Source organism: Melanotaenia boesemani, chromosome 1, assembly GCF_017639745.1.
Source record: "Melanotaenia boesemani isolate fMelBoe1 chromosome 1, fMelBoe1.pri, whole genome shotgun sequence".
NCBI classification, from domain to species: Eukaryota; Metazoa; Chordata; class Actinopteri; order Atheriniformes; family Melanotaeniidae; genus Melanotaenia; species Melanotaenia boesemani.
The window spans coordinates 30,889,133-30,961,221 of NC_055682.1; positions in this window are offsets into that span (position 1 = coordinate 30,889,133).

The following is a 72,089-nucleotide window of genomic DNA, read 5'->3' on the forward strand; positions in this document are numbered from 1 at the left end:
TTAGTACAATTTCATTAATTCATACAAACAGATTGACATATCCTTAAAATCTTAAGTGCAGTTAAGATCCTATAATTTTCTTACCTGTTTGTTTTTAAAGCTACATTTTATTTCTTGTTACTTATCAATGGAGAGTCACAAAAAAAAAAAAAAAAAAAAAAAAAAAAACTATCTCTAGAAAAAGAAGTATACACAAAAACTTTGACAAGCCAAACTATGTTGCCTGATTTAACATTTGGAATATTTAAAAGAAAAGGAATAAGCAACACAAAATAACAAAAAAAGACGAGCAAAGAAAATGTCTGAAAAATGTCTGGACATCTGTGCAGATGTCTGTGTAATATAGCTATCCTAATTATTGAGAAGAATTGACCCTGGCATCCTAAATAACACAAATCATGAAAAAGTACTGGGAAATAAAATGTTTGAATCTCAAGACTGAAAGGTGCACTAAATATAATTAAAACACTTTCAGATTTATATGGAAGTAATCTGGTTATTGAGGCTTCTTCAGTAAGGATACTTTTCTATCACCTATCATATAAGTGATGAGGCCAATTTATATTGTGTTCTGTACATTTGACTAATTATAAAGGCATATTTTTATTAAAAAGCCAGAGTTATGCACTTTTTTAAATTTTTGTGCATGTATCCCTGATAAACAAAAGCTCTGAATCAGCTGTGAGATACCCTTAATTGACAAACTATCCTGAGTCCAGCAGCAATCCTGTACTTTTCAACATGTAATTTACTACATTGTCCATAACTATTTAAATCACAGAATATGGGAATGTCTTCAAGGTTGAATGCAGTAATGTAAAAAGCTACAAATTATGTTTCACTTGAAGTAAACATGTTTTCCCCAAAAGAAAACATGGAGTCCTAACTCCACAACTCACAACAGAAAACTGCACCATACAAAGAAGACCTAGCTTATATAATGTCTATTGGCAATATAATGATCCCAGGATTCAAGAACTAGCCCTGGATATAGAAAAGAGAAATAAAAATGTATTTATTTATTTATTTATTTTCAGGCTTATCCTGAAACTCAAATGGTATGACTGGCAAAACAATAAAACACAAGATTAACTCAAATGAAACATTTCATGTCTGCATCTTCATGATTCAGTTTCACAATTCATTGATTGTTCGATTGATCGGTAGATTTGTATGACATATGCTGTACACAAACTGTACATCTTTATTAATATTACTTTTAGGAGGAAGAATGGAAACACAGGAAAAGAGATGGGGAGACTTTATTTGTTTAAGTTTGAATAAACTGAACTGCTGTGCACTGGTCCCTACTGCAGTGCTTCATGAAGACATATGGACCTAAAGAGCACTTGATGTGGCTGCCACCGACTTGCATGTCATCCACAATTTTGCCTGCCTTAATCCCTGCTTTAATTTACTCCACCCCACAAGGCAAGCAGTGACTAACACTGTCCTCAGGGGTCCTTTAACTTATGCTACCAGTGACAAGGAATATGCAAAGGCACAATTCCTCACCGGTAGGGCTGACAGAGAGCAGTTCCGCCAGGGAGCACACCTCCCGTTTCTGAGCATCTTTTAATGTCACTCACAAGAACACTTTGCAGTTGCAAACTATTCTTCAGAGACTCCTTTATTAACATGTTGATCTAAGGGGTCATTAGGTGAAGATTGTTTGGCTCAGAGGATGCAGCTATTGATTTGCTGAGAGATAGAGTTTACTGGAAAGTTTGTGACAGTGCAAAGAGACCATCGAGACTACTTCTTCAGGCTCAGTCTACACCATTTTCAACCTCTTTATCCCTTTTTTTCTTATTTTTCCCACTCGTCTAATATTCCCCTGGAATGTTGGGTGGGAGAGGACCCTTTGACGGGCACAAGTAATTGCTATCAGTCTGTCATTAGGTTCTCTATCTTGCTCCTCCACTATATTTTTTTCTTCTCAGCCTCTCTACACAGGGCTGTGCTCAGCATTGCTTACAAATAAGACACTTAGGAGACGAGTGGAATTTTCTCCCCAAAAGCTGTGATGTATTGGATTTTTTACGGTCAGAGCAGCTTCTCCAACCGCCTTTTCATTCTCTGTTGTCCTGAGAACCATTTTCTCTGTGTTTGCAATATTCACTCTCTCCCTCTCTGTCCTCTCCTCTTTGCCTTTCAGGGTATCATTTGCAATTTAATGCTTACCTGGGGTGAGCCTTGACAATAGCTTCCACCATGAAATGGCCCAGGCCCTGCCTGCATGCCTAATGAGGTTGATGTTGAGCTATTTAGGTCATTGTCCCTTTACAATATCTGCTTAATGCAACTCCATGGGAGTGGATTGTTGGAACGGTTAAAGATTCTATTAAGTCTTTACAAAAGCCAACCCATTCCGCTGTCCACCACATATTACCAGGGGCACTGTTTTGCTTCAGTTTTGCTTTGTGAGGGGTTGCTGCAACAAAGCATAGCAAGAAGGTGCAATGTTCCTCCAGAGGGCCACTAAGTAATATTTCTAAGATATTTTGGAAGTATTTTTGCAGGTGAAAAAGCAAACATCCAGTCACTCAGCAGCTCATTTAGTAACATATGAAATCTGGATTGAGCCAACAAATTCATATTAATCATCACACAAAATGATCTGCCAAACAGACGGCCAACACCAACTATTAATCAGAGCAGAACCCGTGACAGCCTTTGGAATCGGAAGGGAAGGAGTCAGAAGGGGGGCCTCTTTGAGAGAGTACTTGATATGAAAACTGTGTTGTTGTGCTTTGTACCAGCCTGTGGGAGTTTTTAAACAAGCCCATATGGTGGTAGCCACCAGCTTTGGAAAAGGAGGGTGGGTTGGGGGTTAGCCAGGGCCAGGATTTCACACAGTCAGTATTGAGTGGGATTGAGGAGGCGAGCTCTTAAGCTGTCTTTTCAGGCACAGCAAAAGCCCTCCATCTGGCCTCCCCTAAAACTCAGGGCGAGTTTACTCAGCTCCCTGTCGGCTGATTGGGCCTCCTGAAGCAGAAGTAACAGCATCAATAGTGTAAACCCTTGCCACTTGAGAGTATTACATTTCTTTTCATGCTTGACTTAATCAAAAGTGGGGAAGTGAAATTTACACCTTTTTGATGTTCTTTTTTCCTCGCTCACTAAGAGGGGCGATCTTAACCCATTTGATCTTCACAAGCGCCCACTAAATGGCCAAATATGCCAAGCAGACGGAAGCAGACGGTTGGCAGTTGCCAGTTTGCGCAGGGTCACTGTTGGAGCACTCCATGTGGTGGGGCAGGCAACCTCACAGAAGGCTCCAGTCTTCACAGAGTCCAGCCAAGCTTCTGTCTGGAGGCCCGCTGTCTCTCGCTCACTGTCCACACCCAGCCAAAAATCAATCCACCCTCATGCTGATTCTCTCTGCTCTGCCTGAGCCAGTGTGAGACTTGTGTTGACTGAGCATCATCAAATGAACACTGTAACTGGGGCTTTATAACAAAACGGATAGACAAAAAGCACTGGCCAAGTGTCACTGCTATGATGTATATATTTAATGATATCAGCAAATCTATCTATAGTAGGCATGCAACTGCTTGTCACATCATGTACATAATAATGAACTGAGATGTCAGAAAATGTTTTGTGCTGTTTAAAATTAGCTTCTGAAAATTATTTCAATAAATGAGCATCTGATATGATGTAATCAAAGGCCAGAAATGCTTTTTTTTCTGGTGAACAAATGTTTTGATTGAAGTAACCTCACTAATCCAAGCTGTTGACTGCTGCTGGAACAGGGGAAGCCGACCTGGGGAAGTGTGAAGATTCCCCTCAACAGGAATCTGGAGAGGGCCATTACTGAAGAGCTTCTAGTCAGTGACAGTTGCTCCAGGAGCTTGGCTTTAATGAGTGTGTGATGTCTGGAGTCTTTAACTCATGTTAAGCCCAAGCTAAGGCCAGGATCTGACTGATGGAGCACTAGGCCTCAGTACTGTGGAGTTGTGTTTGCACCTCTTAATGAAGCTGGGGGCTGACAACGCTCCCTGGCCCTAGGCCTGTCCTTCCTCCCTCCCCAGGACCAGCCCTGCATTAGCCAAGACTGCAGCAGAGCCACTACATTAGTTCCTGTTTATTTCCCAGACTTCCGAGCACTATTAGCTTAGTCACTGTGTGCAGCAATTTTTCTCCTCCCCTTTCTTAAATCGTTGTTGGTTATTCATTTTGGTCCAATTTTCTCACTCACTGTTGTAGGCAAGACATGAAAAAAAGACAGATAATTAAATGCTTGTGCCCTGTGGAAAACAATGTTTCCCCCCCTACTTTGCTTGAACATAAATTACCATCACAGTGCCTGGGTTGTAAAAAAAAAAAAGTGTGTGTAACTGTGAGTGTGTGTGGAAGGACTTTACTTGGTTTCAGCATGAAAAGAAGGGGCCCCCATCCAGGCAGCCAAAATCCTGCCGAGGAACTTGTCTGGGATCGTGATGTTCCGACAGCTCCACTGCGACAAGATACATAGTTTCCATTCAGCGACAAGCTTCTTATTGGTTACTATAGTTTCACTAATGCCCAATTGAAGGCGATGCCTAATCTCGACAGAATGGGTTAAAAGGTGCCGATGTCCAGAGCCACAAAACCACATGTTGAGAGTCAAGGGACCAAGCCCCCACAAAGCACAACTCCTCTAGCTTTGATGTGGCCCTATCAGGGGCAAGAGATTGAAGAGAAAAGGGGAAGAATATACAGAGGCCCCTGCAGCATACAAACTCCTCGAAGGACTCACTCACAATGGCAGCTACTGAAGTGTGGGTCAGAGACTCACAAACAGTGGGGCATCTCAAGATGAGAGATGCCCACTTCCTCTTTTTCTACCTCCTCATCATCATTTCCATCATCATTTCTCTCAGTGGTATAATCATTAACACAACCCTCAAGATTATAACTGCCACACAGTTTGCTCTGTAATTATTAAACATTAATTCATCATCATTTTCTCCAGCCTTGAGTCAGAGAGAGAACAGTGAAAAGCAAAATAATTACACAAAATGATGGGAAGTTAGGAGATACTAGTGTGTTTGAGGCTCTCACATGTCAAGTGCCATTCTGGAGGATCCTGTGGAGGACAGCATGAGTGTGTGTTGGGGGTTGCTCTGTGTTTCAACAGACTGTCGCTCAATGGCACTGAGGAGTAATTGAAAAGCTAATATTGTTCAGCATATCCCAGGGATTACATCTTATTGTAGTAACAAGTACGCAATACTGCAGTGTTTATTTTTGGTCAGGCTTTGTTGCAGTCACTAAATGGTGCTGAGTGTAGAAATGTGGAGTGTGCATTACTATGACTGAGTTATGACAGTGCAAACAGTCCCCTACTAATCATTTGCAATGTGTTATCTTTAGAAGGCATCTTGAATTAAAATCAGACACATAGCCAGAGATACAATTGATGGGCGTCACTTTACAAACATGTTGAAAATGAGCTTGCAAATGTGTGTTTATGACGGACAATGCTCTAAAATAAGCAGCACCGACTGGCACAGCATCTGCTTATGATGTTTATCACACAGACACAGCTGTTTGCAAGCCCATTCATTTATTAGACAGACATTAACAGTAGGCCTTAAAAAAAAAGAAAAAAAAAAACTCACTTGGCATTGCTCTATCATTGAACATTGCCATATCTCTCCTCATTGTTCAGGTTATGGCAGATTTTAAATCAATTAGGTCTGTAATTTGTAACAACTGCTGAGACTGGTTCAGGCCTAAACAAAGGCAATGGGATAACTGCCCTTTAGTGAAGCATCAATGGGCTTACAATGTGCTGAATTAGCTGGCATATTAATGACCAGCCGCAATACCCCTCCATTCTCCTCACCCAAATCTGCTTATGCAAATGGTCCATGAATCCAGTTCAAAGGAGTCCCTTTTAAGTGAGCCCTATACCCATCCACACTAGGGGCTGTGAGAGAAAGTGACATGAGAAAAGTTAGGGACACTTGTCTTTTTTTTTTTTTTTTTCCTTTTTTTAAACTCTTCACAAAGCCTGATCCAGTTAGCATGCACCTCTGCTGGTTACTAGCATGGTAGGGGTTGTTGAGTCCATAGGATTGCTGCACAGGGGGGTGGCAGGGAGTGGGTTAATCCAGCCAATTGTGACTGTGTGTTTAAAATGTGGTGTTCAGCAGGAGGGAAAAGCAGGACCCATCCAAGTTCATGCCCCTGTGTGAAAGAGAGGAGAAAGGCTTTCGGGTTGGACGTTGAAGGAATAGAATAATCCCCTTCACATTTGTTAAAGGGCCACTGGTCTTTTGTGTTGGCCAAGACAAATTTAAAAGGCGATGTCATAATGGTTCAATTGCAATGATATCTTTGAGCACAATAGATGTGGCTTCTTTCCACGAACAACTTAAAGCCCCATTGTTCCCATTATTGGACGAGATGTTTGGATACATGCATACACTGAATGAGAATAAGTTGTTGTAATACAACCTGTTATAAAATATTGAGCATGATTACACATGTTGTGGTCTCATGAATGATACAGACACAGTGAGAAGGGAAGGGGCTACATCTCCCGATGATGCACGTGGTTTATTTCTCCATTACATGGCAAGCATGAAAATGGGAAATGATAAAAACAAATTTAAACAACTTTATTAAATTATTATTAATATTATTATTATTATTATTATTATTATTATTATTATTATTATTATTATTATTATTATTATTATTATTATTATAAATAATAATTATGAATGGGTATGGAATTATCTTTTCTTATAAATTAAAAAAAAGAAGAAAATGTCAGCTTGACCTCTTTGAACATGTTTGGCTTTCATGTTTGTTTTCTTTGTAGCTTTGTGTGACTTTGTTCCTGACATCAGTGATGATATATATGTCGGATATAATGTAGGAGTGGAAATTCTTGCTGGAGTTAAAAGGTCCCTTGTTCTCACATTCCCACTGGGGGGTAAAAGTACAAGCCCTGAAGTACTCACTTTAATATCCCAAATAAATAGGACATATATCACCACTAGCACTGCTCCTGTTGGAACAGCCTTTCTTTACAATACCTGACATCATGTATTTGCCTGCATTTCCCAACAACTGCTGCCTGTGTATCTAGAGGCTTAATGCTGAGTTTATTCATCAAGTGCACACTCAACACACTGTTAACTCTCACAGGGAGTTGCCAATTAAACACAAAGGCTTAATTTATAAATCTAACTCTCTTAAGTACACATAATACCCAATTGTGAGCTATTATTTATTATTGCAGGATTTTTCATGCGCTTCCTGGGAACGGTCCAAGTTTGAATGGTTTGTGTGCCAGCGATAGAGGCAGTGAGAAGCCTTACATCCCAGATGCTCACTGTTATACAGGGGGGTCATTTAACCAAACTTGAATAGTAAATATGCAAACAGATGTTGAAAGCTATAAAATGCTAATATGTTCAAATCTTTATTTCAAACTATTATTTAAATCTACCTCAATGTAATATAATATAACAGGGGAGAAAAGGTACATAAATTCTGAAATAAAGTGTTATGTGTTCTATTTTGTCAGCCAATACATTTGATCTCCTTATGCAGTGCATCACAAAATAAGGAAGTAGCACTTAAGATTATATCTTTGACTATAAAAAAAGTAAAAGCAAAACAACTCTCATCTAACTTATGACCCACACATCCTCTTCCCCATCCATCTAGGCACTAGGGGTCTTGGATGCTGGCCTCTCAGTGAATTTTCCCTCCTTAAAGAAGCTCATAATGGCTGTGTGAAGTCCCTTAGAGGGAGGGCTCCACTAGGTGACAGATTCTTCCTGTCCGTGAAATTCCCCCTGCGATAATTTGTCTTTGTGCTGATGGGCCCGTAGCTCCACGCGACATGGGTTATGGCAGCAAGGGCGGGACCGTTCTCATCACCTGCCATCTCTGTGGCCCTCTTGACACCCCACACATATAACCCCCCCCACCCACACTCACACACTCTTCATTCTTCTGTCCTCCCTATCCCACACCCCCCACTTTCATCTCTCCAGCAGGAGCTGTCTCCTCACTGGCAGAGCAACCAAATAATGGAGCTTGTCACAGACCTTGTTCTTTGTGTTTTTCAAGACCCAAGAAAAATGCAAACACTCTATTGTAGTCATTAGTTTTCCCATCCTTTCTGCCTGGGCTTGTGGGTGGGGGCTTTGACCTGGTTCAAAAAGAGACTCTGAGAGGAATTTGGCTTTTTAGAGAAAGTGAATTCTTGATGTCACATGCTTGGTGTGTGTGCATGATGTATTGTGAATGTGCATGGTTGCATATGCAGCTATATTAATATGCTCTTGGAGTGCACGAGTCTGTATTACATACACACCTCATGATCAATCACTTTTCTGGATATCCCATCTGACTGAGCCTGTTTAAGATGTAAACATTCTGAAATTATTTGTTGGGTAATTAGTTCATGAAATGTTAGACATCTCTTTGTCTAGGCAGACAAAGATCATGATATGGATCAATGGAACCAAGCCTGCAGAGGTTTAGTTGCAGTGGGGGATATTTCATTCAAGCTACAGGGTCCTTAAGAAGTTTAGTAGCTTGGGAAAGAGAAAGAACAACTGCAGAAGACATAATACACCTCTAAAGTACTGAAACTTTTTGAATATAGATGTGTCCGTGTACAACAACTAATAGAAGAAATAGAAGAAACTACAAGTACACAGATATGGGCAGCATATTTCATCTTTCATCTTCATTTTGCTAAAACTTACCTGTAACAACTCTTTAGAACTGTGACACATTGTCCAGCATACATGGATTTTAATCTTTTTGTTCTAATTCATCATCCCTGTTAATCCATTCAGTGTTTGGTGTAACACAGAAGACTTGAATAGGTTGAGCAGGTCTAAACAGGAACCAGACACAGTGTTTGCCATTCTCTGCCAATGCTGTTATGATATTGTGTGAATGCTTGTAGAAACAAACCAGTTGGGCCTGATTGAGAAGCTCATCAATGGACAGGGATAGACAAAGAGACAGCCCGTGCTTGCTGCCTTTGTACTCATTTTAAATTCAGCTGTTATCTGGTATGTACCAGCTGTCCACTGTACACAAAAAACTGCTGCCTTTCCCAAACCTGATCCTGGCATTTGCACTGAGTGAAGAGGAGCTGGGGAGGCATGGACCCCAGGCCCTTAGGGGACAACTGGAAGCCCCTGGGAGGAACTTGATGGACAGGAGCGGAGGAGTATAGCAACAGGCTGGCACTCACACTGGGCCCTGTATGCAAGCTTATTGCCTGATTCAGATAGTGTGCAAGCATGTGCACGTGTACATGTGTGTATGTGTATGCCAGTAAGCACTACCATGCATAAGCCGGTGAATGTGTGTCAGATTTCTAAATGGGGCTTCCAGGCATTCAAGGAAGTACTTTTAAAGAAGCATGTGTAAATATAGCCTTGAAAAAACAGTGTCATATTTACACACACATCCACAGTTTCAGCAATCACACTCTTAAATCAATGCCAGAGTCCTTACAGCTTGAGCATGATAGATAATGGCACACACTTTGAAGTAAAGCTTATCTAAATACAGTTAAAAGAATTTTCCTTTAACATACAAGCTACACATTCAACAACTAACCCCTTAACACATACCTGAACTTCCATGTGGGATTAATTTGTGTCAATATATCTGCAGTCACACCCATCAGACTTTGGCAAAGTGTAATCCTCAACATGTTTAAACTCATATAAAGTGAAGGGGTAATTGTGTGTATGTGTAGCTGCATGATCATTTTTCTGGAAGCACAGCCACTCTGGCTCATGGCTCCATAGATATATGCTGTATTTTTTCACAGCTCATTTGATGTTGTTATCTTGCATTAGCCACAGTATTCCTCCTTGTCTTTAGTTAGCAGAGCCCTCAGGTTATAGGCCCTCGTCTCACCCATCTTACTAAACGACTTAACCAAACTAATGAATTAGCCAATTAATCAAAGCAGGACCCTCTCTCTGCCCTTAAGTGCTCATTTATAGAAGGAGACTGCCCCTTTGACCTCTATTCCTCTAGGGTTGTTTCATGCAGCTTTATTGCGTAACATTAAGTAAATATCATTTCAAGACCATATTAATTCCTCACACACCCATCCATAAGTAATTAGTCACACTTACTGTATGCATCTCAGGTTGTCAATAAGTGTGTGTCTCAGCGCCATGTGAGTGTGTGATATAGAGTATGTGTACGTGCCTGTGCAGAGAAGGCCTGCATTTATGAGCCTCTGTGTGTGTTTAATCCACTTAAAGCAGTAAGGCCACTTCCTCTAACCGTCAACCTTATCTGTAGCTTCTGGGGACAAAAATCATTTGCAGCAAAGTAAAATGACTGAAAATAATGGGGAAATATCAAGTGCATCTTTTTGCTCCCCCATTTATTCCACCTGCTCTGAGTGAGCTTTATCAGGCCGAACACATCACAACATACCCCTTCCATTTTTATTTTGCTTCGATTTTATTTTGCCCACTCAAACTTTTCATTTTCTGACAGATTGAGGCACCCTATTTAACAGTTTTATTCATCTTTGCCTGCAGGCAGGGACTGACGTTACAGTCAATAAAAATGGGAGAGCTTTTCAGGCACCTCTTCTTCCCCTTCCCTTTGTGTGCAAAGTGGCAGCCGTGAATTTAATCGAGGGAGAATGTTGTGATTACTTAATGGTTTCCCAGGCAGCCATGGACTGGAGAATTAAATTCCGCATCTGCTTTCCAAGGCGTTAATCTCCTCTCCTCACATTCCGCCTGTTATGATGTGCACACAAGAGATAATGTTTAAACCGACTAAAGCAGGGTAAACCAGCACAGGCTGTTATTGGCTTTATAATTACATAATTAACTTTTTGTTTCTAATCGTTACGGAGGTAATGGCTCTGCTAAAACGGGGGGCATCTGCTGAGCAGAAAAACCAAATCAAAAATCAATAATCCATAGAATGCCATTACAGTAAGTGCTTAGAGAAAGACAGAGAGATGCCACAAAAAAGGAGAGCAGGTTTTTGTCCTCACTTCTCCGTTTTCCTTTCCTTCTTCTTTTCCAGTGCGGTAAATGAATCTCATTTGGAGACAAGGGTGTTATCTGTGGGAGAGGAGGCCCAGCAGCTGTGGGGAGCAGCAGGGTATCAGGCTCTGCCAGGTGTATGGCAGAAGAGAGAGAGGGCCGACAGCCACCGTAAATTACACCTGGCCTCCCAGCACCGCTATTGTAGGGCGATTGACCCACTCCAAATGAATTCCATTTTCTGCAGGTCCCTCCTTATTTCTAATTTACATTGTGATCATATATGTCTGAAAAATGATATCATAAAAAAGATGAATGTACTAATTACCTCTCCTCTTATCTCTCCCTCGCCCAGTGCTCACCTCTTTGGACTTCCTCCTCGCAGCATGTAAGTATGTCACTTATTTCATTGTGACAGGCGTAATGTATTCACAAAAGTGCACCATAAATACAGGCGTTCAGGTTGGCCACCTTGCACTCACGTCGGGGCCTTCACAATGCCATGCCTGCTCAAATGAATGGCGAATTGACAAACATTTCTGGAGCCAAATTACCTCTGGTGTCACTGTGAAATTAGGTTCTTGACCTGGCATCTGATGCATGCTTATATTTCTACATATTTTTCCCATCGATTTTCATGCATGGCATCCAGCCATTGTGGTGTGAGACGAGGCTCCCTATGAGAAAGGGGTTAGGGATATTTTAATACACCTGTGAAATGAGACTCTACTCGTCATGAATATGCTAAAGTAGAGCTGTCACAGCAGTCAGAGTGATATCCCCTCACCTCTGCCAGATGAGCTGAGAGAGAAGGGGGGGTAGCAGATTTCTACTCTAAGGAATAGGGGGACCAAGCTTATGCTGCCTGCCAGTGTCATTTTAACAAATAGGCTTATTAACAGTTCAGAGGCCAAGGACAACAGCAAGGTTATGCAACTCTACTAACATAAATGGGAGAATATGAGAGAAATATTGAGTCGTCTGATAGGTGTTGATTGTGTGTGTTCCAGTTTTATTACTACACAGCCTTGTCTGAATGTCTTCAGCGTCCAGTCGGGGAGACAACTTCCTTAAGTGTTTATGTCTCCTCACCTTGGAATGAACTTGTACTCTGCCTGTCAACATCAGTTTGCTTAAGATTTAACCCTTGCAAAGATTTTGACTTGGAGTGTGTGTCTTTCTCTTTCTGGGCCGGGGTTTTTTCTTTCTTTTTTTTTTTTTTTTTTTTTTCTCCACTGCATCTGTTAGGCTCTTCAGCCACACATGCTCCATCATTTTACTCTGTATTTCATGACACCATGCTTTGGCACTTGACCTCCTGACCTCATTCCCAGACAGCTATAACCACCCCTCGGAACCCAGCATGGCCAGCAGTATAATGGTAATTCACTGAGGTCACTGTTGCTAACCTAGATTGGGAGCAAACCTCTTGAGAACGTATGAAACAATGTTGAGCAGGCTTGCAGACATTTCCGATACAGTCTGATTTCGTGATGATAGGGTAGTCCTTAAAATATATATTCAGTGTTTGGCCTTGTCTGAAGTATTTCAGTAAGTTTTGCTGCCAATTTAAAAATGATGTGACTTTAATGTACTTTGTGAATAAAATTATTCTGATTGATATGTCCAGCACTTGAGTAAGCTATTTCTATTGTATTTAACCATTAAACTCTACAGAAAAGTCTTATTTTCACCTCTGAAACTTCTGAAGGAGAGTACAGCCTCCTGTGACAAACAAGACTTTCTCAAGACACCCCTCATTTTCTGTGTAGCTATTACCCTTTGGTGTCACATTTGGCATTTGTTTTAAGTTAAGTCTTTTGAGGCACAAAAGTGCTATCTTTAGCTATAAAAGCCAGCGCGAAACGCTTTGCTTAACCTGCTGACACAAAGGAACCACTTAAGCCGTTTTCCCCTCCATCGTGTAATAGCACAATGACTCACTTTCCATTTGAAATCAATAATGGGGGATGCCAGTGAGCGATGGCAAGCGCAGCAAGAGGACATGCTGTACTATCAAGCAGCATGCAATGGTAAAAAGAACCTTGTTACCGCACATAGTTACGGTTGTTGAGCAGCAGATTAACTAATTTTTAAAAGGGCTGACGATTAGGGGAAAAAAAAAAAAAAAAGTCTTTAACCTTGTAATACTTGTAGTAGAAGAAGATCAGTGTATTATATTTGCATGACTGGCATTTGGCAGAAAAATTTGCCAGCTGAGGTCTGGAAGATCTTAAAACTAGAACAATCTATAACAAAGAACTGTAAAAAAGCCAATTAAAAGAGCAGATTTAATTGAGTATCATCAATTAGGCAAACTACGTAAAAAGAAAAAGCACACACGTTGTTTATTGCAAAAACATTATTTTGTAAACTATTTACTTTTATGGTCTTCTGTTGGTTGCCCTGAAGGAAACCTGTTGCTGTTTCTGATTAGATTAGATGAGAAATATGTTGTGTTTAATTGGTTTTGCTCAGCGTTATTCGTAGTAAAATTTAAGATGTATTTTTTTTAAAAAAAAAAATAATAAACTTGTATATCAGGTTATTTAGTGTTATGAGTCTCACGTTGCCATCTTGGCCAGGACTTGCTAGAGGAAGAAATGTCATATCTCAGCAGGTCTTTGTGGTGAAACAAAGGGCATCATCAAAAATCTCTGGACACACCTCAGAAGAGCAGTGGGGGGCAGGAAGCGCCAGCTCGTATTTGGCTACAAAAAGTGTTTACAAGCTGTGTGAAGTGGAACCTTAACAAGTTCTGTTAACTGCTTGAACATTTACTCGTGAAAAAAGTTTCTTTCTTTATTCTGTTTCTTCCTAATTTGAGACCTTAAAAGATAGGAGTAAAAAAGTCATCACTCACCAAAGTACTAAACAAATCCAGCATGTATTTAGCTAAATTTTACATGTGTATACAACACGTGCCTGTAAATCTCCAGTATTTGTAATACATGATTTAAAGAGTGTTGCTACTTTTTTAGCAACATTTTTGCAAGGGGAGAAATAAAGTTTCAGCAGTCCTGCAAAAGCAGGTCCAATGTAAATCCAACGAGCAAAGCTGCCCTTGGGAGTACTGGGGGTGGTTGGTAGGAACTTCCATAGCCCCCTGAGCTTGTATGGATGTCTGGAGGGCATGAGGCCACCTGGCCAAAGAAGGGAGCGGCAATGATTAATGCACCTTGTTTAGGGTGCCGTCATCGGAATGAGACGGACGAGGGCTCAGGATGATGGATGAGGACCGGAGCAAGGGCTGATAAGACATGGCCCATGAATCTGTTCTACATCATCGGCTCCTTTGATCACTGACAGAAGTTCAGAGATGGGCCTGTGCATCTGTCCAAACAAACAAAAGCCTCTTCCCTCCCAGACGCCTCTCTTGCTCCGCAACACTGCAACCATTCCCCACCCCACCCAGCTTCAATACCCTGCCTCTCAGGTTAGCTCTCACTTGTAAACAAACAGCAGAGAGACAAAAATGGAATGACAGAGAGGGCATGCATTTGAGAGCAAGACTGAGTGATAAAGAAGGAAAGAGAGTCAATTTTGTATTGGAAAAGATGGCCAGACAGAAAGAGAGAGAGCAAAGTATCCATAAAGGGAGCTCAAAAGCTATGAACCATGGCAGCATGGGTTAAAGCCCCCAAAAGGAACCCTCCTCTGCAATGACAGATTCGGCAGATAAGAGATGATCCATGAAAGCCGATCGGTGTGCTGACAGCAGGAGAGAGGCCTTGGCCTCAGCCGGCATGGGCGCATTACTGTGGGCAAACGCAGCTGTCAGGGCCAAGTGGGCCCTCAGCTTTCTACCATGCCACCATGCTGACGTCACACAGCGAGGGAACTGTCCACCCCCTTCCTCACTCCCTCCAATCTCTGAGTGCTGCATTCCACCACAGAAACATTCCCAGGCCAGTATGTTGCACAACTTAATTTTGGACTGCGTTTAACTGGCAGGTGTTGAAATTAGCCTATCTCAGCCATTCTGACATATTGACGTTGTGTAAAGGAATGCAGGGGCACACTGTGTGAAGGATTCTGACAGGTAAAGCATAAAAGATTAGACTTGGATTTATTCTGGAGAATCTCATTGAGCCGCAGTTACGAGGCCTCTTTTACTTGTCTAACACTGTTAGACTAAGGAGCTTTAGCACTAGTCTCCAGATAGACAGACAGAAATATGGACAGCATGGAGAATGAGATCCACTGTGTAAAACAGGAGACTTTCATGTACTTTCCCTGCTGAACACGCGGCCGCATGGCACTTATTCCTCCAGCCTCCAAAGAAAATTACCCCATTTACCAAGGGGGCTGAGAATAAAGGAGGCAAGACTATTCCCTGAAGGAAATGAAAGGCAGTAATAAGCTTTTTAATTTTTACTTGAAATTATTTTATGCTCAATAGATACACTCTGGGTCCTTATTGCTATTTAAATGATTATTCTCGCCAAATTATTTTAATCCATTTTCAGAGGAAAAAATTCTACATCCTCATTTAAACAGCTAAATAGGGGCATCTTTTAACTTCATGTGGTCGACATAGTAAATTAGAGAACTAAAAGCCTGCCTTTTATTTTTGTATTCATTTCAAATTATCAGCTCAGTAATGGATATCCTCTCATACTAATGCTGAATTATTTTACATATAAATGCTAAATTAAATGCACTGACTTAAGGCTCATTGGCTTACGCGTAAAATGTTTGTTTGAATCACAGCTTTTATGCAGTATATTTAAAAAAACAACCTTGAAGTAAATTTTCTTATTTTCATTCATAGCCCAAAAAACGTTTGATCAACATGCATGGAATAATTATAAGTCTTGTTTTTGCCATTAAGTTAACTTTTCTTTTTAACCAATGTTAATGCCAACACAGACAATCTAAAGCAAAAAGACAAGCAAAAAAGGGCAGTCAGCTATACACTGTTCTCCATGTTGCCATTCAAAGCCACATCTGCATGAGATAAGAGCTGAGGATGTGTAGCTCATAGCTCTGACCTTGGTCTGAGTGCTGATCGCTTTGGTCTTTTTCTCTTTTTGATCTTGTATCTCCCAGAGTCCTGCTTCACCTCCGCACATGTCTAAACCCTGTCTCTCTCTTCCTCTCACTCCCTTCTCTTCATTCTCTTGCTCACCTTTCTACTCACATTAAAAGCTGAGGTGAATACATGAAAAGATTGGTGACCTTTTAATGAAAATGTCAGTATTCCTGTAGTGGGAGGAAAGGCAAGGACTACATTTCAAAAACTGGGCACAGTCTCCATCGCTTAAGCTTTCAAAAATTCAACTATATTTAGCATGAAACCTTATTATTATTTTTTTTTAATTCATCAAAGTCTTAAAGATTTGTTTGCTTGTTATTGTTTATTTATTTATTTATTTTATTTTTTATTTTTTTCATTTTCCAACACATCAAGGTGGGCCTTCTGAGAGATAAGCTCCCCCAGTGAGGGTGCAATTACAAGCCCATTGTATCCTCTTTATTCTATTACTATTGACTCTTCACTATTCCTAATTTGTACTTAAAATTTAAAAAAAATGCTTGAGAAAGGTAGCACAAACAGATTCCAGATTTTATCCTGATGATTTGCATTGAAAGTCTGGAACACAAGCGCACAAGACTGGATGTGTAATTCCTTGGTGATTTCCACAGCAATGTTTTAGCTACAACTGGGGTTGACAGATGTACACCTGAGAAAAAGTCACCAGGGCTAATGTTACTTTGATGTCTTTTTTTCTAGCTCTTTATCTTTGTCTCTTTTTTTTTCTTACATCTATGCACAGGATTCCAAGTCCACCTCAAGGAATTAAAATAAAGATCTTCCTGAGTGGCTCAGAGTAGCAGATGCCACACATAGCCGTCATGATCATTTGTCGACTGTACCTTTGCCTTTTGTCACGTTTTGTCTTCCATCTCTATTTTTAGTGTGGCGAAAAGACGTCAAGGCGAAGGTGTACTTTAAGTAAGTGACAGGCTGACGCCCAGCTTTATTTGATGCTTGCCAGATCAAAGCCTCACTGCAGGGCACGCTAATTTGAAGTCCACCGCAGTGATGATCACTGTGCATGATTACCCCACAATGGCACTCCTATTAATCACATCACTCTGATTATTCTAATTTGATTTGACTCAGCGATGCCTCTCCATAGTTTTATCTCTGTCCCTCTTTCTCTTTTACTCTCTCATCACCGTCATCACAACGTCTCCCAATAAAACTGTCAAGTGGGGCGACTGCTCTCTGCAGTAAGTGGATGACATTTAAAAGGCTACAACATGACTGACAGTGTACTCACAGAGGGAGGGAGTGAGAGTGCAGAAGGGGGAGGAAGATGAGGAGAAGGAGAGACAGGGAAGATGAGGGAAGGAGGGGATGCCCAAGTTAATACTTACAAATGACTAATGTCTCCCTCAGCAGGTGCCACGGCCAGACAAACTGGATAAATATTGAGATTCCTCTGAGCACAGCAGCATGCGGAATGAAACCCAACTGTTTCTAATACAGCTCCAGAAGTAACTGCCTCTGTTGGGTACCTTAGCCCTGTCTATCCATATCACTCTGCACGGCTAATTGCTCAGTGTGTTTTTAGGAAATGTTTCTGGTGCATCCACACTGCCACAAGCTCCATCTACTGTGTGGATATTGTCTAAGTGGAAATTTTTCATCTTATGCTGCTCATTGTTTTTTATTTTATTTTTTTTTTTTTTGTGTGTATATGGTAAGAACATAAAAATATTGAGTTTTCTGACAAATGGGAAGATTTCACCCAGTGGGACTAAAACATGGGCAGTTATTTAATTATTATGTTGCTTTTTTCATATTTAAAAAATTAATAATTGTTTAAAATAGTTTTAAATCCCAAAAATATTTTGATCTTTAAGGATTTAGATGACTAATACCTTACCATTTAGACCAACCATCCTTGCCATCCTGGCATACATGTCAGGAAAGGTAATCAGTTTGCTCACCAAAAAGTGCCAGTATAGTTGCAATGAGGGAAAAAATGTTAAAGAAATTCTGCTATTTTTAACTTTCTCTGTTGAGGAGCATCATCCATATAATTATAGCTGAATTCACTGTACAGACTTTGTCTCTAAGTTACTTGAATGCTAATTATATCAGACAGTGGTTTGGTTTTTAAATCAAGCTTTCTTAGAACAAAGTTATAATTTAGAAATGCTTTACATGACTACGAGTTGACACACAATTTTTGAGTTCCTTTCAGTAACATTTTCTTAACACATCTGATAAAAGAAACAGAAAAATATTTGAGCCAGTTCATTGGCTATTGGTTGCATTAATGAACACTTAGATTTTATGGATTTTTTTTTTTGTTTGTTTGTTTGTTTGTTTTGTTTTGTTTTGTTTTCTTAAATGCAGAAATGTGGAATTTTGAAGTTAGGCCCTATTTGAGTCCAGCTGAGCATAATAATCAAGCTCCAACAGATTGTTGGTTTATGCTACTCTGCTTTTTGTTTTGTTTTTTTTTCTTTTTTTGTTGCATTTGGGTTTTTACGTTGTTCTGACGAATGATGACTCACTTTTCTATTGCACTCTCATCTGCTTTTAGTTAGAATAAGGAGCTGAAAGTAAACGGTTGAGGTTACAGTTTTTTTTTACATGGTCTGATCTGTACGTCACAAATGTTTAGACAGTTAAAAAATATCTATGTGGCTTTTATTCATGCATGGAGATTCATGTCTTGTCACACGAACGCTGCATCTTAGAAAACACTAGCCAAAGAATATGTTACCATCTTACAATTTCCATTCATGTAACACTGCTTTCATGAGTCTTGGACAAGTAGACAATGTAATACACCAGTTTAAATTAGGCTGGTAAGAAGCTGCAATAATGAAATTACAAGGTATAATGCCCTGCAGCTTTACTTACCAAATGCAGAGGAGTTAACGAAGTGGGTTTGCCAAATGGCTGCTTTCTGTTTTTACCTTTGATCACATAACAGTTTAATTTAGTACCAATAATGTGGTTAATGTTCTCCCGAAATATTGAATCAGATCAGAGATTTATGTTCCTATTCATAACATAAACTCATGGTCTGTTGCTTCTGCGATAGGTGCAAGTTACAGCTAGCTTTACACAGCAGTGGGAGAGGAGACATCGGGCTTGGCTTGCAACCAGAGGAGCTATAACATTTCTTGCTGAAGCTTATATCAAAAACTGTACATTCACTGCTATACTGGCAGTTTTTTTTTTCCCTCAAACTTTTTTGGCTCCAATGGCATGCTTCACTCTCACTCAGACATGCACGTATGCCCAAAATACTGTCTCCCTCTAACTCTTTGTTGCTCCACCACCTCCCACTGTGAGCACTCACTCTTAAAGAGGCCACGCCCTTCTATAACAGCACCGTAAACATAATTTCCACATATTCATAGTAAAATATAATTGCATTCAGAAATACAAAAGTTCAAAAGTTTATATTGAAAAATACAGTCTCATTATACTGTGTGACTTTGGTGTGAGAGCATGTGTCTGTTGCTTTAGTGTATCATTGAAGTTTCTGAAACAGGTTCAGTTTCCTGCTTTGTTTTGAACCAATCATATGTCTTTTGTGAGTTGTTTGACTACTCTAAGCCACCAATGTCATTATCCAAATCTCACATGTGACAAGCTGATTTACTTTGTTTTACAGCACCAACTCTTAATGACAGTGAAAAGAATACTGAGTTCATGGGATAGTGGAAATAGGTGGTGTTCTCTTTATCATGTGGGTCTAGTCTTTCCAGAAGTGTATCAACCTGAACCGCTGACTTATGTAGTACTTCTGGAGATGAACCAGTTAATTCCACAGCTCTTTCATCAGCTCTTGAAATTCATTGCTTGTCAACAGATGGAATAGACCCTGTTTTTATATGTATTTTCTCTACTGTGAGAAGTAAGATCACAAAATCATCCTCACTTTTTGACGGTTCCAGTAAGCCTTGTATTACAAATATTTGCGATGGAAAGATGACTAAAACACAACAGACTCCATTCACACATTTTTGTGCATAGTTTTTTTGTCGATAGAGATGAGTTATCTCTGGATGTAAACTCATCATATTAACCTACGATTCTAGAGCAGCATGTTCCACCCTGACTTTTTGGGTCTCGTCAAGGAGAATTTTTGTGCGTCATACGAGCTGTGTCCTGGGATGAAGCTGAGACAACACCAAAGCACTTCCTGTTTCCAGACAATAGCCCTGGCCTACCATGTTATACCCACACAGCAGGCATCCACTACTTTGCAGAGGGCAGGAAACTGCTCCAGCTGACCCACTGGCTCCTCATATATACAGTCAAAGGAAGTTCCCTGAGCCAGTAAAATAAGTTCACCTTGTTAGTGCTGCTGACACATACTGTTTCAAGTGAGATTCATATTGGCTTGGGTTTTTATTGTTTTTTGTGATTGCAGGTAAAACATCTTCTTTTGTCCTGGGCAGCACTGAAGAGTATTTTGTGTTCCAAATAAGGTAGATATGCTGAAATATATATAACCAATTTCATCTCTTTTTTCTAAAAATATCAACAGTTACAGTTTACAGATTAAAAACAAAAAAAGCGACTATCACATGTGACAACTAGTAATAGTAGTGATAAAAGGCTGTCAAACTCTACTACACTTCCACTTGTGTCATTGTAAGACACTACAAGCAGAAGAAATGTCAACAGAGCTTTTGAGATATCTACATTGTTGCTTGATAAAACCCACAATCCCAGTACAACACACATTCTTCACTGTGTTAGTTTAGGAACAAAATTCTCCTTTTAAAATGCCCATGTCTCCATGTCACTAGAAGTTCAACAAGATTAGATATGACACAGTTTCCTTTGCCTTTATTCACTTTTGTTTGCTGTTGGAGACCAAAAAAAAGCTAAAGCTGGTTTTCATGTTAAATGTTACATACCCACTATATAGTGTATTAAAAATATATAATAGAAGAGAAATATAATAATATAGTTTTTTAAAAAAGAAAAAATAATGCATGCAAACACACACCCTCACACATACATGCAAGACTCCTGCTTTCTGTAGTACACTTGCAGGACTGTAAAATTCACACCTATGGGTCCAGAATGCCCAGACAGAATTGTCCATTTGGCATACAGATGGCACTCCTGGTGAAGTGTGGTGTAATTGGCGCACAACTATGGCACTGTGTGGCCTAGCAGCCAGGGGCAACACATTTTCTGGACAAAGGGCAGGACGTTTTTGGCTCAGTGGTGGGTTGTGGAAGAACGGTGGGCCATAATGCTGTAGCCATATGTTGTGTAACTCTTATACAGCCTGTATGTCTTTGTCCATGTAGCTAAAGGGTCACATGTCTTTGTGTGCAGTGTGTTATGGTGTGACACTGCCATTATGGATGAGTGCTGACAGCCGGTGGAATGGCCACAGACAGAGGGCTTGTAGTTGTTGTGTTAACACTGGCGGGACACAATAATCTGCTACTTGTAAAGCAGGTATCATCCTGACAAAACCATTATTGTCTTCACATGGTAATGAGGGCTGGGGAGGGACTGGGAAATAGATTTAAAGGAGGCTGGTCCTGGACCATGGTCTGTCTGAAGTAGGGGTGTATGATGGGGGGTGTTGGACAGAGAGGCGGGGTATGGGACATTAGGTCTGTTCTCTTGCATCACTGAGCATTGGAGAGTTGTCTTAAATCGCCACAATACAAATTAGCTTGGCTAAAGAATTGAAGCCACAGATGGGGGGAGGGGGGCATATGACAAGCCTGAAGATTTAAGTCAAACATACAATAGCATTCTGTAATGCCCCCCACCTCCCCTTTTGCCCACATCTTCCACTCTGTGTGTAAGACCGGGGTGGAATAAAAAAAAAAGCGGGGGGGGGGGTCCTCTAATGATGCAAGCAAAGATGCAAGTCAATAGAGCAATTCATTAACAAATCAAAGTCCCAAGGGCCTGCTGGCAGCATGGCTGTGTTTGTGAAAACCCTCCTTCAGAATGAAGACCCATATGCTTGGGGTCAGGGTGACGCCCCTCTCCACAGTGTTTACCATTCAGAATACACAAACTGTCGTTAAGGTCACTGCTATCTAACGTGTCTGCTGCACACACAACAGAATTTCCATATGGTCCGTGAAAATAGATATGCAGTTGGATCCCTCTTTCTTCCCACGCCCCGGCCTTAAGAGCCTCTAACTGCCGAGTAGTTTGTGTATGTCTCTACACTTCATGTTTGTGGGTTAGAAAGCCAGGCTGGGGTCAGACAATGAATTCAAGATTTTAATACACACTGCTCATCACTCTAATCCAAGCCCAAAGAAAAGCAAAAAACAAAGCGGAAAAAAATTATTCTCCTTAGTTTTATCTATCTACCCTTTATTATGCTCTTGTTTGGTTTGCCTCTCCCAGTTTTGCCCGCAATCCCTCTTCTTCCCCCTCTGATTCTGCCTGTAACACACCTTTCAGAGGACTTTTGGAACTCTTGCAGCGCTGCTGATGATGTTGCTTCATAAGAACGTGAGGGCAGTGCTGATGGCTGTCTATGAGAGTGAAGCCCATTGAGACAGTGGTGACCCGCTGAAGAGGATTCCAGCCTGAGGGCACTTCACATGACTCTTTCAAATCCACACAAATAAAGCCCTTTATGGCCTGAAAGTGGCCCCACAGAATGGGTGATACAGAGCCCCCTGAAAAGCCCAACACGATTGTCATGGATATTACACGACGTGAGCAACAACGGGCTGAGGAGACAAGTGTTGATCAGGAACAAAACTCGAGCAGACTTTTCCGTGAGGCGGGCCAGGGAATGTTGACAGGGCGGTGAATGGTCTGTTTAACCCTTTGAAAGTGAAAGGGGGCTCCCTGAAACAAATGCATTCTGATAGACTTTGTACGCACTGGGACACAAAAAGTACACTAAGCCACAGCAAGGGAACCAGGCAGAAGGCAAGAGACGAAAATAAGATTGGAAAGGTGGGAATGTGTTTTCGCCAGATTCCATCAGCTCGACTCTTCTATTTTCTGGCTTCAACGCTTCTCTTTTGAGCTCAACAGAGAGATGATTTAAGCCTTGACTGGGCTCGGGCATCTATTTTGACTGAGCCCATTTACAGTTTTAGACAGACTGTTTGTTTACAAGAGTATGGTGCAGACTGATGGAGACTATCAACCTGAAGTAAATACTATTCCTCTGGCATTGGCATTTGTTCTTTCAGGTGCTTAAAAACTTTATTTCTCTATCAACACTCAGGGGTAAAGCCAAGCTCAGAATGTATTACCAGATTATGTGTAATGTCCAAGTGTGGTTGTGATAGTTACAAACAAACCCTGCCAAAGAGAATTTCTTGCCAAAGGGAAGGAACGCGAGTATAAGGTTGTAGAATTCTAACATTGCTACAGGAAAAAAAAAAAAAAAAAAAAATTATGTCATTTAAAAATGATAATCACTGCAATGGAAATGCTTTACTTTGTAATTAAACTTTGCTCTAAAACAGATATTACTCCTGCTGATTTAAAATTGGGGCATGTGACAGTTATGAGGCTGTTAATTGCAAAACTGCTCAGCATTGCTAATTGTTCCACGGGTGAATGAAATAAGGCTCTGGCAGGGGTACTCTATCATTATGATGGGGCTGGCATTGGCCTATATGGCACGCCACTGTGTCACCTGTGAGCAGCCAACATATTTGTTAATACATATCTGCTCAATGATTCGTTCAAATATGAAGTAATGTTCATTTGTGAAGTCAGTGAAGGTTAAACTGATGCATTTAGAAGTAACAAAATTGACATATTTATACTTTTCTAAATAATGATTTTTTTGTTTTGTTGTTTTTATGAAACATTTAACACATTTTTGAGTCACATTCTAGTTGACAAGAACTCAGAATTCAGTCTAGCATGGATATATTGTAAATTGTGCCACCTATAAGTGGCTGTACGTTCAAATGTACTGACATACCTAAACTCAACATGAGTTTCTTCTTGCAAACTGTTACAGCGATGCTGTCACCTTCCAAACTCTCTCACACAGTCTTCTCAGAGAGCAAAAACTTCTCCAGCAGAGCTCCCGCATGCTGAGGGTAATCCTGAACTTTGGAAACTGCAAGGGGGGGGGAGAAGGAGAGAAATGTGCTTAGTTCAGCTCCTTCTTGTCACAGGGTGTAGTTTGAGTGGGAGCAGACATGGCTGCCATTGTGGGAATGTTCTGTGTTGCTGTGTTTGTGTCAGGAAGGCTTTCAGCAGCGAGCCTTGTGACAGTGAGGACGTGTGAGGTGCATTGAGATGTCCTCGTTCTAGGAATACTGCCACCGCCGCCGTGAGACCAGCCAATTATGCCTCCAGCATGCAAATGTCTCGCAGAGAGAGGGAGGGAAACAGAAACAGAGAGAGAGTGCGTAAGACAAAGACACAATGGGGTCTGTGAAGGTTCTGTGTGTGCCCTACCAGTCTGAGACTGTTGTTTAATTGCCATGTTTACCCAGCGACTACATCCCATGGCATTAGCACACAGTGTAGTGTCATTTGTGTTGTCACAGCACTCTACAGCACCACGGGGTCATTATTGCTCGACTGGCATGAGCAGAGAAAATTGACATATTTTATGTGGGAGATCCTGATACACTCCATGGAGTTGTTTTCTCGGCACTTTCAAACAGCCATGGGGCCAATTAATTTCTGACCAGTCTATATCCCAGGGACTGTTGTTGCTTTTAATGGTCTGGTTAGCTAGCTCTCACGTGTCACTGTGTATTTGATGAGACAGATGACTGTAGTCTATTATAATAGGGCTACTATAGATGAAAAACACATGCAGTTGTAATACAGAGAAAATTTACTGTAAATGTGTAAATACACATATATATTTACACAAGTGCTTATGCATTGAAACAGTTATCATATGAACCAAAACTTATAGCTTAAATATTATTTTATCAATCATCATTCAGTGGCTTTTCTTTTTTTAAACTAAATTTGATATTATATTCTACACCTGAGTGAGGAAATAATTGAGTATAAATTAGTGAAATAAATTGTCTAATTTGTATTTTGCTCTGTTTGCCTTATTGTTATGAAAATACACAATTTCCGCAACCTGTCACACCGTATACCAGCAACAAATACAGAGGTAGAAGGAGGGCGAGGATGAATAAAAAACATGGAGAGGGAGGTGAAAACAAACCTCCTGAATCCCTGACTACCTGGTCAACACAGGTGGCAGATTCACAGGAAACAGATTTAATTATGCTCCTGGTAACAATGCTTTGTCCTTACAGTGGCTGACATCGCTGTTGACAAAGGCCGCCGCTGCATTCTAATCAGGAAACAAAATGCCGTGGAGCGCCCCAAAGCCCTGTTGGAGAATCATTAGCCAACCACCTCCCAGGATCCTGGGGATGCAGCTCTGACATACAGTGCAGTGCCATCAGGCAGCCAGATCTGGCTTTCCACCCTGGAGACTAAGGTCCACCAAGGGGAGAGGACAGAAGCTGACCAACTGATAGACAGACAGACAGAACGACAGCAGGGTTGCCCTGCCTGGCCGTCCCACCAGGGCTGAGCTTAACAAGGAGGCTGACAGGCTGCAGCTGGGTCCTGCCTAACGAAGGCGGGGACATTAGCGGGGTTCTACGTCTGTCTCATTAAAAGACATCAACCCACCTTGATTTCCACACACGCTGCCCACTTGTGTGACAGCTCGGCATGCCACAAGCCAGTGAGGAAGAGCGGCATAGGGGCGCGGCGGGGCAGGTGACGGGAGGAGCTGTTGACATTACAGCGCAGGGAGGGACGGGGGTCAAATGTAAGGGTGACCTCTGTCTCAGGGACAGTGATGACCTCGTTAGGGGCCCTTAACAAAAGCAGGACTGGCTGGGTGTCACCACTGTCATGGTATACACAGGTTGGCTGACATCGCAGTCTCTCATAGCTGCAGCTTCCATCGTCGTCTCTATGACTAGTCTGTACTGCTGACACAGGGGCGCTCGCTAATGAGCATCAAAGGGCCTGTCCTTCAACTAGTAATGAGGACAGGTGACGACAATATCACATAATAACAGTGCCTGGAACATGAGTCTGGACAGTAGAGGCCAGAGCAGTATGAGAAAGATGAAAATAACATTTTAAAGGGCTCATGCTTTCAAAATACCCAGCAGTTCCACTTTTTTATGCAATCAGGAGGATACTTATAAAATGAAAAGCAATTTAAAATTGCAACATGTCGAGATTTCAAGTAGCTTTCTCTTTAGTTTAACAAAATTCATAATGCTAGTGGAATATACTACACACAGTTCTAGCAAGGGTTTATAATTATGCAAAAGGGTCCCAGTGCAGCAGTATTACGCCCCCTGGTCTCAACTTAGCTCCATATATTCACTTCCAGCAGCCCTCTCTGCGGGTCTCCAGAGCTCAGTTTAAGAGGAGGATGAATGGAGTGATGAAGTATGGGTCACATGTCTGTTTGATCCAGTGATAACGAGGGGGCTGAAGAAATAATCTATCAGCAATAATCCCTGACTCAGGAGACACCTCTGCAATACACACACTCACTCGGACGTATGCACTGCAGATGACAGATGCACACAGACGCACATATCTGACACACGCTTGCACTGATCACCATATTCAGCAGGCCTTCATTATCACTATAATGTGAAGCAGGGGAGCCTGCAACCAAAATGACCAATTATTCAGCATCAAGTATATCGCCCCTCTTTCACTCAGAGGGATTTATTACCACAAGATACTATGTGAGCATAAGTGAGTGAAAACAGAACACAGACAGGCAGACAGATAATGCTGTTTATTGTTTAGAAAGGTACAGACAGTGAACACAGCACCACTGGGACCTTGCTGGATCTCAGTTAAAAAGGGAGCACGTAAAACACACAGGAGAGGTTATCAAGAATAAGATGCCATACTCTACACCCATAAATCATTTATAATGTGTACCATAACGTTTCCCTCTCTTCTTTAGTCACAGTGAAGGGTAGGATCCCATTTCCTGCTTGGGTCGTGTAAAGATAATCATGTATCCATTTACATTTCCCATAAAGGAATATGGAGATGAGGTGGAGAGCCAGCAGGGGGTTTCTCTCTCTCTCACACCCACACACACAAATACTAAGGGACAATCACATGCACACACAGACACAGTCACGAATGTATTTGCCTTGCTATGCTGTCACAATCAGGACATTTTGAACTATCACAGATTTAGATTAGAAGCTGTCAGTGTTTTTGTTGCAGCCACCGTTCACAAATGAAAGGCTGAGGCGAAGCGAATGAACAAAACAACATCCTAATGATTGTTTATACAGTGGAAACATGAAGCAATTTTGGCTGATTATCGGGACAATGTCTGCCAATGACGCCATTGTTAGTGTACAGGCCAGAAAGGGGGGAAAAAGAAAAAGACTGATTGAGAACAAAGCAGAGACAGCTGAACCCATCATCTTTTATTCATTACATAAATGACATTTTAACAAGAGAAAATTCCTCATTATTGCTTCATTATACTGTATTAGATCTCCATCTAGCAGATTGATAGAGTGATAGTGCTTTTATGAATATCAATATGTGTAGACAGGGGTCTTGCAGAGACCTCCGTCAAGGTCAAAGCTATATGTTATGACAACATAAACCATGATAACAGAATGAGGTTGATAGATAGAAGAAGAGGTATGATATTTGTCAGAATTCATCTCAAGTCTAATAAAAAATTTTGCTTGAGTCCCCAAGAGCTGCCATTTCTAAATGTTTTAACAGCCAGCAGTGATAAAACATCATGTGAACCAGAGTAGTGTATACATGCCACAACTGTGATTTTTTTTAGAAAGTGGGCTATAGTATGACCCACTATCAGTATCCTTAGGGTACGTGCATGCAGGGAAGCTTTTCTATTATTAAGCAAATACACATGTGGCATAATTTATTACAGCACATTTTTTATCAGAGTGCATTTAAAAAAAATATTAATTCAAAATGCATGCTTTCTTTTTACAGTCACTGAAAAATGTGCATGTCAATCAAAGCGAGGCAAGTGCTCCCTGACAAGTGAGAATAGTTTATTCAAATTGGTATGGTCGCTGAGAGCGGAGTACAATAAATGTCTGAATGCAGAATAAGGTATTTATGAAAAATATGGCTACGCTGTCCTCCATTCTAAAGAAGCATTATGCTCACTCAAGAAGGAAGGTGAAAATGTTGACCTTAATGCTCTGCAGTCTGTGTACACTTAACGCAACCACACACACGTATGAGAGCATGCGTGCACGTCCATGCACTGAAAAGCATAAAAACAACAGTACATAGTTTTTCTCCTCTCTCACATATCCCACTTCAGCTCAGGGGATGTTATTTCAGATAATTACCGGTGGTCTCTCCCTGTCCCTAGTGGCTGCTGCTTGTGCACGGATAGAGACAACAGTAGGTCACAGTGAAGGGTCTGCTCGAAGAGGAAGTGAAAGTGTTAGCAGAGAGTAGTAGTGGTGGTGATGGAGGGGGTGGAAGATCTGAGACTGGCCTCCTATGGCCCTGGCAACAGCTCTTAATTAACCACCCAGGTATTCCTGAGCCTCACGGCCCACTGCCCGGCTGGCCATATGGCTGGAGCTGCGCCATAGCCATAATTGCCAGGGGAAACACTGCATCAAAAAGAGCTCAGCCAACATAAAGCTTGTGTAAATTATTTTTAATGGTTCCCTTCTGGCAGGAGCACGTGTTTGTCATCTCAAAAAGAGGGGCTGAGCGAATTATTCGCCCTTGACCCCTCTTTTCCGTGCACTTGCTCTATGCTTGACAGTGTGACCTGTCTACCTAATTCTAGCTGGTGTCTTATACACACATACACCCAAACACACAGCTGCAGCACTAATAGCGTTGTTAGACTGCTGATGTTATACTGCTCGAGTGAGTGATTATAATTCAGAGACAAGAAGCCATTTCTCTTTATACCCTCAGCCACACTTTGATGACTCATTGGTGTTCTGTTTAATTATTGGTCACTACATTGCCTTAAATCCAAAACATTAAATTCTTACATACAGGCTAAATATTTCCATTCTTATGAATGTAATATTAAAGAGCAGGTGGTGCGCAACATGATTAATTAATTACTTTAAAAAGTGCAGTGCATGTATTTCATATTTCATTCAAAGCCAGTTGTGCAATCTCATCAAAATATCACCTCACTTGCTTTTGAAACCAGCAACCATCTTGACTTTCCCATCAGAGAGAAAGGAGAAGAAAAGGAACCAATGATTACGATTTGGCCTTCGGTCTGTAATTACCTAATCTGTTGTTCTAATGGTATTTTATGAACAAGGGTGAAAATTGTGGTGAAATTGGTTCCATGCCTGTCCTTTCTTCTCTCCTTTGCACACGTCCTCTCCCTCCCTCACCTCATGTCTCTTTTTTTCTTTCAGTTTGGATTGTTAATCGTCCCAGGAGGGCTCCAGAGGGATAAAGTAGCACCTCATTGCAGTTTTCCGCTTGTGTTATTTTTGTATCGTTCGTGTACAAGGATGTTGTTGTGAAGGGGGGGGGGGGGGGGGGGGGGTAGTGTTCAGTGGCCTCCAAGGTGGGTTAAGACTGCTGGCTTTCCCCTGCCTGGTGGCTACTCACAATATGTCAGGAACACAGGACATTTCCATGCCCCCATTCCCCTTTTGCAAGTCTCACGCCAGGCCATTGGTGAGCTGTTTTTTTAAGGAAGTGGCTAGCAATCTGGTCAGAGCGACCTCACATCTGCCCTGCTAATGAGAATGCTGGCCTCCTCCCAATCTGCCTCCCTTAACACTGTCCTTACCCACACAGGTCACGTCCTCCAAGGAGCTGAACGAACACAATACAATACACACATGCACAGAGACATTAATACATGTGAACGCAAAACAGTGTCATGCACGTACGCAAAAATAATATGAAAATATATGTATGCATGAAAATACAGCTGCACTATATGTTGCAAGTTTGCAGATTACAGTCACAAACTCATGTGCAGATATCAGCTTGCACTGAACTGCATGTGAGTAGAAATAAATACTGAGGATTCACCAGCAAAATAACTCATAAAAGCACAAAACACAGAAATGAACAAATAAAGTAATCCATGTTCATTCTACTCCTGAAGAGTGTAAAACCTGAAAACAGGATTTTTCCCCCAACAAAGAAAACCTGTCTTGGTCCTTCCAAAAAGAATAAAACTACAAACACACATAGTTATATACCTGGACCTGACTGTCCTCTTAAAAACAGGCCATAAACCTTAAAAAAGAAAAAAATCACATAAGACTCAGCTCCTCCTCAGTCCAAACTTCAACTTAATGACTTGGTTGACTTTTAGTACCACACACAGTGCACTAGGGTGGCAATGAAAGCATAATTGCCACCATAGATCCAAAACATACTGAAAATAATACAAACATGCATTCATGCATTTAACCACACCATCAGCCCACTCTCTTGACGACATCTGAGTCATTACCAGAACATATTTTTATGGTATTTTCTAAAAGCCATCAGAGATGAATCACACTATCAAGCCAACACTGCCAAAGAGAGCCTGTGTATTAACTTGATGCAAAGCCAGTTTAATGTACCTGCATCCTAAAATGGCTCCAAATCGGCTGATTGGCGGTTATTGCACCTTAGGCCAATGAGAGGGCGACAGAGACGGTTCATTCACAGTTTTAATGAGCCCCACACAGTGAGACATGGAATGAGATATCCCCAGTACAGACTAATCTAAAATGCCCTAAAACAGCAGGCCCATAAATTAAGCAAAAGACACACATGCCTGAAACAGAAAACGCTTTGTAAAGCAACCTTTCGTGCTGTCACTTTAACTCATGCCTACTGAATGTGCGTCTGGCTGCCTCTGTTTCTGACTGTTTAAGTAATTTTACCACAATCTGACCCTAAGATATCTGTAGATTAAAATTTTAGCCCCATCTTATTTCAGTTTCTGCTTAATAAGCAAAAGAAGGTAGAGAGCTCATAGGGTTTGCTCCAGGTTTTCTGCCAGATCTCCCACTAAATTTTCACTCTGGAATTGTCTGCAGGAAGGACAATGTTATGTGAGAGCACTGATTTCACACAAAAGAAAAAGTTATTTCTCCATAGAGTTGTGGTTTTGTTATGTTTCTGTTATCATATATTTCAAACACAACTTTCACAACATTTAAATTTTAGTTTGAAACTTTCAGGATTGTGTTTTTGTTTTGATGAGGCTTTGACAGCAATGAAATCAGCCTAGTTGATAGTTGACATCTTTACTTTGTGTCCTTCTCTGGCTAGACCACTGTCTTGAAGCCGTTTAAGGAAAATACCTACCAATGCTACAGCCAGCATGAATACCAAATAAAATAAAGAAATTAATTAAAAAAAAAAGCATGACTAATAAATTACAGTTATGGATGAAATTACTGTGTGTGTTCCCAGGTAATGCACATTTATATGTTGTATTTTATCTTATGTATATACACAGGCAGCATGTCTACATACAAGTGCTTGGTTATCAAATGCAATATGCATTTCAAGTTGTGTTAGCATGCATAGTGATCAACAGGAGGTTACAACAAGGTTATCTGAATTAAGATAGTCTTCTTTTTAAAATATTGTGTTTAAATATAAACTATTAGTAATCTTAGATGACATATTTGCTTTCACAGTGTCTGATGGCTGTGGTTAAAATTGGGCTACAGTGGTAAATGGTGGTATGTGGTAGCAAGGGGTAAATATCCAGTCCTACATCGTTTCTCAGCTTCTCCATATTAATCACACGGTATATTTTGCAACAAATGGTGATTCACCCTTCATAGTGATCATCACAGCATCTTCACTCGTTTGTGCATCACAATGTTTACAATTGTCTTTGCTAACACAAGGAGGTCACCCTCTATATATTGCATGATGTTAAATAAAGCATGACATAAGCAACTCACTTCTAAACATAAATGAAGACCAGAGAACAACTCAGTTTGGAAAACATACAGTCAGTTGCAGTCAGTCAGTTTCAACATTTCCACAGTTTACAGTGTTAACAGTTCAGTTTGTGACTCCAAAGGTTTTACCATTGGACCTAATAACTATTTATCTCTAGTTAGCTTTGGTGTACATAGAGTAAACCACCGTTTGAATATTAAATGTTTCATGCAGTCTCCTTTTATACCATTAATTGGTTTCACTAAATGCCTCTTTGCAGGTTTACTCCCTCCTTTGTTCATCAGACAGTTCAGATGGCATGAGGAGATGGATGGCAAGGTAAGAAGAGAAATGGGTCAGAATCTCACAGAGTATCTTTTTTTCTGAATAAACGTGGATTTTTCTGATATTCTGTTCTAACAACAAACAATGCTTTTCTAAAATTTCTCCTACAATTTCACTACTGCTTGAGTATATTCTACTACTGTAGAATTATAGTAAGGGAATATACTACAGAGATGTTTTTTTTTTTATGATCCGCACCTACACTGCACATTCAAAGTCAAGGATTTTAAGCACAAATCAGACTTTGGTAAATTTACGTACCATCTGTGAAAGGATAAGTGTGATCTTTCATATTTCTGAATGATTTTCTTTCACATACAACCCCTTTATAAGCAAACAATCTTGTCTGTCACTATTGTTGATGCACACAAACATGTGGTCTGGTGAACATTATGTTTATTCAGCTTATAATACTTCAAACCAAACAATGTTTTTTTTTTTTTTTGTTATAAATGATGCAAGGTTTTTATACAAATGAAATATTCAATTTCAGAATTATACTTCACTGGATATGACAATAAAACCCCACTTACAGTTATAGTGTTTGTTCTTACAAGTTTTAATACGAGTTCCACATTATAGATTATTATTTCTAATGGCCTTAATTTGTGTCCAAATATAAATTCTCCCAAATGTGATATCTTTGTAATATGTCCGTAAGCCATCATTTTATGTGTAATGACATGTCTGTCATCAACCATCAATGTTATGAGTAAGAATTTCTGTTTTGAATCTGCAAAGCACCATATACAGTCTTAGAACAGAAAAGTCAGACAGTCCAAATACTCTCAAAAACATTTTTCAAATCTTGTGCTGTGAGGGTCTAACTAATTAAAAGCTAGTGCAAGAAATATACAGATAGTAGGTGGAGAACACAACAGAAGCAAGGAGAAGCTATTTGATTTGTTCTGTTCTTATGGTAGACCTGACATTCAGACTTTTGTAAACCTTAATCTAAAGCCCTTAAACTAAAACTATTTCAGTACTGATCATTAAGCCCAATGACATCTGCTGACATTCTGAGAGCAACAAGAAAGTGTTCAATCAGCATTCCCTATTAAGTGTTGGGACTCTGCCATAGTTGTGGGTTTTAATTTGCTCAACTTTGCATTCACGGGAACATAATACACAGGTGTACATGCTTCAGCTGAGGATGCTGCAGTCTGGAAAGAAAGGACACATATTTTTTTACAAATATTTAAGAAGTGTATAAAAACTTGCAGTCATAGAGAGGTACTGACAGTAAAAACTTGCAGAAATAACGAGATGAGATGGATAAATTTCACCTGACTGCAAGGCAGATGTCAGCTTACTCTGTTTTGCTGTACAGGGCTGATGCCCACAGTCCTGTGAACAATAGTCAGCTCGACTGGTTATCTCAGAGTTGTCCTTATCAACCACTGTGGTCCAACAAAATGTGCAACATACTGTGTAATGTCATTCCTTCATGTTGTTGTAGTTACAGTTGTGTTCTCTGGGAGAAGTAATATACTGGACTGGAAAGTTTTAGCCCCTGAGGGTCTGCCGAGCACTGAGGGTAAACACATTACTACTGACAATGAGAAAGGATTTAATTGTCTCATTGTAGGAGGTGTACCAGCATTTAAGAAATATCCTCTTAAAAGATCTATTATTGGTGTAAAAGCATCATAAAGCAAGAGAGGATTTGCTTTGTTTGGAGACAATTAAAATTAGCAGGAACTGTCTGAAATGCGTTAATGAACAAGTGATTAGTTTTTGGTGATGATCCAGATCACACCTGGATCCAGGAAATTTTTAAAATTATTCTTTACAGGCAGGCACAAATATCTGGGAACATTGGTGAACTTTGTCACATCTTCACCGGTGAAAACAAAAGCTTGCTAAAGCATCCGCTGGACTTTCATCGTCAATCTTCAAAGATTTTCCTTTGATTTTCATAGAGTTTAAATATGCCGAAAAGTTGTGTTTTAGTTGGTTGCCATAAACATACTTGTTCCACAGATAACAAGCTATCGTTCTTCGAACTACCGAAAAGACCCAAAAGCCCAGAAAGCTGTGATAACTGGCTAGTGCCTTTCAAGCATGTTAATGCTGATGGTACATCTTGGAGTCCTTCAAAATATTTGACACTTTGTTCAGATGATTTTGTGACTGGTGAGTAAAACATTTATTATGACATTAGTTTAAAACTTATGGTTGTTATTGTATAGATGCCAAAAAATACCACGAAATAACTGGTTACAGTAACAATAACAAATGTCTGTTGGTGGTTTTTGTGAAATTCTCAATGTTTCTTTTAACAGCTCCTTCTCAGTGTGATGGCAGAGTCATAAGGGCAGTTGTTTAGTTCTACTGACACCAGTTTTGTGCACAGACATTTTAAGGGGCAGGTGCTCAGTTTTTTTAAAAAAGGGCACTTTGCAGAGCACGTGGAACCACCATCTATGTTTAACTATATTAAACAACTATATTAAAAATAAAAAACATTTAAGGCTTTTATGTACTTGCAAATTTATTGAAATATGTTACTATACATGAATCTGGTACAGTTCCGACACAGCTCTCCCTATCTTCCTCATCTTCCATGCTGGTAGATGATCTACTGTGGGACAGTAGAGAGAATAGAGCGATGCATTTTTGAATAAGACTGCTTAGTGACGAGAGTCAGTGCATTACACCACTAAGATTGACACCAGTCTGCAGCTGCCATAGTGTGACTTCAATGCCTCACCGCTAGCTGTGTTCTGCAGACAAATTCTAATTGGGTATTTATGATGGTCAACATTGCATTATTAGCCTACAATGGTAAATACAAGATAACTGTGAATTCTGTAAGGCCTAACATGGAAACAACTTACATAGCTTGTACCAGATTTGGCACTGCCAAACCACATTGTGAACACTTTTACATGGTTCAATTAAATTTGTGGAAGCACTTCAAGTGTCCAGAAAAGTGCTATAGAAATGTAAGGAATTATTATTAATTATTAAAAAGCCTTAAACAGTTAACATGACTCTGGTCTTGGCTCTGACCTTTCTCCTTCGTCATCTTCCTCCTCATCCTCCTTGTTGCTTGATGGCTTCATCCAGGCCAGCAGAGATCTGTTTCCCTGAGCTGCCTGGTGTAGCTCCTTTAATTTCTGTTTTCTTAATCTCTCCTTTCTAGACATGCTGCAATTAATAAAAGCCAAGTCCAACAGTGTTATAGACTGCTTAGAATAATGCTGCTTGGAATAAAGAAAAAAGTAATTTTTCAAATTATTACAATCTGCGACAAAGAAAAAGTTTGTAGTGACCACTTAGCCTAACATTTGGCAAGGTACCACTGGTTATGACTAGTGCCAAGCTCGTTAAGCGGGCAGTCGGGTTATTTAGACTCAGTCGTTCAGGCTGTAATGAGACAGACATGCTACTTTACAACAGGGACAAATATTTTGGAATTAGGCTGAGTTTAGGAGCAAAAGGTGCCCTCGAATAGTTCAGCATGACCTGAATAGTGGCAGGTGGAGCAGTGGGGGGTAACTTCGCGGACAGTCCAGCTGCTGCAATGCAAATGCTTACAATGTGCCTCATTGGTGCCCGCTTTGCGTGATCACGTTGCCAAAGAAACGATGGGAAGGAAACTGCCGTACATGCACATGCACCTGTGTGTAAGGGGTGTGTGGTCACATCAACATAGTGGAGTACATACAATACACATTATATAAAAAAATATATTCTGATAAAAAGGGCACTTTTTCAGCCCCGATGGCAAGGGCAAGTGCTTCAGCACCACCAAGGCTCTATCTGTGCACGCCAGTGACTGACACTACTGTCCCTTTTTCTAGCCTTGACATTGGGGGTATCAATATAACTGTATGACATTATGAATATGTGTCTATGAAAACCAGTGGAGAAAACTTAAAACTATGAGAAAAAACGTTGCAGACTTCAACATATACGTTGATATGATGCAAGGTTTGGTTTCATCAGCAAGCTGTTCATGGTCAAGTGACCACCAGGTTGTGACATAGGTTTGCACTTGCCCATGGAGCAATAGGGATAATTTTGTCATTAGGGCTCAATCAATTACTGCCAAAAAAAAAAAAAAAAAAAAAAAAACTACAGTGGCTTAGTGGAGGTTTGCTCTCTCTGAGTTCTTATAGTTACTGCTTGTTATTCTGGTTTGTTCCATGACATGTCAACATAGTGATTTCTGCCATTGCTCTTAGCACCATCTTCTTCTATCGCTTGTTGCTTGTAGAGATACAGTATTACTGGTCTATTTATGCTCAGATGAAACTGAAAATCAAGCTATGAAATAATATATAAATATTATTTATAGAAATAATATACACAAGAACAATATGAAAGAGGAAAAAAACAAGTAATAAAAGGTTTTGAAGATTTTACTTACAAAAAAAAAAAAAAAAAACTGGGTTGTATTTCCACTCGGTGAAATTCTGCATAGTGTTTTCAACAAGCGGTCAAGTTTTACCACGAGACACCTCTCCATTTGAACAGAATAAAACAGAGGCCTTACTCTGAGGTCAGAGAGGTGAAAATGTGGTAGGTTTAATACTAGGGCATGTGTTTTTATCTTCAGCCCCACAACATTCAGCCAGCGTCTCAGTTCCTCCTCTGAGACAACTTCAATTACAGCTTACTGACAAAAATCCAATACATTGTCTTACACCAGCCACTCAATGCATCTTGGACAAATGACTAAAGAGTGTGACCCGAGAGAAAACAATTTTCCTGTCAAACTGCTTCTTAAAAAACAATAGCTTGGAAAGTGGAGCAAAGACGTGGAATTATGCAAATGGAAAAGTGGTTTGGTGAAATGGAAACTGACGAGCCTACATGGACTTTTTGTTGTTTTTTTTTTTTTGTTTGTTTTGTTTTTTTTCCCCAAAAAACTTTGTTTTGTCAAAGAGCATCCAGCTTATAGGTTTTATGACTTATATGGTAGCTGTGGCTGCAATAAATCTGAGGAGAGGCAGGGAAGGGAGTAACTGTTCCCACATTTGGCCAGCAATGGGATAACTTCACACACATGCACAATTACTGCTGAAGCAATGACATTCTTCTGATTGCTAATTAGTACTTGAATCGACTGGTTTTGGTGGAACAACTTGAGGATTTCAAGCATGAACAAAATGTCAACGGCTCTAATGGCCTTTTTCCTCTCTTATCCACAGCTGCCTGTTTCTCTCTATCCCACCTTCCTTTGACATTATTGAAAGGGTGCCCCATCTCACCCTCCCCTCCAAAGTTGGGGATGCATTGTCCAGAACCTCCATAGTATGTCAGATGTCAAGTTTATGGAATGCCAACTAGACATACTGCAAACTGACAGCTTTGGTCAAGTGTAAAGTATATGAAGTGAAGCACTAGACATCACCTATGCATTCATCAGTCTGCCTTTACCTGTGAGAAACATCAGGTATCCAGTCAGATTGCACACGTTCAACACAGTATGTGGTGTGAATGTGTTCAGTCTGTGCATGTGTGTCTGTGTGTGTAAAAGATGAAAAGTGGGAGAAACTACCAGCCTATCAGCTTCATTGTTACGTCGTCTGGCCTAATTAAGAAATATGGAAAAGGTTCAAGAACTGTGAAGAGTAGTCTATTGACCTTCTCATCACTATACAAGAGAAAGAGACGGGCTGGCCGTGGGGATGGTGAGCAGCCCTGTCAAGAAAAGGAGGGACATTTATAACGAGAACAATCAAGTGGCACCAGGAGCAGACGGTGAAGAGATCCTCCTAATAATTGGTTCCATTAAAGCTCTTTTAAAGTGCAACTCTCACAGATAAGCCAAGGCACTGTCCATTTCCTCATCTTCTTGTCATGGTAATTTAGCCAGGCTAAATGATGCTTGCAGAAGCTCTCAGGCCTCTATTCTTAGACCAGACAAAGGAAATATCATTTAACCCATAGATTTCTGTAATCTAGAATTAGGCACCATTTAGAGCGACACAGGCAATGTGGTTTGTGTGGCAAAGGGCCATTGCTGCTGTAAATGGAGATGGAAGAGGGTGAGATGTGGAATAGAGGGGAAAAAGAGATGCTAATGTCTGACAAATGTTTTGTCAGAATGTGTTCATCACAGTCCTCAATGCCCTGTAAAGGAGATACCTAACTTATGAAATCTGAGTGATAGAAACACATGGCAGTTCTGTTTTATTTCTACTTTAATACACATAAAACTTGCTTGTTGTTTCTAATCACTGATATCATTGTGTCAGTATGCTATTAGATTGCACACAGGTTTTTATGGTATAACTCCTCCTTGTGAAACAGTATCAGTGCAAATTAAAAGAAAAAAGTGCTCACACCACATCAGGTAGATGTTTATGTGTGTGTTGACCTTTTCTTTATGGTTTTTCTATGCTTTGTATTGTTAATAATAAACTGATAACTAGTGGTGGTGGTAGTGATAATGAATGTGACGCCCACGTATTGCAGTGACCTTTATCTTATTTATGTGTCTCTGTTTTGTTGCCTGGTTGCCACATCAGATCAAACATTTTGCTGCTTCCCTTAATCACATATTATAAATTATACTGGAACTGTTGTTTAGCAACAATATTTTGTCTAATTAGCTTATTATGCTTAATATACACGTTTGTGTTCTATCTGTTTCAAAAGTAAGATATAATTGTGGATTTGTGGACATAATCATTAGGTTAATCAACAACTTTTAAGGCTTTAAAAAGTTCTTATTACCTATTAATTTCCTTTTATTACCAGATTAATAATATAAACATAACATAAACTTGTGCCTTTTACATCCCATTAAAACAAATATGTCTGCTTTGAATATATTGTGTTTAGATGACATAATACCTGACATAATAAATGTTTGATGTCTTTCTGGCTTGGTCAAATTGTTGATGTAAAAACATATTTTCTACCAGTTATGTCACATGGTATTTTCTTGCTCCCTGCAGCGGCTGACAAAGTTAGTTTGAATCAGTTTACATTATCTATATTGCAGTTGTTTGAGTAAAAGTAAGTTTTGCTCTATATCAACTTCAACTTGGCTCAACTTGTTAGAATGGCAATTTAGGCTAAAACTATGGAGGCACTTAATGCAAAAAAGTCCATGAACACTAGAAGCTTGCATGTTTGAGGCCAGGTATGAGATGTCAGGTTTAAAGTGTATATGCAGATCAATGACATTTTTTTAATTGTTACAACGATGCTGAAGGCCATTTCCAAGTACGTAATGCAAAGAGGAAAAGTTACCTGAAACTGCATCTTTGGTCAGTCTTTCTGAAGTCTCATAGTCTTCCTAAAAGTTTCCTAAAATCAATTTAATTATGTAATTAATGTATATATTTTCTAGATATGGATCAGCTTGAAGGTGACAAACTCATCATCACAACTGATGTGGTCCACATCTTCTTACTAGACTTAATTTCCTCCCAACGAATGTTCATTGAGCTGTTTAACCAATGCTTCACTCAACCTGCATGACAACTGATTCAGGACCCTGCATCCTCTTGTTGGTCTCATGTAATAGAGTAAATGTGTCAATGAGGATGCCAATCTGATTGAAAACACATCACTCAGCAGTAACAGCAACTTTTGATTCTCTTCATCCTCACAGACTTTTCATATTCCAGTAAATGCGTTCTGATTTTGGATGTGTAAAAGTTTGGCAGCATGGATTGAAACTTCATGCACACTCTGTGGTCTCTGGTGTCCCCCCCTTTTTGGGGAAGGGCATGTACCCCAGGTTGGAAACCACTGCTTTGTCATGTGATTCCAGAGACATGCAGACAGACCACTGCATTTAATTTTTTTGTTTGTTTGTTTTGTTTTGTTCTCTCTCCTCATCCTCATTGTTGGCTATTCACTGCAATCGTTGGACTCTCATATATTGGGCAGTCATGTAAACTATTGCTTGACACATATATCTATGTCTATAAAAATGACAAAATGTAATGATCATTCACAACATAAACTAAAATTAGTCCTTGTAGTTGTTTGTTAACATAATATTAATGCTGACTTTGAGGTTGCACCAGCCTAACTATGCTGTTAAAATACAGCAGTATGTCATAGATTGAGCCCCTGTAATCCCTTGTAATGAACTGTTCCAGCAAAGCTCTGCACAGCAGTGTTTCAATATCATCTGTGAAATGAATACAAATAACTCAGAAACTCAAAAGCTACTGCAGCTGCTTTGATTACTTTTTTTTTTACACTCTATCTGTTCATCCAGAAAGTAACTGCATTGATTTGTAAATGTGTTTAACCGTGAAGATGACATGAAAGGGAGTATGCCAACACATCAAAGCATTCCAAATACATCTTGGTGTCCAAAACTAATTTCCAAACAGTAAAAAAAAAAAAAGAAAAGAATAGTCTGACATGTTTTGAAAAGACATGCTTTTCCCTCATAGACAACTGAAAGCTGTTTTAGTAGACAAACACTGGCATATTTTGACTGTAACTTGATACCAAAGCAAGAGCTGATCACAACGACAACAAGAGAGTGGTCGTGTAAACATTGCAGCACAAAAGAAAGAAGGCAAAATCACCACGGGCTTGTGATGACGGCTGATCGATCCTTTGAAATACAGCAGCGGGTATTGTCATATGCCAGAATGCTCTGAGGTTTGCAAAACTAACTGTTCACTGCTTCTCTGATATCTCGTTAGCTCACAGACTCATTTGGATAAATCAGTGTGAATAAATATTGGCCTCAATAATGCTTGTTGGTTTTTTTTTTTGTTTGTTTGTTTTTTTTCTCCCTGTCTCATGTTGCCAACAGCCACTATGAAAAATTTTGCTCTCGCTGCACTAAAAGCTGGGAAAATGAGCCTCTTTAAATGTCGCACATTTAATATTTATCAGCTTTCTATTAGAATATATGCACGCTCAAATCGTCAGCCTATGTGATCTATCGCTCTGCTAAATTATGGTGCCACATAGCACAGAGGGGGGAAATTCATTACTGCTCAGGGCAATTTCCTCCCAAAACAAAAACATTTCATTCCAACGGAAAAGCCAAATTAATACTGGCTTTGCATGAACCCGATTTTATTTGCCAAAGAACTGCCACTTTCTCACTCACTTCATCCGCTGGATGAAGGATGTAAGTTGAGAGCTGGGTAAAATGAGTTTTGTGCGTGCGTACACACATCCAATTTCACTTACTTGCTCTCAGTCACACAGACACAGATTCCCCTCTTCCTCTTTCCCTTTGTCTTTCTTGCTAGCTTACTCACAAACTACATGCCTCTGCACATACAGAGTACATACACCTGCAAGCATTTCATCCTGCCTCACCAAGAGCCCTTTGTTTCCGATGCTGCCTCGCATTTCTGACATCAAAGGGGCCTCTAGTCTCACAGTTGACTCTGGATGAGCCTGTTTGACGTCACCACATTGTTGTGTCAAGTTATCACATCAATAGTGTGTTTATCTCGTTTGATAAGCCAAACCAAGACACCTGAGCAGCTGTGAGAGGACAATAATAAATAACTAAAGAAAATGAAGATGACTCCCCTGATGAAAACAAGGAGGTTAGATATGGCATAAACACTTAATGTATATATATAAAGATATTAGATGAGAAAGGGAAATGTTAGTATTCATGGAACAGGTTTCACTTTTGTATACTTTGATTTTATTAGATTAAGAAACTCAAACCTCCACATCATTTGCATCAAAGCTCCACTATGAACAGTTATTGGTGGCATTGCCTCCTTAGTGCATTTGTCTGTGTGGGCTTGTGCATACGCGTGCATGTAGGAGCCACTTGCTTCGTTAATCTAAATGATTCTTTCACTCGATGGGTTGCCTTCTCATATAATGTCACCTGATTTATTCCCTTCCTTCATAATCAAGTATTTGTTTATGGTTTAAACATAAAAGCAATCAGGATTATAATGTGTGATGGGTGGAGCCGCATGCTGCTATTTATTTGGTCATAAAGACTTGGTGGAAAGTCATCTAAAACGGCAGCATGCTCCGCGTGCCAGGAAGGTCAGGGACACATGGGGCAGAAACATGCAAGGAGGGCTGACAGCTGAATTGTTCAGTAGCTTTGAATAGATGATGAATCTGTGAAGCCCAGAGTCCTGTTAAAATTTTAATAAACATGGCGGAGGCCTATTGACTGGAAGTGAAATATGCACATTGTTCCCGGTGCTGGCTGGCCCAGAATGGGGCAATCATGTTTGACAATGTGCAGTGCAAACCTTTCAATCAGAGTGAAGTCTTATTTAGCTGAATATTAAGTACAGGCTTTATTCTGCATGTGTCAAGTGAATTTATAAAGCTAGAGAATATTATTGCCACCAATTGACTTGCAACTCTCATCTCCATAAATATGATTCAGTGATGCATCTTAATATAATAATCTTATAGCTATGAAGACTGGTTTGTGTGGGTATCACGTGTCTTTATGTTAAAATCTACATAAACCCATGTTTGTCGACCTCAGACAGTATTTATGTCCTCATAGTATTCATCCACATGCAGAATGTATTATTTCATGTAAAAGAAAACCAAATTGGACTTGACTTCACTGGCAGAAAAACAATAATCTAACTTAGAATTTGTGCTTTTTCTCTGCTAATGTCTCTTTTATGAATCTGCTTTTGTCTGTCGTCGTCTGACAACTGTCATTTCTTGTTTTACTAGCCACTGCCTGAAAACTGTAAAATGTGTGCTGAGGATTTCTATTTTTGTTTACTGTTTTAAACAAGATAAAGGCATTGTCACATATAGCTGTGAAGACAACTCAATCAGGGACAACTGAAGTGCCATGATTGATGATGCGAAGCAACCCCAAAGCCAGATGGGGGAAAAAAAAGACTACGATTTGTTGAGTGAACTGGTGATTTATTTGCTTGGCTGTCATAGCAAATAAAAATGAAATAAAATCAAATCAAATACTTGTAAATCGTGGCTCCTTAACAATGCTGAATATGCTTCAAAGACAACCTGCAATTACTTGATAATCATTATATGGTAGTAGCTTTATGTGCCCTACTTGGAGTGTGTAATACTCTCATTATTTGCTGTTTTCTACTTTATGGTTATGACAGCATGGTAATATTAGCCACAGTCCTGTAAACATAAATTCATAACCATCCTATTTTTCAATTTGCAAGTTTGCAATTTGAACCATGTCCTCAAAGATATTGAAAATGACACTCCGTCCTCACACTCTGCCTTTATAAGCTGCTTTAACACTGACATTTTCCTGCTATAATCAGTGAAGCAGACACTATGTTTACCCCCTCCCACTAGTCACATATACACATTCACAATATCCACCAACATATGTGTGCATGTATGTAGACAAACAGTTTGAGACGCTCCTAAACAGTTTACTCTTGCCTCCCCATCAACTCCATATGCCCCAGACATAATATTGCAAGTAGCCTTCAAAATGCAACGTTTGGGTCAAGCCAACTTGCACTTCTAAGTAATTTATAATGTGCTTTACTCTAAGGTATTGCACAATCTCATTATCATTAGATTTTTGCATATTTAACAACAGTTTTTAATTAGAAGGTATTTTATTATTCATGCACATAATTTGAGGCGAGCTCAGGCTGCATGCTTTTCACCATGAAGATGGAAAGAGATGAAGTAGGGAAGAAACAAACATGCAGATTTTTTTTTTTTTTTTTTTTCTGAAATGGAACATTTTGGTTTGTAGTCTTTAACTGGCAACTGATTCCATACACAAGTCTGGTAATGGCTCTTTTAATTTAGCTAATAGCTATCATGTTGTGTACCTTTATGCATTTGCTAAATTCTTAGCTCTGGGAGTTGTCTCCCCATGCTCGAGCTGTAAGTAGTTTGGTGTGCTTTGGCTCTCAACGTAGTAGCATTTGCTGCGGCTAGGCTTCTTGATGTATTATTAAAATTGGAAATGGACTCCAGGGACAGCATCTAGTTATGTGCTTTCATTTGCCGAATAAACCAAGCGTTGTTTTCATCTTTGCTCATGATTGTTAATGGCGCCTCTGATGAGAGGGGTGTGTGTGTTTTCTCCCACTCCCTTTATCAACACAGTCCTGTTATTATGCAGGCCAAATAGCCAAGCTGCTGATTTTGTTTTAGGTTTTCAATTAGTCATTTGACTAAGCACATCTGTTACTGGCATAGGCCCAGAGCGTGGACGAGTCCCTGTCACCTGCTTGGGGGCCAATGGAGCGCAGAAGCAGCCGGGCTATCAAGGCCCCTTGGTGGCAACAACCACTTCAGAGCTCCTCAGGGGTGTGTCCTTGGTCCCTTCACATTTTACAGCCAAGTCTTCTGAGTAAAGGTGCTTCCAGAAACACCCACAGCCTGTCTTTCCCCTTGTTCTTCTGCTCTGTTAAAGCTGCAGCCTGTAGAGAATTTAGTGTTTAAAGCCCCTTTTCCAACTGTAACTAATATAACCACCACTGAAACATCGGTTTGAGGTTTTGAGACCATATTCGCACCTCATCCCACAGCAGATGACTGCCTGTTTATATATTTCTGTATATTTTGTATTTGCTTTTGATTGTGTCTTAATGATTTATGTATAGCAGTCTGCTTATTTTTTTCTCTCCCCATGAGTACCAAAATTGATGAATATACAATGTGCCTTTCTTTGAAGGGCTGTGAGTGCAAGCTGTTTAAATGTGGACGAGTGCAAATAAACAGCCTACTTCCTGAGCTGTTCCTGCCACATATGAAGGAGATGAGCTATTTAACCCTATTCAAACTGGGATGTGCACACATGTCTTTCTAGCATATTATATATGTGTTGCACATGTATTTGATTACCTCTGATTAATATAGCCATATATAGAGAACTTATTATGCTTTTCTTTATTTATTCATTCCTTTTTTTGTCATATATGTATTATGCTTTGGACAGTAAATGGTCTGTACTTAACCCTAACCCTATGTATGTCACATTCACCTATTCATATACACACACACTGATGGCAGAAGCTGCCATGCAAGGCGTTCAACCACGACCCATCAGGAACAATTTGGGGTTCGGTGTATTGCTCAGGGACACCTCGATATGGACTCTCTCACTGGGGATCGAACCAGCAACCCCAGGACTGCAGGACAACCACTCTAACACTGAGCCATGCAGCCCCACAGTCATTATGTGTATTACATGATGACACTATCAAAGTTTTAAATAATCAAGTAAAAAGTGTATAAGTAATTCCTGTAAGCAAAAACAGATGACTTATATTGCTCTGGTTTTTCTCCTTGCTCACTGAGCTGACATTTGTCAAATCCACAACACCAAATGCTCTTCTTGGTAATAAATATGGTTTGGGAATGAAACACTGAATCCACAGTTTAGGCACACAATTAGTGAGAGCTTAATATTTACCAAGCACAAGCTGCCCAGCTCAAAATTACATTGTTTGGATTTTGACACACTGGAGTCCAGCCTGAACCCAGAAATATTTAGATTTTTACTTGATGGGTGCATGGATGTAATGTGAGAGTGTTCTATCCTCTTCCCCAAAAAGTTTTGTTCCGCTGAACTGTAACAAATTTAAGTTGAATTATGATTAAAAGCAATAACAGTATGTAACTCAAAGTCAAAGTAGTTTCTTTACTCGCTGCCTGTTTTTTGCACACATTCCCAGTGATGGGCGGAGTTAAAATACACATATACTTTTTCAATAACATGTAATCTAACTAATTACTCTTTCCATCGTTACAACGCTCTTACCGTTACTGATGATGAAACGTTACTGACACACATTACTAGTGTAAGATGAGATCAATTTTTGTTTTGGGTAAACATAAGTTTCATATTTGTTTGAACTATATTGTGCTACTGTTACAGCGAAGAGGAATCGGAGGGATTTTGTGAATGTGTGAAACAGCAACACAGTTTTGTTTGTTATTTTGTTTATTTGTGTAGAGCAGCACCCATTTGTGATTACTCTACCGCCAAACCTTAGTGAGAGTAAAGTAGTAAAGAAAAAGGTCAGTTGAAAAAGTTATGGCGGATGAGTCTCATACTCACCATTGCTGGCTGGGGAGTCAGTGGAACAACACCATCCTCAACTCATATTAGTTTTAATGAATTAACAGTGACCAAAGTAAAAAATGCCATGTTTACTTTTGACAGTGTTTATGCAAAGGCTGGGAGGAGACGTGAAAATCAAATAGGAATCATAGCAATGCTGACATCTCCCCTGTGATTTATATTTGATATGGTTTTCCTGTCTTCTGAGCGGTAGATACATGGATTTTATTGGACACTGGATGAGTTTAGGGGCTGCATAAATCTCTAGAAGACAAATATTTTTATGAACTGTACTTTATATAAATCATTCAAAGCTGCTTTATTGATGTTCAAGAAGAAAAAATATAGATGAAGCATAATAGGTCTATATTAACACTGAACCAAAATAGCAATTGAAGTTGTGTGGAAAGCATAATTAAAAGTAGTATAATCTATTGACAGTACATAAAACAGTTGATTAATTAATTTCTGTAATGTCATCTCATATTGTGGTGCTAATATTTGCTCTATGGTAATTAGAAGCAGCAGAATAAAAGGCCCATTTATATAGCTAGAGTGTAAAAGGCCTTTGTGAAACAGCAGGATGAGTTTTACTCTGTTGTACAGAACAAAAGCCCCACGTCACTTCAAAAGTCAGCAAAACTCTGTTTCATTATGGTCAGCGATTTCCTGAAGGACTCAGGCCATCCAGTACCTCAATCACATTAAGTCCCGGCCCATTTTCGGAAGTCAGGCTTTCGTCAGGCCCCAAAAGAGCTGCAACCAATCTTTGATTGTCAGAGTTCAGGGAGGGTTCAGTCAGTAGCACTGTCGTCTCTGCCTGATCCAAGAGGGCCTCCCAGGGGGCTTTAATAAAACATTTTGCTCATTGTGGAAAGTAATGACCAACAATGTAAACTTGTGACTTGACAACAGATGTTGGCATGCTTAGTGGAAACAAGGTGCTGTAAAATTAATTTCATTTGAATTATTTACTGCATGCATTACGTGCTTGAGGAAGTAGATAGGGGGTGGGGGGGGGCTGGGGGTTGTTGGTTGGCAACAACAACAGAAACGCATTCAATTAAAGGTGAAATAGTGGGATAGAGGGTGGGGGAGAAATGGAAAAGCGAGTGATCACATGTGTTCTTGCTTGAAAATCAAATAGGAATCATAGCAATGCTGACATTGCCCCTGTGATTTATATTTAATAGGGTTTATTATTTCATATTGTCACTTCAAAGGTTGTGCCAGGAAAACTTGCTGGAGATGTTTTCCAAATTAAATTACGCCAAATTAATATCTGGAGAACAAGTGAGAGGGCAACGTTGTTTTCTTTCAAGTGATGGAAGAAGGAGGAAAAAAAATGTTGTCTAACGAAATCAAACCAACCTCATCTAAACACATCATCATGGATGGATAGAGAAACAGAAAGAAAGATTAAGTAAAAACTCTTTCACAGCTTTCAGACTTAACGGTAGGCTGACTAGTGACATGTGGGTGTGGAATAGAACTTTCTGTTAGCCTGAAAGCAGATGCAAAAACACTGGGAATCACCTAAACACCTATACAACAGAATTACCTCCATTTTTGTAAGACTTTTGTAGTACTTGTACAAATTTTGCACAAATGTGTCTATTATCATTTTGTGTCTCTAGATGTTTATGAGTTGTGATCCTAAAAATATATACAGTTGTTGAGGGGAAAATAAACTTGCATTGTTCATAAACTAGCCAAATTACACAGACAAACACACTTCTTCTTGGGAGAGTCAATATTAAACACATTTTCTTACTTATATACATTTCTAGGTGTCCATATTGTGGAAATTAGTGTTTAAAGTAGTTTAAATATATATTAATTTAATTCTAGGACACCCTTGTATGATTTGTGTACAAGATTGTGTACATGATTTTTTTTTCTTTTTGACCTAATAGCTTGTCATCAGTTTGTTTGGTTGAACAAAACAGTGCCAAGTGGGCCGTTCTTCATGTCAGATCAGCAGGCAGCCAACAGTGTGACGCCATCAGAGCAGCAGAGATGCCTCACCTGGATTTCCTTCATCACCCCTTCCCCTCAGCCAGCAGCTATAACAGCACGTAGCTACTGTTAGCACTCAGCAGTGTGGAAAAATAGCAGCAGGCACTATTGATATAAATATATTTCCTCTTGTAGCTGGCCCCCTAAGTTATTCATCTGTGTGTTTATTTTCTTTTGGGAGCCCCAGTGTTTGCTGTGCAAAGGTTGCCTTTGTTTGTGATGGTCCTGCAAAACAGCTCAGCTGAGTGTGAAGTGCTGGGATACAGGAAGTGGGGTTGCTCTTTAACCCAAGTCCTGTGATAAATGGAGACACTCAACAATAGTGTATCCTGCGACCTGAATCTGGAGCTGCTGACAGCAGCCTGTCCTCAGTTTGCATGTCCTCTTCTTGTAAAGAGGGCTCTAACACTCCTTGGTTCTAAAGATAGCATAATGATGAGTTTGTAATACATAGATTAGTTTTTGCCTCATAATTGAATAAGCAGATTTCAGGTGTTGCTGCAGGTGGTCAAAGCAAAGACATCAACCAACACTCTATGCATAGTACCCACACTAGTTTCTATTTTGTTCTTTGCATCTTAGGCTAACTATATCGCTAATAACTGTCCTGACACTTGCAACAGACAGAAAAAGTCATTTAAAGTTCACAGTTCAGATTGAGTGAGAGAGAAAGGCACTCATAACCAAAACACAACCAGCTGTGGCTCTGCAGTGATGAATGCTGCATCAGCACTACCCATAATATACACATTACACATAAAACCCATTACCCCATTACCCAAACCGTTTTAAGTTTCACTCACAAACACTTATGGATTATTACAGAAAATCTTACAGAGCACACGGTTTGTGTTTGGGATCCAGATTTCACCACAACATCCATCTGTCAGCAAACCATCTCCATTATCCTTTGGCTCAAAAGCATGACTCAGGACTCAGCCTAGCACGATGCCACATGTTCGTAACATTACAACAGGCTACTGACTCAAGACACTTTACTGTATTTGTCAATTGAGAGTGGGCAAAATTTTAAGAAACTTTTTTAGCTTATTAGTGGTTTGCCACAAGTATTATGATCACATCAGTTCCGGTTTTTCACATGGGATCTTGTTGACTAATGTGGCCCCCCTCTGTTGAGATGACAGACACATGTGTTCAATAGAATCACTGCTTATTGGAGCCAAACTGTGTAAGCATTACAAAAACCAGAAGAAAAAAAGACAAGCGCTCATGGGGAACATGGGGCAAAAGAGGCACTGAAATTAATTAATTCAATACAGATAATTGCTTTTTATATATTTATGTCTTCACACAAAATATCAGTATCATGATTAACTCACCTACATAACTCTGTAGGATTATTGTGAGAACAGAAGAAAACACTCCCTCAGTTTTGAAGGAAATTATACACCGACTAAACTATGTCGTCATTTGCACGGCCAAATAAAAGAGCAGCACAGAGAGAAACTGTGTGGATCACTTAAGAAAAGAATCCTACATTAATTCCCCTAATCAGCATATGGATCAGAAAGATTTCCCCCTCACACAAGTTGGGACAGCCGTGCCTATTCAAAACACATTAGACAAAGTGTGACACCGTCACGGTAGCAGATGTTCTTTACATTTCTCCCCATTCCTAACCTATTTCCTAGTCACTAAACCACCAAACCTCAGTTTCTCCTTTCACTCTTCCTTCTCCCCAGCAGCACACAAACCAGCACAACACAAAGAGAAACAAGATGAATTAATACCGAGAGGGGTCCCAGTGGTATTGAGAGGGGATTGTTTTTTTGTTCTAGTTGAAAATATTTCTCACTTTTTAGTGGAGCGCGCTCGGCTCCCACATGTATTGTCTGGCTGTGATCATGTGTCAGAGCTGTACAAGTGGGATGTGGGGCCGGGTGCCCGGCAGGCTTGTCTGAAGCAGACGGCTTGTTTGCGTGTACTTAACAGCTCCTCACAGCTGTGTTCTCTCCAAATGTAACTGGAGAAGACCTCATCCATCAGAAAAAGGCATTCTCCCTTTCCCCCTCCTTGTTTCTTACTCCTGTCTTCTTCCCTCTCCTCCCCCAGTTTTTTTGTTCAAGTGCCTCCATTGCATAAATGTCAGCAAACAGGCAAGAGGTCGCGTCACAGGTCAGCCTGTGAATCGGCGTGTTAGCCCAGCTTTTCTCACTTTTCAAGAGGGTGTGCATTTCTCAAGAAGTTGCTTATGAGCAACTCATCCAGGCTCAACACATGTCAGGAGGAGGGAAATTGGATTGTGCCTGTGACAACACAGATGCAGCTTGTCTCAAAGTAACTAATCTTGATTAAACTTTGCCATTAAACATCTAAGATTTTAACAAGTTGCTTAAAGTGTGCAGGATATTATCTTGGTGTAAACTTTATAAAGTCCTGTCATACAGTAAGTTGAACACAATTTTTTTAAGGGATTTTTTTTCAAACTGACAAAAATAAGCCTCATCCTGTGCTGTGTTAAATCTGACCTGTCTTCCTCTTTGTAAAAAATGCTCTGCTCCCAGGTTAATGGCTGCAAACTGTCACGTCGTTTCCGTGCACATCATATTGTCGTTAGTCACTAGCCTAACATCGTAACCTTTATGCCTCTGATTAACCCTGAGGGCTTAAGAGGAGATGGGAGCCAAAATTTCCAAAGACAAGGGCTACACTCACTTTATCGAAGAGGCCCGTCCTCTGGCCTGACTCAGTGCACAGCCTGTAAATGTTGCACTTTGATTTTACATATGTGACAATAAATTAAGGGACATCTATCAAAGTTGCTTTATTGTCACCTGACAGCAGCCACTTTCTGTATAAATTGCTGCAACTAACAATCATTTTTAGCTTCCATGCCATTTGAAGTTGGCAACATAGATTTACATACTAGGAGTCACATAGAAATATTTTTTAATGATTAGCTGTTTCATTTTAAGTATTGGGTTGATGCTTTTGTTAAAAGTGACAGAGCTTTCAAACAAGAGCTTTGTCTTTTTACAATAACAACTTCAATAGTAAGTGATTCTTGGAGAATGAAGCAGAAATCTGTGGCACGAAATAAAACTTTTCAGAATTAATTTTATGTGGATAAAATGTTTACGTGTTGCTTTATAATTTTAACATCATAAACAGCATAGCAAAGAAAAGAAGACAAGTTAGACAGAAATGCAATCCAGAAAAATTTGTCACAATGCATCTTGCTGATGAATGGAGTATTTGTTCACATCTTAATGTATCCAGTATATTGCAGGAATCGGAATTTATCATATCGGATGATCTAAAGAAAAACATTCATATAATCTATATTACTTACTCAATTATTGTATTGGTAAAAGTCCCTTCTCCTCACACACAAACCTAAAAGTCTGCATGAAAATGGATTAATATGGTATATCGCTAAATAAAAATAATTTAATGTAACACGTGCTTAAACAACAACAAAACACATACACATTTGGTTCTCTCACCAAGCTATAGAACTCATGAAGAGACATGCCAACAAGCATATATTCATGTATTGCTCTGCTTAGGCTTGTCTTCTGGGAACAGACTAATTGCGGTAGAACAGAAATAGAGCTGAGAAATCTGAACGTGCTCCTGGAGAGACACCCCCAACCCATAACCCACCTACCAACCCCCTGCTGATTCTACTTTCCTGATTTTCTTTATGCCTGTTGGAACAAAAGTGCAGAAGCAGAGTGAAAATGTCACATTTTGAACTCTCCTGAGAGTCCTAAGTCAATTCAGCTGTGAAATATGAAATATCTGGGGCTGCGTGTGTGTGTGCGTCTTTGTATGTGTGATATTCCTTTCATATCTATAATGCCTGTGACATCCGCTCATCCAAACAAGTCACAATCATGTGCAGGGTGTGATATCTCCAACTTTGGTGACAATAAAACAGCAACCTGCCATGCATGGCCTGACTGGTTATAACACTGATATTAGAGAGGCTTTTACAGCATGCTGTGGGAGTGCGCGACTTCCAGCAGGCACATGAGAATTGCACCCCACTGGTGTGTGTGCATGTTTTTTGTGCTCCACATGCCCTGCAGATGTATACAAGAAAAAGTGAGAGGGAAAGAAGGCCTTCTGCCCATTCTGGCTGACATGCACACCAGTTATCTACACACAGAGAAGTGCATGTATGCTCATGTACTGAGTACACACACAAACCCAAACAGTCTATATCACTGACAAAATTTTTTTCCCAGAACAGTGCAGAGCTCTGCTATTTCTGCCATATCTGCAAGAAAGTGGAAGAGGAGGAGAAGGACATACTCTGGTTAGCGTAGCTCAGAAACTTTGGTTCAGTGCTCCTAGCAGACCGCAGGGCTGTAGTTGACACACACTTCAAAAAGTGACAGTGTTGCTGCAAAGACTAAGGATTGTAGCCGAGAGAGTGAGGGAACAGCGGCTTCCCTCAAGTGCACAATCACCTCTCTTCAGAACCCAGTAATGTGAGGTGAAGGAGTAAAAAAAAAAAAAAAAAAAAACTGCAGCCTTGTGGGTGACAGCCCAAGAACTTTTGGGAGTCAGAGAGTTAGCACCAAAGTTCCCTGTCAGCCCATTAAAGATGTGAAACTGGCATCTTGGCCTATTGAAACCATATGTGCAAAGGAATTTCTCTGCTGGTAAGACATTCCATATACTGTCCCAGAGCCAAAGACTTTGGTGTTAGTCTAATTTAAGCAGTATGTTGGGGAGAGCTTGCCGCGCTTTGATCATGTGGAGATCGTTTGGTACAAATTGAACTAACCCTCGCTCCGTTTCTGGTGGATCACAACCATGGATTTGTTGAATTAAACGCTTCGTTGAATGCAGTCTGCACATGAAAAGAAAGTTGCTCTTAGGAATCCGATAGCATTTTTTTCACCTAGCCAGCAGGTCCGCTTCTTTTATTACTTTTAAACTCAATCCACGCCAGGTCCACACCGCTTTAACGAGACGCGGGCCTGGCCTGGAGGAGATCATGTTCTGAGGGGAGACAGCCAGAAATCACCTGGGCTATGTAATAGAGAACATATTGCACACAACCCCCTAAGCATGGACTATCATGGATCAGACTGTACATGTATGCATTCTCCACCCTCATTTTCTTTGATACATTTTTTGAAAGCTTTTTTTGGAGGGAACTTTGGCCCTAAACCTGTATGCTCCCTCACTTACAGCTGCGCTCTTTTCTCTCTCTCGTTTTTATTTTTTTATTAACTTTTGTTAGTTTTTATACAGTCTCAAACTACAACTGCAGTTTTGAAGCATGAATATTTCCTATTGGTTAAACAACAGCCTTATTTCTTTGAAGAAGAGCAGAAACATTTGGTTGACACTAGATCTTTTCCTCTTTGTGACATGTTTCGCCACAGCACCCTGCTGTGTCCATATGGGTTTACCGTCACACATCGAGGGCAGAGGGGCTGCTTATCTGTGCTATTGATTTTCTCATTGGCTCCGCTCCTCGTTTGGTAAAATGAAAACATGCTGTGTGCAGGAAACAAGTCTTGGAGCTCACTCTTTCTGAGATATCCACATGTCCTGAAATGTGCTGGTATACACAAAACAGTGCATTTGTTTGTTCTTATGAAGTAGTGAGGTAAAAATGGCTAGCTTGTTTTTCTCTGGGCTTTTTTTTCTATTATTTAGATTAAGTAAAAACTATTGATAGATCATGTGCATGCAGCTTCAATAACTTGTAAGGGGTTGAAAAGATCAGAGAAACAATCAGACAGACTGCACTCCTATAACTCATACACAAATGAGGGAAAACAAAAGATTTTAATTGAGACTTTCTAGTTAAAGCTATGTTTGAACAGTTCCACTGATTTACGGTGCTTCTTATTGTATTCGGGTTAGTATTAAAACAGGGAGTTTACTACCTGAGCTCATGACAGAAAGTAATGAGTATATATTTATTTAGTTCCTTTCATCCATGCTATCTTATGATATTGTCCACTGTGGCCTCAAACCCATATGAAGAGGAAAGAGGGGATTGTGGAAGCCACATTTCCACACTAATATGCAAGAAGTCATTGGTTTGAGTCTTGTCCTTTACAATGTTTACAAAAGTCCTTATATTTTTCTTTTACCATATCACTGAAGATTCATTATTTTTCATCTGCATGCTCACTTCCAGATTGTTAAAAGGGGTTAAAAGTTAAAGGTAAAAGAAGTTAAAGTTAGAAGTTAAAGGTAAAAGGTATGCTTAGAATTAATGCAGATGGCTCTGAAATAAGTGGTTAGATTTTCTATACTTTTCTACAACTTTAAAAAGAAAATCAGAGCAACAGAATGAAGGTAGAAGGTGGGAGAAAAATAAGAGCAATTCATGCCCCTGATGCATATGTGTAGGTCTCTCTTGGTATCAGGTAAGAGCTGATTGATCACACTTCAAAGGCAGAAGGTGTTGGATAATTAAGATTGCAGTATAAATAGATAGTACACTACCGGCTCATATACTTGACAACAAACAGGGGCTGGACATGAATTGAAGGTGGTCTCTGTTCTGTCCTGAGAATCAGAAATTAACATGCCCTTGTTGTGGAGAATAAAGGAACCTACAGATAGAAAGCTCCGGGCTTGCATGTGAGTTTTGTTTCATAGCAATTAATACTGTGTTTTTCCTTTCGGGAAAATATATTGCACTTTGTTCTTTTTATCTAAATATTGTTTATTTTAATAATAATCATTTCTAATAACAATAAAAATCTTGTATCAATATACATTTTTATTTTAATGTTCTTTTTACAACATCCAATCAAGTCTGAACAATATAATAACTAGTTGAACAGAAGGCAAAAGAAACCTTGCAAAAGTGGGACAAACACCAGCACGAATAACTTTCATGCTGACAACCAAATATGTAGAAGCACAAATTGTAAAATACATATGCAATATAGCAATGCACTGACGAATATTAACAAAATACATGGATTTCATTAAAAGCTGAGAACACAGAATAATTGGCACTGAAACATTGAAAATGAGCCATACACTGAGTGATAATACATTAATTTGATCCATCTTTTTCTTTTTTTCTTAGACTTTAAGGATTAACAAACAATATCCTGCACTTGTCAAAGCACGTGCTAAACTATTTTAAAGAAATGAGCATTCCTACTAATAACACAAAAATTCAAGTTTGGAAATAAGCAAAGAAAATAAAAGTTTTCTCAGACAGTATATAATTACTGCATTGGGCACTAAGTGATAACAGTTTACCCCATTCAAACCTATAGCTTCTTTTAAGACCTAAATATTTTCTGGAAATATTCAAATTATTTATTAGTGTTTGTCAGTCTCTGAAAATTAAGCTTTAATTATAACTTATTAATTGTAGATTTTTTTTCTTGAAGTTTATCAGTAGTCTCTTTTTTATTTTTTGTATTTTTTAAACATGTATTAGCAACTTTTAGGTCAAATCAAGCCTGAAAGGTAAAAGCATGCATACATTGCCTCAGATCTAAATGAGTTAAAACAATCCTCACCAAAATAAATGTTCATTGGAGCTACCATAAAACCCAAATGTGAACTATTTGAAATGTTTTTGGCTTGTGTTATTTGTTTCACATTCAGGGTTTTAAAGACTCCCACTAAAAGCTGTCTTAATTGAAGGGTATGGTGGCCTTGACGCTCAGTAGACACAAAACCTAGCCAAATACATGCAGGGCGACTTTCACAGTTGCAAACACAATACTATTGGTGCAAAGAAGGCAGTCTAGTGGCTACATGTGGGATAGATGTGGAAAGATGAGGCAACAAATCTCCCACTTATGGTTTGTATACACAAGTGTTGTTTTTTTGAGCTGCACAAACAATGCTGCACCACAAACAATAGTGCAGTCTGCCACCATTGAATGGAGACTGTTAAGTCAACCGCCCTGTGCCTGACAGCCACGGCCTGCCTCCCTTACAGGCGTCATGTGGTTGGCTAGGCCGCAGGCACCATGCGAGAACAAGAACAGAACTGTAAACCCTTGGCTGTTGAGTAACTGAATGCACGGTAAGGCCTGGCAGGAGCTGGCAACAAATACCCTATAAGGGAGAGATTGAAATGTTGCTATCAGTGCAAATTCAACTTATCTGTAAACATTGTGATGTGGCCAGTTGCACGACTGCAATTCTGTCCTTGAGATGATTTCTATTCTGTAAATTGTGCATCTCCTCAGTTAGATGACTTTAACCTGTTCTTACTGCAATGTGTAACTGAAATTTTGAATAACAATGAAAATATTAAACACATTTTATCATTTATTATTTGTGAAACCTATACTTGTATGCTGCAGACTCATCTGTCATCTAAGGCTCTACAGAGACTTTTCAACCTTCATTTGCATCAGAACTACGGGCCTCTTGAGACAACCTGAAGTGCAACTGCGAGTGATGTGAGGAATAGTCATTAATGAATACAGTCAAGAAGAAGCCACGGTCGGGAGTTTAGGGACAGGACTCTAACCAAGGTCCTTGGGCTCCAAAATTGGGGCTATAAGGTCCAGTGGCTGCAGCTGGGCTTTGTGGTTAGAGCAGTGGGCTTCCCTTAATGGATTTGTGATGATGTATTTCTGAATTCTTGCCTAAGATCCCTGACTGGGAGTGGGCTCAGGATTCTTATCTCTGCGAACATCTTGGCCCAGCTTCAGGGTTTGGGATCTGGTTTCACCTGCCCATGGGAGAAATCCACCAAGACTGGAGTAACTGGGGATTAGTAGGGATGACCCTGGGAGCAGCACAGCAACATTTGAGACCACTGAAGAGAGAAAATTTGTTTGACCTTCAGGCATGGACAAGGTGAAAACTAAGAAAGATTATTAGATTAGCTCAAGTGCAATATAACACCTGGATGGATCCATGCTAAAAGGGATATTATTTGGTTGTTAATAGTGGCTCCAGACTCACAATGCAAGGAGGAAAAGTCTAATGCATCATTTTGACTTTTAGAGTTATAATTATGATAAAAACCCACTGAAGTAATGCATCAGTAACAAAGTCTATCACATGTTACTCAAGCCTTAGCTTAGTGACTCATCCAGCTTACATGAGTAAGAAGTTAACCCAAAGAAATAGAGCCACAGTGACTCAAGGTCACAGCCCAGCTTCTCTGATAACTGCTCAACATGTCTTCAGGCCTAAGCCCAGCAGACAGATTACAACAACGTTCTCAACAAAGCCTGGCGCCTGTGCCCCCTGTGTTTCTACCCTGTCCAAAATCCTGCAACCAGAGCGCTCCTACAGGAATCGTCACCTTGTCTCTAGGCCGGAGCACCAGAGCAGGGAAAACCGCCACTTCAATCATCTTAGGGTCAAAGTTCATGAGGGTCAAATACCTCATCTGAGATCCCCAACCCCCACATCACCGTGACAGGCAGTGATCAGTGGCACAGGCTGGGCCCTGAATATACACAACCCGGTTCCTGGTGAGACCACAGGGAATGGATGCACATTGCGGTATTGATACCGTGGTTTAGTAATGAAGCTATTGAAAAACACCTACAAAAGCACTCTGAGTAATCTGTAAGTTATTGTGCCGTGTTAAAAAGTTATACTTCATTTATCATCACTGTCTCACCCTCTTATTTTCCCTGAGTTATACAGTTTGATTGTTCTGTGAAGCTATTTTTTAACTTTTATTCAGTCAGAGTAAAAAAAGAAAGGTGTAGACCAAGAAATATTAGTCACAAAGGAAGTGATTTACCTTTTGTGCACACTCCAAAAAACAGCTAAATGGGCCATTTGTGAGGTTGTGTTAACAAGATCATCTAAAAGTCAGGATTTTTTTTTTTTTTTTTTTTCTTTTACAAGAGTGTTTTTATGATCTCTGTTACAATAAAATGAACAGGTAAAACACAGAGTGATTAAAGATAATGAAGAACAGATATGGCTGACATCGTCCTCAGGATCCCTAATGAAAGATTATGCTGCACTTTGAAGACTTTTACTGCCTCTGTAAATCAAGACTAAATACTTATTATTTGAGGAGGTATTAAGGGTGCAGTGGCCATACTATGTGCTAGCCTGTTTACGATTAAAAGGGGGGCGGGAAAGAGCATTGGGGATTTCATTGGGGATTTTATAGGGGAGCCCCTGTATGTCCTGGAATTCCAACACTTGAGGAATTGCTCCCACAAGCATGTTGTGTGAACATGTATGTCTTTTTGTGCAAAAACATTGTGACATGACAGAGTCTGAGTGAAAGCAGATCATGATGTATTGTGTAAGTCCTTCAATACCCTTGACATCCCTGCACTGAGCTCTGGGATAAAGAACAAAAGAACAGAAACAGGTAAACATGTGCTAACAGATAGCCTGTTTCTTGTCTGCCTGGCCAGGCTGTTTTGTTTGCTTTTTGACATCCACGTCTTTCACCACTTGTGTAGCTGCAGATGACTCATGTACAAAATTAAGATAAAAAAAAACACCCTGCTCTTCACTTCGTTTTTCCCACGGACAGCACAAATCAATCACATAGCATTCCAGCACTGTGTCAGATCAGTTGTGGTCTTGACTGAGGTTTCTTTTTGCTGAAGGCTGTTGACCCTACTCCCCTGGCTGACAGGAGCCAGAGTTGAGAACCAGTAATCAGGGTCAGAAACTTTACTAGAGGCTCAGGAAGACCTTCAAAAGGTGGTGGATCTTGCCGATGATAAAAACACATTCACACTGAAGACACCACTTTTACCACATCTTCTAAATGTCAACTGCAGGAGGATTACAACAGTGTTATAAATCACCCAGCAAGCGGGATAAGCTAGGAATTTTAGCCTAATATGGAACAAGCAAAAGAACAGAAGAGTGTTTTTTAGGCCTTGAGTCCTTTCAAAAGCAGAGGTCAGTCAACATAGGCTGAGGTCATGTGCAATACCCCTGTAAAAATACTGCAGAGCGAGTGGTTTCAATTTGCTCAAGTGATTAAGTTCACCACAGCCCTCAGTACACTGGCAAGGGTCATTTGTGCTTGGCCGAGTTACTGATGATGGTAGAGAGGAATGATGCTAACCGTGAGCATTGGTACTGACATGGCATTAGGGAGGCATAACAAGACTCTGAATCATGGGGTGTGCTAAAAGTCTAGTTGAGGTTACAAGAATACTATAAGTGTTTTATGTCTACACATACACAACCAAGCTTGTGCTCAAAATATACCAAAAGCCCAAAGTTAGACATACAAATCCACATCTACAGACTAACTTTTCTTGCAAAAGTTTTTCCATTTATTTATTTATTTATTTATTTATTATTATGATTATGATTATTATAATAATAACAATAATAATAATAATAATAATAATAATAATAATAATAATATTATTATAAAAAAGCACAAATTATTCCAAATTGTTGGAGGAAAGTGGAGTAAAAACTATTTTAAAGGAAGTGTAGAAATCATAAATATATATATATATGTATTTTTAATTGCAAGTACATATGTATTCACTCCTCCATGATCAGTTCTTTACGAATTACAAATGCAAATCTTTTAGGGTATTTTTTTTTATGATTTTGACATATAACTAACTTCAGATCACACAAGTTGGCAAAAAATTTAAGGCAATTTCTATGCAGATGATAGGAAACTAACAGAATACGAATTTTTTCTCATTCTTCACAGCAAATCTACTCCAACTTCTTCAAGACGGATGGCTTTTACTGACTTACAGTGATCTTTAGATCATGCCACTAATTCTGAGTCTGGACTTTTACCAGACCATTTCTGCACCTTGCAACATTTCTTCTTAAGCCACATAAGTGTTGCTTTAGCAGAATGGTTTGGGTCATTGTCTTGCTAAAAGATAAACATGTATTCCAGTCATAAATTTCTAAATGACTGAAACATATTTTTTACCTTCACCAAGAATTTTTCCTGTATTTAGCATTATCCTTCATTCCTTCTTCTCAGACCATTTCCACACATTTTGTTGACTAAAATCGTCCCCACAGCATAATGCTGCCACCACCATGTTTCACTGTTGTTATACTGTTCTTGGGGTCATGTGAGTAGTTTGGTTTCCACTTGAAAGAATGTTTTCCTCAATGGCCAAAAGATAAAATTTTAGTCTTATCTGACCAGACGACCTTCTTCAATGTGCGTGGGAGTCTTTCATATGCCTTTTGACTAACTTTTGTGGCAGACTCTGGTGTCTGTCTGACAGTTTGTAATGAAAGAAATAAGAAATGCCAAGAAAAAGTGCGTTTAGCAATCAATCTTCAGTATAGATCATTTAGACATTATAATGGGCCCCTAATACTCGCTGACTTATGTTTATGCAACAAACTTAACAATGACAATTCAATTAGCAGTTAAGAAACATGCCCCTTTAACTGTGAGTATTTTCTCTAAAGACAAAACTGTTGAAATTTCACAAGGCTATGTAACCTGGACCTTACACTGCTTGCTACTAACAATTCATGCAATTCATGTGGGCAGATAATTGATAGTGTTGCAGTCATTTTGTAAAGGGCATTACTGTGCAATGTTTGGTAGTGGGCAGTGTTACACCAGATGTGAGCTGTGCACCATGGCATCAATAATAAAAAAAAAAAAGTCTGCCTAATCTAAACTCTTCTCTCAGTGGCATCAAACCTTATGGTGAACAAAAACAGTGTCTCTACCAGCTAAATTATTGATACAACTGCAATTTAAAATCTCCCCACTGCATTTTTCCATGTGTTTCTCTGCTCAACTGCATCTCCTATTGTTGATTTATTTATTTATGTATTTGTTTTCACTCTGTGTTTGGGTGTTTTCCTTTTTATATTACTGGAGGGGAGGGGGGAAAAGGGGAGGGGTGTTTTTCTCCATTTTTCACCTTTCACATCTTGTGGAATCCAACTCTCTCATTTCCTCTCTGTGATATGGAGTAAGGCACTTCAGAAACAACTGTCAGGTTCAAATCAAAAATGGGTGGAGTGGGTGTAATATCGAACTACTGAACACAAGCCGAGACTTGAGCGATGGATATGGCACCCGATTTTCCTCTTCTCCTCTTCTTCCTTTGCCTTTGTCAGCTCCGGGGGTTTCTCTCTGTAGTCAGAACAATGCGTGGGTGATGTCGGCACTCGGAAGGAGATGTTCTGTACAGCGATTTAGTACAAATGCATCCCATAATGATCATGTTTTGTTGCCTTTATGTACCTCCAGCTCCAACTACACTCCGTAAACAGCAACAGAGGCTGCTCCCTTTTAGCCAAGTGTTTACCACAGCTTCTTTGCTTTGCTATCACACTGATGGAGGATCCTCTTCATCTCTCTGCAGCGCTCCACAGCCAGCAGGTGCGTTCACAAGCAGACTAAACAGCACACACAACTGAACTGTAGAAGAATACACATGTTCCCAATCTGCCTTTCCACACATGTGCTTGCATGTGAACGTAAACTCTTTTGCATTAACTGACACATACTCATTCTGTCAAGGTAAGCTTCCACAGCTGCTAACTAGACACAGTAAATAGCTGTATGCAATGTAGGTGAACAGATCACGCAAACATGTTCAGTCGTTCCGCTGGTGTGGGCACTTAAAAACAATCTCATGTCATGTTACACCAAAGGCTCCTCGGCTTTACAATAACAGAACAGGTTGACAAAATGAAAACTCATTCCTCCCTCATTTACGCGTCATTTCAACCCTGACCCAGGCAGTAAAAGATCAAAGAGCTTTTGAGGCCTGCTCTTATTTCAGCCTGCTTCAGAGGGACAGCTGAGAAGTTTGTCAGTCCAACATGAGTTGCAATGGGAATTCTTCAAACCCCTATCAGCTCACAATGAAAACCCTGACTCATACAGCCAGAGCACAGCCGTTGTTATGTGTTAGAATAGTGGTTATAGGACCACAGATGGTTATCTGCAGTGACATGCACATCAAAGACATAACAGCTCAAATTCTTTGTATTTCAGTGCCATAAATTTGTGGTAATTGATCATTAACCAGGTTTATACTAAGCAACAAAATTCAAGAGAATTAGGAGATTATTCAAACATGGTCATAAGATTTTAATTTTAAATCAGAATCATAATGGTTACATCATTCTCCTTGTGTCAGATTGATGCTCCTACCCAGCCTCCCCTCCTCCCCCCCTGGCTATAACCATGGTAACAGAAGAAGCCCCAGGGGTGGTGAATCAATAGCAATATGCCAATCTTTATCTAAGCAACCCCCACTCCCCATCCTTGTGTAGTGCTGTCACTTTAGATCTAATGATCTAACCTATGAAGCATTGATGAGCAGTCGGCCAGTGCGTCACTCTTCATTCATTCACTCAAACACATGCGCGCGCACACACACACACACACACACATGCATTCCTCAGACAACCCTTCCTTGTTGAAACAATAGAAATTGAATTAACTTTGTCAGTAATATTAGTTTTTTTTAATGTTTCTTCTATGAATCCACCATGATAAAGGATGAACCACTGGATCCATATAAGGCTGAAATGCATTGCAATGGGAATTGAGCCCCATTTTGGATGAAGTGCCTACCACACTAGCCATAACACAAATGGATCCGTATTGACCAGTGTCATTGACCTCAGAGACCTCTGCTCTCAAACCAATCTGCATCAGGCCTTAGGGGCGATTATGACATTTACTCACACAGATTATAATTTCAAATGACTGTTTAAAAAAATCCCCTGGTGGATCAGACAGAGGAGAGCAGTGGTTAGAAGGAAGAGGACGCAGTCAATAAGAATAGACTTGAAATAATCAATAGGAAATGGACACACAACAGAGGCCCTGCAGGCTGTGAAGATCGATAAGCTGTGTTAAGTGGTGGTGATGCCCTCCATTGATGAGCAAATGGCTGTACAGGCTGTCCTTGCTCTCTCTCTCTCACTCCAATGGGTCAAGCAGCGAGGCCAGGTGGTGAACCACAAGTCGCCTCTAGACATTGCGCACCAGGGTTCAGTCTCTGATACGCCAATACTGGTCAGCTGGTCTGCTCTATGCCCTGAATTCCACCCTCAAAAGGCCCCCATGTTCTCTGTGTAAAGCTGAGGGGCATAGTAGGAGGTCAAAAGTCTTGCTCCTGCATGTAATGAAACAGTTATTTTTTTCGGACCCAATTTGAGAATAAATACATTTCCTGACTGTGCCAATGGGAAGTCATATACATTTTCTCTCCATTTCCCGTTGCTAACAGTAAATTCAGTGGGCCAGATGGACCAGAATTAAAAAAACAGCAAGACTCCCTGTCAGTACAAAGTCCCAAGGAGCAAGAAAGAGTTCCTATCAAAGTCTCAAAAAGATCAACATAAAGACTAATTATAGTTATACCCATCTGATATGTCACATTATAAGTTGTCTGTCTCCAACATTTGATCACACTACCTGGCCAAAAAAAAGAGTCAAAAGAGTGACTCCTTTGTTGAATTTAACTAACAAACAGGTACAGGCCTACTATTGGATAATTACTGTATGAGTGATTATCTTTCAGTTGGCAACACGTTATTGAACCCCAACTGATGCAATGATTAGCTTCCCCTTCCTTGAACAACCATGTGAAAAGACACTTCCTGTGGTCGTGGAAAAGATGATAGTATGTTTAAGAAAGTTCAAATCATTGGCATGCATGAAGTAGAGAAAACATCTAAGGAGATTGCTTAAAACTACTACAACTGGGTTAAGAACTGTCCAAAGCAATATTAAAAACTGGGAGGATAGTGGGGAACCATCATTTTCAAGGAAGAAATGTGGCTGGAAAAAAATCCTGAATGGACCCTCAATGGAATTTTTTTCTTCCCTGATGACACTGGCATATTCCAAGATGACAATGCTAGGATTGATCTGGCTCAAATTGAAAGCGTAGTTCAGGAAGCATGAAACATAATTTTCATACATGGATTGGCCACCACAGAATCCAGACCTGAACCCCATTGAGAATCCTTGGGATGTGCTGTAGAAGGCTTTGCACAGTGGTCAGACTCTCCCATTATCAATACAAGATCTTGGTGAAAATATAATGCAACACTGGATGGAAATACATCTTATGACACTGTAGAAACTTATCGAAACAATGACACAGTGAATGTGTGGCGTGATCAAATTTAAAGGCTGTCCAACAATATATTTGTGTGTGACCTTGTTGTTTGGTGGTGACTTTTTTGGCCAGGCAGTGTATAATACCTATCAGAATAGCCTTGGTTGTTAGACAACCTGTTGTGTTTTGTGCCGTCCAATCCAAGATAAATCAAAGCTGAGCTGTGTGTCAACATACAAAGTGAAGAGAGATGCTCAAGGCAACAGGAGAGGAAGGTCTGTGTCCTTCTCTCCAATGCTGTGTTCATCATCTCCTTACCAGTACTCCATCTTATTACTTCTGCCATATGACACGCGCCCCAGATCGCACGACCCATGAATAATATACGACCACGCCATCTCAGCACAGATGAAAGCACATGCAGTGCACTGTGGGTCGGATACAGAGGGATTAGATGCGAAGGAAGTGTAGAGAAGACAGAAGAGAAGGAAGAGAGTATGTACAGATGCAATGCAAAGGCCTGTGATTTTCAGTTCTCCGTGTGTACATAGAGGTATTTGTGTATATGTGCACATGTAAGTGTGATTTATTTCTACTACCAGCTGAGAAGGGATGACAGCACACATCAGTGTCAGCTCAAGGTAGCAGCTAGCGGCACCTAAAAAAAAAAACGAAAGGGGGGGCAGGGGGATAAGGTGGGAAAGGGAACAATGAAACAGTCTCAAACACAACACACATAACACATATATACACTAACATGGGAGAGTCCTCTGGAGAGCTGATCTGTGGAAGGAAGCTTGCCCGTGTGCGCTCTGCAGGGACATGGCGTTTCTCCCTTTTGGGGTTGAAAAGAAAAAAACAAACACTACTTTTGATCATCAAGTCCTGCTTCTCACCTAAAAGCTTTTTGAAAAGAAATACAGATTCTAAACACAGCATTTCCTTGTCTGGTGCTTTATTAAATACACATGGGTGATAATACACAATGTGCAAGACATACAGACACAGGAATATGATACTGTGAATGCAGACAAACACACACACAGGGCGTATGCATGGAGGTGTATCAAGCAGCAGAGCAAAGGATTAGGTGTAAAAACATGTAATCCCGGATACTACTGTACTTTGAGCAACACCCAATAAAAAAACATTGTTCCCACAAGCCTCAAGTTGTCCATTCAGGAGCAAGATCTTTACGTCACACCAGCAGCTGTTAAATGATACGAGCTTACACTTAATTTTTTATAGTCACCCACTGCATATGTTTCGCATACAACAGTGATGCGTGCAGTGTTGGGTTCCCATTGTGAATTGAAAGTATTGTGTCACTGTAAAAAAAACCCATTCAGTGGCAAATCCTACCAGGAGCCAGTGAGCAGGCAACAAAAGGTTTGCTGTGGCGAGCAGGCTAGCACCCACATTGTGATCTGGTCAGTGACAGCAGAACACAATAGGGAAGAACGTTTTGGGAGCTTGACCTGGGCTACCTTCACTTCACCTCAGGTAGACAAGGTTAAGATGGATGGCCCTAATTAAAAGAAAGGGCCTCTCCTCTCCTCAATAGCATCAGGTTTATTTTACAGGAACTTTAACAGGGCCTTTTGTTGGGAGGTAATTATAGGGTAAAGTGATTAGAGCTGCCTGAAGGCATGGAGGTGACAGACAGACTTACTGGAGTAACCCAAGTAACCTTTCAGTATGACATCTTTTCCCAATGTTGTCTTCACTACACACTAATTTCAACCATGCTGTCTACATTTATGCTTTCCTCTTGCAATGTTTATCTCACCGTCATATCTCTAAGTATAAAAACAATGCATGCATTGCCAAATGTGGGCCAGAGGAACTCCAACAAAAGGTTATGGAGATCATTTTTCCAATGAGGAGGGGGCCATGCTGGCATGGGGTCACAGGCAACTGGGTTTTCTCCACAACAATGGCTGCAGACTGACCTTGCTAATCTTGGGAGTTGTGGGCTGGATGTGGAGCAGATGACGTGCCTTATCCCAACCATTTAACATGGCTAGTTATGCCAACTGTACGAGACCTGGTCCTGTGGGACTCTCAGAAGCGGAAATGTGTGTTGGGCATTGCAAAGAATGCACTAATCTGCCATTTATTAAGTGTGGGGTAATGTGAGAATGGTGATTTAATGGAGATTTAAGCATGGTACACCCGCTCCATACACACAGTCACAAGGCACTGTGGCTTGTGGTTCAGCATAAGTGTCTTGCTAAATGTGAGAAAGGCTGCGAATGTGAACTGTCAAGCTTACCAATCAGAAAGTCAGCCTGTAATGATCAGCTGTTCAACAAAGATTACATGTCCCTGATATTTCTGATACATCTTTTAAGAAAGTAGGAGATTTGATCATATTTTGATCACCCCCCCCCCCCCCCCCCCCCCCCACACACACACACACACACACACGCAAATAAAAAAGGAAAAAAAAAAAGAAGAAGCAAGTGCTCAGAGATGTGCCAGCACCAGCTCTTGTCATTCAAGAGGGCAGGGTTTTGAATTTGGGGTTAGGGAAACAAGATAATGTTCACTTAAAAAGTCACAGAGTCATGTTTCAAATGCCTGAACCCACTCCTCTGTGGCTCCTGTGATCCTGCTTGCTACCACTACATTTATCTCTAACCTTTATGTGTGCTTGACTTAATGTGTCATTGTGTTATGGTTGTATGCATTTCACCAGTGTGTATCAGTATCAGTGCATATGAAGAAAGAGATCTCCTAGGCAAGACTTTTCAAGTGTGTTTGAGAACCACTGCCACATACTTAGATATCACTACCAAAGCTATTCAGAGAAGCAATTAAAATCTGTTTAGCAGCCTGCATGCATGAACGCACTCACCCTTACCAAGCTGTCTGAAGAGTCAGGGAAGTCAGATACTATTATTATGCCCCAGTCTCTGTGGCAAATGCTACATGGGTCAGTATCAACCTTAAGGTTAGAAAGGCAAGCTAATGATTTTAAAACTGTTGGGTTAAGTCCTGATTCAGTCGCCAATTACAGTGTACAGCATTGGAGATGTGGGATTTTATTTTGTATTTAAGAAATGTTTAAACAGAGTAAAAACAAAAATATCTTTGTCTCAGAAATGAAATATTAAAATTTTATCACATTGACCTTAATGTGATGGAATCACACACCTATCTGAATAGAAATGCATGACTATTAGCAACCTAAAGTCTTGTTTATGCAAATATGGGTGAGAGGAGTTTGCAATAAACTTTTATGGTTTTTAATATTGAGAGCTGGTTACAGTGAATTTTAAGTCTCCAAAGTCATTTTACACTGCTCAGAAAGCCTGCTAACACCCACTTACATATGACTTGTGAGTGTGATGGGAAGGTGTTTAACAGGGTGTCAATCCTGCATCAAATGACAAAAGTATGATAAAATATGTATCTGCTTTAGTTCGGATCAGCATTAGTACAACCAACCAATTATACCAACACACTGGTACACCCGATAATTTTTACAAAGAATGCAGCACTCTGGATTGCACTTATTTCTTTCTTTGCAGAAACTCTAATGTCCCACAGCGGCTCTGAAAATGGCAGCCGAAGTAGGACGCAATACTGATTGATTTTAACCTGTCTTTAGACAGCTGGCAGCTCACCATCAGGACCACTGGATAGATCTGATGTGTGTGATTTAGTCAAAAATAATAAACAAGTCTAATTAACTAAAAAAGTCAGACTTGTCAGAAAGTGATGTCCAATACAGCATGTAAAATTATTACATCATTCTTTTATGTTGAGTTACTTCAAAACTTGTCCCCAGGGAGGTGGACCGGTTCTTAATATGAGGGTAAACATGCCACTAGTAGGAGGGGTGTAAATGCCTTATTAGTTGCTTGTACATTTTTAATTTAAAACCCCTTTTTAAACACGCTAATTTTGGAGTATAAAAGGCATAATATGTGTTCTCATCAATCATGTACCTCTTCTCAATCAGTCTGGACCACAAACCATGTATATGTATGTGCATGAAGGAATAGATGTTTTCAGTTATAAAAAAGTAAATATCAATAGACGCTGATGGGCAATATTTATTGCCATGTAATGTTTTTGACTGCAACTTGTTATGCATCATTAAAGAATAGAGCTTTTGACAGCAAAGGAGGGTTTCCTGTTGCTCCCTGAATAATAAAAGCAAACATCAGTTGTCTGTAACATGAGTTACATGAGCACATTATAACATGTGGTAGCCTTTGTTGAGTTTCATCCTGATTCTAGCAGTGAGTTCATACTCTGTTGTGTGTGTCAGCTACACACAAACAGGCCCCTGTTTGTTATAAAAGTCCTACCAAAAGCCATTAAAGATGCTCACATAAATCACTTAACGGCCAATAGAGGTGTGCTTTATTGCAAGCACTGGACAGGACTTCTTTTGTCAGCAAATGTTCTTTTGATAGTTTTGCCAATCGCAGCTAATAATGCGTCTGATAAGATAAGCTGTGATGGGCCTCTCTCTTGGTGGAAGGGATTTGTCAGAAACTCTCCTAGTCATGTCAATACTCCTTTGTACAGGAGTGTGTCCAAGTCAACACACCTGAGCACTTCAGAGACGGACAAACTCATCTCGGGTCAAGGTGTTCACCCCAATCTGTGTGTGTGTGTGTTTGCATGAGGGTGGGAGCAACACAGAACAACAGACCAGGCTTTGTGCCTGCTAAACTAGCTGCGTTAATAATGGCCTTTTCAACAAGCTTGCTTGACAGCTGGGTGGGACTTTGAAGAATTCATAATGAAGCAATGCCTCAGATTAGCACAGGAGAGACTGCCTTTGAAGAAACAGCTCAGGTTATGAGGTCCTAATTAGGAATGGCCTATTTTAGTTTGAACACATGCAAAGAAAAGCGTGTTTTGTGTGTAAACCTGTACCTATGCTCATCTTCATCATGCGTGTAGAATGCTGTCTATGAATTCTCTGTGATAGTTTGTGTGGATTTAGTATGCATAAAAAATTGTGCATGTTTGAGTCTGACACAATCAATTTTTTGGTGTAAACACGTGTACGTGTGTTCATGTGTGGGTGCAGAGAGAAGTTTATTTGATTTTATTTTTTTGTTGAGAGCTCTGGGCTTGGCATGCTTTGCACCTCTTTGGACAGCAGTTAGGTTTCAGGGCAGAGTGTGTTTGATAAACTGGTATAAAAAAAAAAACAACTGACAGCACTTGTATCGATCCTGCTTCTGCTGGTAATGAACATGCATGTGAAAATTCACGCACATATACACGTATTTCTTCCTTGCATGCTTCCTTGTAGCTCTTCTTCAATCAGCACTGCCGCAAAACAGTGGTGGAATGTTCCGGCCTGTTACCATTCCTCAGTGGCTATCTGATGAAGTAGAGCTTGGGATAATCCAGGCTGTCCTTATCAGTGGCAGGGATCCCATTTCCATATTCAGGCCCTGCTGGCTGATAAGAGCAGCCCTTGATAAATGTGTAGTGATGGAGTGATACCTGTGGTCCGAGGCTGATGAGAGCCTTATGAATGGCTGAAGCTGTGAGGTGATGAAGAGGGGTGTGGGGTGGAGGCTGGACAGTAGCTTTCAGCAGGGCTGATAAAAGCATGAAGGAGAGGGCTGTGATTAATGTGTCTAAGTGGCCAAGGGTCACAGGCGGGCCCTCACCACTGACTGCTCTTAAGAGAGGTCACCTCCACGACCATCCGTCACATAGTCACACACAGACACAACATCACAAACCCTGTGTCGTGCGAGTGCACATGTGCACGAGTGTTTGTGTTGTTGTTTGTTTTTTTTTTTTTGTCAAACTAAAACTTATACAAAAGTTTATACACAGCTACATGCCAGTATGAGCATCCTCTCATACTGGCATTTATATAAAGCATTTAAGTATGTCTTTTTTCGGTACATGGCGCCACAGTCTGAACTGGGTGGGTGGCTCCCAGGATCACTGACCACTTCAGGACATATGACCTCCATTTTTCAGCAGCCCCGTCCTTGGGGCCAGACAGTCAGACACAAATGCATTATTAATTGGGCTCTGTTTCACTATGTCCATCGTTCCTTTTATCAGCATGTCGACCATCACCAGAGTAATCCCTCATTTATTGCCTTAGAAAACGTCCTTTCTCATTGTGCACATGTGACATGACAAAAACACTGGCTGAAATAAATGTGAAATGTCTGAGTTATCTGCTTGGAGGACCCTCATGTCTGGCTTTAGTGTTTTCAGTGTTACAACTAATATTATGGATTATATCCATCATAGTCATCTGCCTTCTGTCTTTCATAGTAATACTTTAAATGTGGTTTTACCCTGGTGGATATTAGGTTTTGAGGCAAGACAGCAAAAGTAAAACATTTTATGACTGTTTTACAGACCAGTGTTAAGAAGCTATGTTCACAGCTTCCTAAATACAATGGCAGGCAGTGTTACAGAAGCAGCATTCGGCATTCCCGTTTTCCATTCTAACCCACAAACATCCTGTTTCCAGTTTCAAAGTGTCTGGTAATATTTCAGCTAAGTAATATTGTTTTGCACTTCATGGCCACTGCAGTCCTACCTCCCCGTTCTGCATTTGGGTCCTCATTTCTGCTGCACCATGACAAAAACTTACCGTTGTTTTGACACTGGATGCAGAAGGCTTTCCACTAGCACTCTGCTAGTGGGGGAGGAGTAATGCATGCTCTGCACGTGGCAACAGCGTCTCCAACAACGCAAAGCTGCCAGTGGACGTCTGTCTGTAAATCTTGCCAGAAAAAAAGATATCGGCGAATGCACCCGCATGTCACCCAATGCTGATTCAAGTAAAGATCACAATTATTGACTCGATATATTGGCCAGCCGATGTATCGATTGACCCTTAATGATTATGTATGGATACATCGATCAGTGTGTTAATGATGGCAATCTCATGAAAAAGGAACAAGAAAACTGGAAAAATACCAGGTGCGGTTGATTTATATGTATATGTGTATATTTCTATCTATCTATCTATCTATCTATCTATCTATCTATCTATCTATCTAGCTATATATATATATATATATATATATATATATATATATATATATATATATGATGTAACTAAATGTAAGTAGGTACAGGGCAGGTTGGGAAACAGAGTAGCGGTTTTCACTACAATAAATCTTTTGGTGCTTGAGGATGCTGTTTGTTGTCTCCACAGGGGCTGTTGCAAAGGGGCCCCTGTCCCCAGAGGAGACCTTCACTATAGGGAACCCTTAAAAGCACATATTAAAAACACGCTGTCTGTCTCACTCCCATCTTCACACGTCCCAAGGCCCCATCACACATTGTAAACAGCTGGCTTCACTGATATTTTATTAATGATGTTCTTTAATTAGTTTAATTACACAGAATCACGTCTCTGTGCATAATTTTGCCCTATTTAATAAAAAAGAATCCCAACTGCCATTTATGTATACACAGAAAGATCTGCCCTCTGGCTGAGAGAAGAGTAATTGTGTGAGGTATTTTTAAGAGGGCCATGTGCTGCAAGGTGCTATAAGTATGAGTCAGAATCAGACGACAGGTTTGTTTTGCATTCTTTTTGTTGTCACTCAGGCTTTGTTTGCTGTTGAAAGCAGGGTGGTGTTGTGAGCTAAGCAAGAGCTTACTCATACTGTATTATGTTTGGTTTGATTGTACAATGTCCCTTAAAAAATTTGAATAAAGTATTTTTTTTTTTAGCTTGATTACTCATCTTCATTTTGAGCTTGCCCCATTTGAAATTAAATAAAGCTAAATTACTGACTCAGTTTTTACTCAGTAATTTATTATTGAAGGAATCTTTGACAGTAGCTCATCAAACATCTAAAGACCTCGGGGCATAGGAGTGCCATATTTCACTGTGACCCACATGCCAAGATGGT